Consider the following 65,733-nt stretch of genomic DNA (forward strand, 5'->3'; position numbering starts at 1 on the left):
TGAGTGTCTGGCAGGGGCCTGGGGGTCCTGGCTGGAGGGGGGGAACACTGGCTGTGGGGTGAGGGTGGAACACGCCGGCTGTGGGGCAGTGAGGCGCCCGTGCTGGGTGTCCGGTAGGGGGCTGGGGGGAACGCTTGCTGTGCGGAGGTGAGGTGCCCGCGCTGGGGTTCCGGCAGGAGGCTGGGGTCCCAGCAGGAGGGGGGGAACGCTGGCTGTGGGTGGGGGGAGTGGAACGCACTGGCTGTGAGGCGCCCGCGCTGGGGGTCCGGCAGGAGAGGGGAACGCTGGCTGTGGGGCAGTGAGGCACCCATGCTCGGTGTCCGGCAGGGGGCGGGGGGAGGGGGAACGCTGGCTGGGCGGAGGTGAGGTGCCCGCGCTGGGGGTCCGGCAGGGGGCTGGGGGGGGGAATGCTGGCTGGGCGGAGGTGAGGTGCCCGTGCTGGGGGTCCGGCAGGGGGCGGGGGGGAACGCTGGCTGGGCGGAGGTGAGGCGCCCGCGCTGGGGGTCCGGCAGGGGGCGGGGGGGAACGCTGGCTGGGCGGAGGTGAGGCGCCCGCGCTGGGGGTCCGGCAGGGGGCGGGGGGGAACGCTGGCTGGGCGGAGGTGAGGCGCCCGTGCTGGGGGTCCGGCAGGGGACTGGGGGGAACGCTGGCTGGGCGGAGGTGAGGCGCCTGCGCTGGGGGTCCGGCAGGGGGCGGGGGGAACGCTGGCTGGGCGGAGGTGAGGCGCCCGCGCTGGGGGTCCGGCAGGGGGCTCTCCCCACTCAGTACCTGTCACTGTGCGATGACCGGGCTGGCTCTGACCCGCCCGCTCTCCCCCCAGCGCCCCATCGTGGAGTTCTCGCTGGAGGACCGCAGGAAGCTGAAGCTGAAGGAGCAGCGGGCCCAGCGCTGCCTGGTAGGTGTGATGGCTCCTCCCCCCGGCTGGGATCCCACACTCCCCCCTCCCCCCCCCCAGTCGCTGGGGACTGGGGACTCGGGACTCGTTCCCTGCCCCATGGGGCCCAGGCAGGTCTGTGCTGCCTGGGAAATGCAGCTGGCTGGAGGGTGCAGGGTCCGGGGAGGGCAGAGGGGGGGCTGGCGTTGCGGGTTGGGGGGAGGGGAGTGGATGGGGGGAGGGGCAGGGTTGGTGTCACGGGGTTGGGGTGGGGGGAGCAGCCGCCCGGGCAGGGCAATGGCCTATCCAGCCTGGCGTGACCAGTACCTGCTGCTCACACCCAGGCTGGCGCCGGCAGCCAGCCATGCCGGGGGTGGGTGGCCTCAGGGCTCTTGGCAGCTGGGCCCAGGACCCCCGACTGACCCGCGAGCGCCGGCAGGGGACACTGACCTTCTGTTTTGTGCAGCAAAAGCTGAGGCAGAAGCAAGCGGCAGAGGGGCAAGGACCTCCCCGGGGGCCTGGGCCTGCAGAGACGCCCCAGAAGCTGCCCCCGGGCCCCAAGGGACAGCAGAACCCCAGGAAGCGGGACCCCTCGGGGCAGGGAAACGCCCCAGGTCCCCAGGGGCAGAAGGACCCGAGGGGCCCCAGGACGCAGGGTCCTAAGGGCCAGAAAGGCGCCCTGGCCCCCGAGGGGCAGGGAGATGCCGCAGGCACCATGGGGCAGCAGAACCCCAGGAAGCGGAGCCCCGAGGGGCGGGGGGCCGGCACCCCGTGGGCTGGGTTCCAGACGAAGGCGGAGGTGGAGCAGGTGGAGCTGCCGGACGGGAAGAAGCGTAGGAAGGTTCTGACGCTGCCGACTCACCGGGGGCCCAAGATCAGGTAGGGGCTGGGGCCCGGGGGGAGTGCGCGCGTGAGCAGTGTGTGTCCGTCTCTGTCTCTCCCTAGGCTGGGAACAGCAGGCCTGTGGGGGGTGGGGGGGCCCCAGCGGGAAAGTGCCAGGCACAGGGCCCATCGCTCACGCTCTCGGCTCTGACCCCAGGCAGCGCGACAGGGGCAAGCCGGCTGCGCCGAAGAAGCCGAAGGCCCAGGCCAGCCAGCGGCGGCAGGAGAAGCAGCGGGTGGCGCCCAGACAGGTGAGGGGGATTCGGGCAGGGCAGACCTGGGGCGCATGGTCCTGTCCATCTGTGGGGGGCTGGAGGAAGCGTCTGGCTGGGATTGGATTCCTGCAAACGGCTGGGCCGGGCTCCCTGCAGGACTCGGGGCAGCACCCAGAGCCCCCTCCCCGCCGGCAACAGCACATCCCGTCGCAGCGAGCGCTGAGACGCTTGTTGGCCCAGGTTGTGCCTTGGCCTCGCTGCGTCGCCCGCTGCACGTCAGCCCACGCCCCCCTGCCTACCGCCCCCTTGTCCCAGCGCCCACCCTCCTCTGCCCGCTGGGCCGTTCCTTGGGCGGTGCGTGCCCCGTCCATCACCGAGGGACCCCAACCTCCTTCCTCAAAACCTCGGGAACCCCCTCCCCTCGCCCCACCTGCTCCCTCCAGCCCGCTCACCCCGTCCCCAACACTCCCGGAGACCCCTGCAGGATTCCTTCCTCCTCGCCCCGCTGACCCTTCTGGGCCTCTCCCTGGGACACCCCCTAATGCACCACTCCCCAAGGGTGGGGGCGCAGAAACTCTCCGTGCAAGGGGCTCCCATTACCCCATGGGCAGTGTGACGGAGCAGGGAGCAGGGCAGATTTGACCTGGGAATGTTGCAGGGGGGTTGCAGTGGGGATGTGGGACTTCCCTTGAAGGAAGCTACCTGAGCTGTAACCTGAGCCAGGAACGGGGGTGGGGAGAATTAACACCTTCTGCCCGGGAGACTGAACAAAGGAGAGGAGCAGCGGGAGGGGCTTGGAGTTTAGTTTCGGTTGGGGCTGGGTGGTGCAACGCAGGGAACCCCAAGCTGGGGTCCAAGCTCCCTGAACCTCCCCGAGGGACCTAATTGAGGGGGTCTGGTCGTACCTACACGCTCTGCTTGAGACTGTGTTCCTGTCCTTAAATAAACCTTCTGCTTTACTGGCTGGCTGAGAGTCACAGTGAATCTCGGGAAGAGGGGTGCAGGGCCCTAACTCCCCCACAATCCGCAACAACTGGTGGCAGCGGCGGGATCTACTGCACCCCGTGGACGGCGCTTCCTGCAGTAAGTGACTGGGGAGCAGTAAAACGAAGGGGGATTGACGGGGACCAGGCGCGCTGAAGAGTGAGAGAGAGACGGTTATTACCCCTGGGAGTGTGTGACCAGCGAGAAGGACTTTTGCCGTAACAGGGTCCCCCGAGGGGATCGCAGCGAGTGGTCCCAGGGGCGGAGGAGTCTGCAGCTCGACCCTGGCAGAGAGGCGGTGACCTCGAGAAGGGCTGGCACACTAGGGGACCCCCTGGGAACTGTGGGGAGCTGTGAGCACACAGGCCGGTGAGTGGCCAGCAGGAAGATGTATGCCAAGCGGCTTAAGAGCGACCTGGTGGAGCTGTGCAAGCAGAGGCAGCTGCGCATTGGGAGGCTCACCAAAGAACAGCTCATTGCCCAGCTGGAGGCGGAAGATCGCGCGAATGAACTGATCCCTGTGTCTCAGGGAAGCAGCCTGGCAAATGCAGCGCAGGCCCCAGTGTCTGTCCCAGCTGGGAGTGGTCAGCCGGCTGCTGAGGGCGTCCCGAGACCCCTCCTTCCTATGCCTAGGGGAAGGGTGGGGAGGAGCCCAGCAAATACCGAAGGCGCCGTGGCCCCCCCGGCCAGCAGGGGGTCCCCCCGGCGAAGCTCGCCGGCCAGCAGAGGACCCTCCCGGCGACGTTCGGCATCCGGGGAGCGGAATTGGCTGGAATGGGAGAAAGAGCTAAAACTGAGAGAGCTGGAGGATCGTGAACAACAGAGACAGCATGAACGGGAAGAGAAAGAGAGACAGAGACAGCATGAACGGGAGGAGAAAGAGAGACAGCATCAGCGTGAACGGGAGGAGAAAGAGAGACAGCATCAGTGTGAAGAGAGACAGCGTCAGCAGGAACGGGAGGAGAATGAGAGACAGAGACAGGAGAATGAGAGACAGCGTCAGCATGACCTGGAACTGGCGAGATTGAAGGGCAGCGAACCCCCGGCTGCGGTGAGTGAGGGAGGACCCAGGACTGCACGGAGCTTTGATAAGTGCATCATGGCCCCATACAAGGAGGGGGAGGACATGGATGACTTCCTGGAGGCCTTTGAGACGGCCTGCGAGCTGCACCGGGTTGATCCCGCGGACAGACTCCGGGTCCTTACCCCCTTACTGGACCCCAAATCCGTGGCATTGTACCGCCAACTGGGAGAGGCAGAGAAAGGGGACTACGAACTATTCAAAAAGGCCCTGCTACGAGAGTTTGGGCTGACTCCTGAGATGTACCGGGAAAGGTTCCGGAGTCAAGATAAAACCCCTGAGATCTCATATCTGCAACTAGCCGTCCGCATGGAAAGATACGCCAGCAAGTGGGCTGGTGGGGCCCAGACGAAGGAGGACCTGATTAAACTGCTGGTACTGGAGCAACTGTATGAGCGGTGCCCATCCGACCTGAGGCTGTGGTTGGTGGACAGAAAGCCAGAGAACCCGCGACACGCCGGGCAGCTGGCTGATGAGTTTGTAAAGAGCCGGTCAGGGGGTGGCAGGGAGGAGCCCCAAAGGAACAGGCCCGCCGCGATGCAGAGAGAGAGTCACCCTGGGACCTCCCAAAGGGGGAATATGGGGAATCCCCTCCCACGGGGAAGGCCCAGCATCAGGGACAACCGACCGGCTCGAGGGGACCCACGGGACCTGAGCTGCTATTACTGCGGCCGAAGAGGCCACGTTCGGGCCCAGTGCCCCAAGCTCAAGGACAGACTGAGCAGACCGAACCCGCACCGGGTTAACTTGGTAGAGGCCCAGACGGACGAGGGGCCGGCTTCCCACGCGAGAGGGGCTGGCAGCTTATCAACTGCTCAAGAGAGAGAAGGGCCCCCGGCCAGCTTCTCTGGGGGGCCAGATGCTCCGGATTCAAAGTTCTCCGTTTACAGGGTTGGCGCGGGGCTGTCCCTGCGGAGCGAGTGCCTTGTTCTCCTGGAGGTGGATGGGAAGAAAGTTTATGGATACTGGGACACGGGCGCAGAGGTGACACTGGCCCGGCCCGAGGTGGTGGCCCCAGATCGGGTGGTGCCCAACACCTTCCTGACCCTGACCGGGGTGGGCGGGACCCCATTCAAGGTTCCCGTAGCGAGGGTACACCTGAAATGGGGGGCCAAGGAGGGCCCCAAGGACGTGGGAGTGCACCACCATTTGCCCACTGAGGTGTTGATGGGGGGGGACCTAGAGGACTGGCCAAGCAGCCCCCAGACCGCCTTAGTCGTGACCCGTAGCCAGAGCCGGCGAGGGGCACTACGCCCTGACCTTGGGAAGGATGTCCCACCGGAGGCACCGAACCCTTCCCGGGTGGGGAGGGAACACCCAAGGACAGGCCACGGGGTGGCTGGGGCTTCCGACCCAGCCGACGAGAGGGAGCAGGTCCCCATCCCTTCCCCAGCCGCCGAGTTCCAGGCCGAGTTGCAGAAGGACCCCTCCCTGCGGAAGCTAAGGGGCCTGGCTGACCTCAGTGTGGTACAGACCATGAGGAGAGGATGCAAGGAGAGGTTCCTGTGGGAGAAGGGGTTCCTGTACCGAGAGTGGGCTCCCCCGGGGGAAGTGGAGTCGTGGGGGATCAGGAGGCAGCTGGTGGTTCCCCAGAAGTTTCGCCACAAGCTACTGTACCTGGCCCATGACATCCCTCTCGCAGGGCACCAGGGGATCCGGCGCACCAGGCAGAGGCTGCTACAGAACTTTTACTGGCCCGGGGTCTTCACCAACGTCCGGCAGTACTGCCGATCCTGTGACCCCTGCCAGAGGGTGGGGAAGGCCCGGGACAAGGGGAAGGCAGCATTGAGACCTTTGCCCATCATAGAGGAGCCTTTCCAGAAGGTGGCCATGGACATAGTGGGACCTCTCAGCAAGACGACCCGGTCTGGGAAGAAATACATCCTGGTGGTGGTAGATTTCGCCACCCGCTACCCCGAGGCAGTGCCCTTATCGTCCATTGAAGCAGACACTGTGGTGGATGCGCTGCTGACCATTTTCAGCCGAGTGGGGTTCCCCAAGGAAGTCTTGACGGACCAAGGGTCCAACTTCATGTCGGCCCTACTCCGGTGCTTGTGGGAGAGATGTGGGGTCCGGCACAACTGGGCCTCAGCATATCACCCCCAATCCAACGGGCTGGTGGAAAGGTTCAATGGGACGCTAAAAATGATGCTGAAAACATTTATGAATCAGCACCCGCAGGTCTGGGACAAGTACTTACCTCACCTGCTGTTTGCGTACAGGGAGGTACCCCAGGAGTCTACCGGGTTTTCGCCTTTCGAACTGCTATATGGAAGGCGGGTAAGGGGGCCCCTGGACCTGATGAGAGACGAATGGGAGGGGAAGGCCACTCCTGACGGAGAGTCGGTGGTGGAGTATGTCCTGACCTTCCGGGAACGACTTGCCGAGCTCATGGGCCTGGCCAGGGAGAATCTGGCCAGAGCCCAGAGGAAGCAGAAGGTCTGGTATGACCGCACAGCACGGGCCCGCACCTTCGCCACTGGGGATCAGGTGATGGTCCTCATCCCCGTGAGGAAAAACTAAACTCCAAGCCCCTCCCGCTGCTCCTCTCCTTTGTTCAGTCTCCCGGGCAGAAGGTGTTAATTCTCCCCACCCCCGTTCCTGGCTCAGGTTACAGCTCAGGTAGCTTCCTTCAAGGGAAGTCCCACATCCCCACTGCAACCCCCCTGCAACATTCCCAGGTCAAATCTGCCCTGCTCCCTGCTCCGTCACAGGCAGCTCCTCTGCTGGGCGCAGGATTGACCCTCCCACTGCGGCCACGGCTGGTGGCACCTGCAGCCCCTGGCGCTGGCTTCTCTGCCCCCAGTTCGGGAGACCAGCGCTGAGCCAGGCCTCGCCCTCTCTGTCCCTCGCAGGCGCCGGGGAAGCGGCGGAGGCCAGCGGGGGGCCATGCGGAGGCCCGCTTCGACCAGCTGGTGGAGCAGTACAAGCGGAAGATCTTGGGCAGCGCCCCGAGTGCCCCCGGGGCGAAGAGGAGCAAGTGGTTTGAGAGCTGAGCACCCCGGAGCCACCGGGGGGGACTGTCACGCCGCAGAGCAGCGCCAGCCTGCGCCCCGCAAAGGGCTCCGTGTGTGCCGGGCGGTGCCCACGCCCTGCACCCTCCCTCACCCAACTCTGCCACCCCATGGCTTGGGGGGGGGGCCACCCTCTTCCGTTGGTTTCTCAGATTTTTATTAATTTAAATCTTCCTTTTTTTAACCTGGGAAGAACCAGGTCTTGTCTTTGCTCATCTGGGGCACTGTGGTCCGGGGAGGTGAGCTGGCCCATCCCGTTCCTCTCCTCCCCCCCCCCCCCCCCCATGGCAGTGCGGGGAGGGGAGCTGACCCAGCTGACCCACTCCCCCACCCCCATGGCAGGGACTGGCCTGCTGCACTCTAGGTAACCAGGTGCTTTTCCCGCCGTGTGCGCCGGGCGTTTCCCTGGTTCTCCAGCTGGCCCCGGCCCCGAGGAGGGGTCTGTCGCTGGGAGCAGTGACTGGGCCAGGGGCTCGCACTCAGCAGCAACGTCCGGCAAACACCCCTGCCCACGAGGAGCCAGCAACTGCCGGCTTAACCCTCATTCCCTGGCCAGGGACTGGCAGCACGTTCTGCCCCCGCTAGGCTGCCAGGCCCCGCAGCAGGGAGAGCGAGAGCAGGCTGGGTGCGCAGGGGAGTGCCCGCAGGGGCAGGAGGGGAGAAATGGCCCCTGTGGCCTCCATCCCACTCCCTGCTCGTGCCTGGCAGCCCAGGGACCCTTCGCCCGCTGCCGCCTGCTCTGAGCTGGGGGTCTTGGGGGGCCCCGTCATTGTGCCGTGGGGGCTGGCTCCCTCTGGGGAGCAGCTCTGGTCCAGCCACAGCCCCACCAGGCCTCAAGCACGGCTGGGCTCCCTGGCCGCGCAGGATCAGCCCCGGCAGTACGTGGCTGGGCCCAGCCCGGGCCGTCTCTATAGGGCCCACAGGCCCCCCACCCCACGCCCCATCTCTTGCAGATTTATTTCTGCAGCCGGCTCGTTCCCGGGCGCTCAGAGTGAGAGGAGTGGGGCCGGGGGCTGGCAGAGCTGTGGGAGCAGAACGGGGCCCTCCTTCACTGGCGTGCCTGGGGAGCAGGGCTGTCCGTTATCATGGAGGCCCCTCCCCCCTGGCCTGACAGTGAAATCTTTCGTGAACTTAAACACAAAAAGGAAGCTGCCAAGAAGTGGAAACTTGGACGGATGACGAGGGAGGAGTATAAGAATATTGCCTGAGCGTGCAGGGGTGTCATCAGGAAGGCCAAGGCACAACTGGAGATGCAGCTAGCCAGGGATGTTAAGAGTAACAAGAAGGGTTTCTTCAGGTATGTTAGCTACAAGAAGAAAGTCAAGGAAGGTGTGGGTCCCTTACTGAATGAGGGAGACAACCTAGTGACCAAGGATGTGGAAAAAGCTAATGTACTCAATGATTTTTTTGCCTCTGTCTTCACGAACAAGGACAGCTCCCAGACTGCTGCACTGGGCAGCACAGTATGGGGAGAAGGTGACCAGCCCTCTGTGGAGAAAGAAGTGGTTTGGGACTATTTAGAAAAACTGGACGAGCACAAGTCCATGGGGCTGGATGCGCTGCATCTGTGGGTGCTAAAGGAGTTGGCGGATGAGATTGCAGAGCCATTGGCCATTATCTTTGAAAACTCATGGTGATCCAGGAAGGTCCCAGATGATGGGAAAAAGGCTAATGTAGTGCCCATCTTTAAAAAAGGGAAGGAGGAGAATCCGGGGAACTACAGACCAGTCAGCCTTACCTCTGTCCCCAGAAAAATCCTGGAGCAGGTCCTCAAGGAATCAATTCTGAAGCACTTAGAGGAGAGGAAAGTGATCAGGAACAGTCAGCATGGATTCACCAAGGGCAAGTCATGCCTGACTAACCTAATTGCCTTCTATGAGGAGATAACTGGCTCTGTGGATGAGGGGAAAGCAGTGGATGTGTTATTCCTTGACTTTAGCAGAGCTTTTGATACAGTCTCCAACAGTATTCTTGTTGGCAAGTTAAAGAAGTATGGGCTAGATGAATGGGCTATACGGTGGATAGAAAGCTGGCTAGATCGTCGGGCTCAACGGGTGTGATCAATGGCTCCATGTCTACTTGGCAGCCGGTTTCAAGCGGAGTGCCCCAAGGGTCGGTCCTGAGGCCGGTTTTGTTCAATATCTTCATTAATGATCTGGAGGATGGCATGGACTGCACTCTCAGCAAGTTTGCAGGTGACACTAAACTGGGAGGAGTGGTAGATATGCTGGAGGGTAGGGATAGGTGTCACGGAGTATTGGGGGACTCAGGGCCCTGCACCCCCGGCCTCCTGCGATTCACCATGACTCTCAGCCAGCCAGTAAAGCAGAAGGTTTATTTGGATGACAGGAATACAGTCCAAGACAGGTCTTGCAGGCACAGACAACAGGGACCCCCTCAGTTAGGTCCATCTTGGGGTCCCAGGGCATCCCAGCCCCCCTTGGGAGGTCAGAGCAATCTCTGCCTCCCAGCCATCTCTCCAGCCCAGCTTCCCCGACTCTCCTTTCAGCCACCCCTCCCACAGCCTTTGTTCAGTTTCCCGGGCCCCGGAGTCACCTGACCTCCAACCCCCTCCTGGGTTCTCATGTTACAAGCTCAGGTATGTTCCCTCGGGCCGACTCCCCTCCCCCGATGCAGACCATCCTAGTCACACTCCCCTGTCAGCATTCACACACCCCAGCAAGAACAGTCCCAGTTCGTCACAATAGGATACAGAGGGACCTAGACAAATTGGAGGATCGGGCCAAAGGAAATCTGATGAGGATCAACAAGGACAAGTGCAGAGTCCTGCACTTAGGGCGGAAGAATCCCATGAACTGCTACAGACTAGGGACCGAGTGGCTAGGCAGCAGTTCTGCAGAAAAGAACCTGGGGATTACAGTGGACGAGAAGCTGGGTATGAGTCAACAGTGTGCCCTTGTTGCCAAAAAGGCTAATGGGATTTTGGGCTGTATAAGTAGGGGCATTGCCAGCAGATCGAGGGATGTGATCATTCCCCTCTATTCGACATTGGTGAGGCTGTCACGGACTCACAGATTGTGCCCACTCTTGGCCCTGTGGGGTGTGCCCCTTTCAGTGAAACAGCCCTTCTTGGGGGTTCACTGTCTCTCAGGGGTCAGGCCCCTCCACCTCCTAGAGCCGCACCTCTCTGAGCCTTAGCATGTCTGTCGCTGCTGTGGGCCCCCTCAGGGACTCCCCTCGCTCTAGACCCCCTGGGCCTCCACCCCCCAAGGGGTTGATGCAACCCTGTTCTCTAGACCGGAGTGACTCTCAGCCAGCATGAAACAGGAGGGTTTAGTGAGAGTTGAATACAGCACAGGAAACTCTCAGGGCTACAGGCTTGGCCTCTCTCAGCCCAGCACATCCCAGTCTCCCTTCATCCAGGTGGGCTCTGCCTGCTCCCCCTCTCCCGTCCAGAGCCCCCCTGCCCCCAGCTGGGCATCTGAGATCACCGGCCCCAGGCCCCACCTCTGTCCATTGTCTTCTCTCCAGGTAAACAGGGTTGTAAACCGGGGCCTCCTCTCCTCGCTTCTGTCCTCTGGCTGGAACCGGCTGGTTAGGTCACTGGGTCCTCACTCTGCAGCCCATTGTCCGTCCACTGGCCAGAACCGGCTGCGTCTCCTCAGCTGGGCCTCCAGGTCGCCAGGTCACCGGTCGCTGGGGCATCCATCCTCCTGCCCATCGGCTGGGGTCCCACGTACCCTCTCCGGTCCTCTGTAACAACAAACTCCCTCTCCCCTCACCTCGTTAAACAAGTAAAACCCAGGGAAACTGAGTCTCACCCCCTCCGCATGCAGGACTGGCTCCAGCATTTCTGCCGCCCCAAGCAAAAAAAAAAAAAAAAAGCCGCGATCGGCGGTGGCAGTTCGGCAGCAGGTCCTTCGCTCCTAGAGGGAGTGAGGGACCTGCCGCCCCCGAATTGCCGCAGGTGCCGCCCCTCTCCCTTGGCCACCCCAAGCACCTCCTTGTTAAGCTGGTGCCTGGAGCCGGCCCTGTTCGCATGCAAACCATTGAAACCCCACCGAAAACAAGAAAATCCCCCACTTCGTCACAGAGGCCTCATCTGGAGTATTGTCTAGTTTTGGTCCCCCCACTGCAGAAGGGATGTGCCAAATTGGAGAGAGTCCAGCGGAGGGCAATGAAAATGATCAGGGGGCTGGAGCACGTGACTTACGAGGCGAGACTGAGGGCACTGGGATTATTTAGTCTCCAGAAGAGAAGAATGAGGGGGGATTTGATAGCTGCTTTCAACTACTTGAAGGGGGGTTCCAAAGAGGATGGATCTAGACTGTTCTCAGTGGTGGCAGATGACAGAACAAGGAGTAATGGTCTCAAGTTGCAGTGGGGGAGGTCTAGGTTGGATATTAGGAAACACTATTTCACTAGGAGGGTGGTGAAGCACTGGAATGCTCTAGGGAGATGGTGGAATCTCCTTCCTTAGAGGTTTTTAAGGCCCGGCTTGACAAAGCCCTGGCTGGGATGAGTTAGTTGGGGATTGGTCCTGCTTTGAGCAGGGGGTGGGACTAGATGACTCCTGAGTTCCCTTCCAACCCTGAGATTCTATGATTCTCTGTCACCCGGACGTGTCGAGGGGCTGCTGGCAGCAGCGTCCCTGGTGCTGGCCAAGTCCTGGCCCCAGCAGCCTCGCGGGGATCTCAGTCTCGCTGCATGGCCGGGGCGGGGATTGTGTTGGGGCTGTACGAGTCAGGCAGACTGAGCCCACCACAGGTCCTGCTTGTTCTTGAGCAAACTCGGTAGCTGCTCCCCCTCCCCCAACGGCCGGTGCCCCGCTGCCTGGACTCAGGGCCTCTGAGCAGGATCCAGCCCAGACAGCCAGGAACCCCAGGCCCAAGAACTGGCAGCCTGGCAGGGAGAGCACTGGGTGCTGTCCTGTTCTGCCTGGCTGAGGCCTGGGAACTCCTTACAGGGGGGTGAGTACAAGGGGATGGGATGGGAGGAAACTCTTCCCACGAGAACCAGGGGCCGTTCGGTGAATGAGATTGTTCTGCCGGAGGCCAGCCAGGGTGCTCAGAATGGTCCTTTCTGGCCTTAGCATCGAGGAATGGCTGAAATGCAATCGAAGGGGCTAACGTGGCCTGTGGAACTCTCGGCCACCGGATCCCCTGCAGCGAAGCACTTAGCAGGGTTCAAACAAAGATGGATAATCAGAGCCTCACCAGCTACGAGACAAGAAAAACACCCTGCATTGCAGCACGCACTGCCCCTCGCTGGCTGGGGAGGGGGACGTCCCCAGACGTGTCCAGCGTGAGGCTTCTGGCCCTGACAGAGAGAATGGAGCTGGCACCTCCTGTGCCTATAACCGGTGTGGCCCCAGCTGTGCTCTGGGGCTTGGGCCCTCACCATGCCCGCAGCATGTTAATGGCTGTGAAGGTTTAACATGGCGCCCATCTAGGGCAGCAAGTAGAGAGACCTGGGCGTTTGCGTTCAGCTCCCCAGGCCTGGTGCCCTGGGGGGAGCCACCCCCACCCCCTTGCATGCAGCAGATGCTGCTGCTGGGGCCAGCCCAGAACCAAGGGGGGGGTTGCTGATGACCGAGAAGGGCAGCCCCGCCGGGGCCGAGACTCTGCCAGCGAGGGATGGCTGCTGAGGGGGTGAAATCCCAACAGCGGCTCCCCTCTGGGCTCTGTCCAGCAGGCTGCCAGCTGTCCTGCCAATCACATATGGGGAAACTGAGGCACAGAGCATGCAGGGTCGTGACCTAAGGTCACCCAGCAAGTTACTGGAACCCAGGAATCCGAGCAGGAGCTAGAGCTGCTGAGTCCTGCACTCATCAAACAGACACCGGGCTCCAGCCGCCTGCCCCTCGCACGGGGAGCTCGCACCAGGGAGAGCCGTGAATGCACTGAGCCCTGAGCACGCCCCTCGGCACTGCTGTGGCGTTTCCCTCACCCCAGCGGGGACACCGTGCTCTCTCTGTGGCGCTGCCTCCCACAGGCTGGGGCCGGGGTTGGGGTGGCTGGAGAGGCAGCGTGACCCGGGGGTGAGGGCCCTGCCTGGGGGGCAGGACAGCTGGGTGCCCAGCCCTTCTCTCTCCACAGGGTTCCCTGAGCTCTCCAGGGGCTGCCAGCTCCCAGGGAGAGGGGGTGAAAACAGCACCATGGCAGGGTGGGGGGTTTCTGTGCATGACCCCCTCATGTGACAACAGGCGCCCTGGGGCTGGGAGGTGTCACCAGGCTATATGTGGGTCTGAACGGGCCAGGCCCGTGTGCTTTTGTACTCCCTGGGGCCTGGGCAGGCTGTGGCGGTGTCCTCCCTGGGCCCCAGCTCTGTCTGTTACCCCAGCACAGACATGGGGCCCCCAGGCCCAGCGTCCCCGAGGGCTCTCTGGGTTCACAGCCACCAGAGCATGCAGCCCGTTCCTTTAGACAGGTCTAGGCAAAGCAGGAACACCGGGACGCCCTGCTCTGCCTCAGTTTCTTCATCATGGGAGCCTCCTTTGAGCCAAGGTCTCTTTGGGGTTCAGGGTCCCCCTCCTGTGCCAGGCTTCTTTGAAACACGGAGCCCATCCTCGCTGACTGCCCGCTTCCTTGGCTGGGCTGTGGTGGAAGACACAGTTTGTGGAGAAGAGCCGCATATCTGTTGGGCGTGGTGCCCGGTAAAGACGCTGTCTCACTTTCCAAGCGTCAGCCCTGGGTGCTGATCGGAGGAAAGGTCTTCCATTGCTTGTCTGGTGATAGCCGCATGCCTGCTGAGGAAAAGGTTTTCTCCAGCTCTTTGGAGCAGACGGAAAGCGCTTGCGAATGTATCCGTTGTACCAGCGGTGGTTCTGGATGTGAGTGAGACCCAGACAGAGTCGGTTGTTGCTCAGGAAAATGCTCTCGTCAGCTGCAGCCGTGCTGAGAGCCCGGGTCCTTCAGTCACTGCCCCACGGCCGGCGCCAGCCTCCAGCTCAGACAGCCCCATGCTTGTTTGCTGGGCCGCCCCCAGGCACGTCCGAGATCCATGTCCCACGTGCACCCCCCTCTTTCCAAGTACCCCTGGGAGTGGGGGGTGGTGCTAGTACCCCGGGGGCAGGGGTCGCTCAGCCGTGTTCGTCTGGATCTCGGCCTGTCGCAGTTCAGGAAGCTGCTTGCTCTCGGCAGCCGGGACCTGGACATGAACGGGGGGGGGGCTCTGTCTGGCAGGAGGGTCAGTACTTTTGAGGGGCTGTCTTCTGCCCCAGGACCTGCCCAGCAGAAGAGGGGACGGGAGCTGCCTTTGGTTGGGCTGTGACCATTTAACCAGGGGATTCAGCTCATTCTGTACCAGCCTCATGCGCTGGCCCCCCAGCAGGGCCGGCTTGAGGAGGGGCGAGGCCCCGGCAGGGATGACTAACACCAAAAAACAAAACATAAAAAAAGCCTTTCATTTCTTCCATGTATTATTTACTTTCCATAACTATATAAATAATACAATGATATATTCTGTACATTGCGTTATATATGCTGTTGATCGGTTATTAATGAGCTCCGTTTCCCATGTGTGGGTCCCCGCCACTCCCGGGGGGTGTGCTAGGGTGACCAGATGTCCCGATTTTATTGGGACAGTCCTGATTTTTTGGGTCTTTTTCTTATATAGGCTCCTATTACCCTCCACCCCTGTCCCAGTTTTTCACACTTGCTGTCTGGTCACCCTAAGGTGTGCACATGTGTGGGTCCCAGCTGCTCCCTGCCCCCCTCATTGAAGCAGGTGTGCAGGGTTACTGTCCTGGGAACTGCAGGGCACCAGTGGACATGGGGCTGGCTGGAGGTAGGGTCTGGCTGCAAGCAGGGCAAGGGGTGCGGGGCTGGCTGGCTTCAGACAGGGGGGTGTGGCAGGGGTTGGCTGGAGACAGGGCAGGGGGTGCGGCAGGGGCTGGCTGTGGGCAGGGAGTTCAGGGGGCCGGGGCTGGCTGCAGGCAAGGCAGGGGGTGCAGGGCTGGTGCGGGGCTGGAGGTAGGGTAGGGGGTGCAGCAGAGGCAGCTGTAGCCCTGGCCCTTTAAATACCCCCCCGGAGCCCCCCGCTACCCCAGGACTCTGGAGGCTATTTAAAGGGCCTGGGGTTCCCCTGCTTCTACCACCCTGGCCCTTTAAATAGCCGCGGGAGCCCTGGGGAAGCGGCGGGTATGCCGTACCGGGGCTTGGGCCCGGGGCCCGATTCAGGGGAATTGGTCTAAAGCCGACCCTGCCCCCAGCCTGCGTGTCCTCCGCTCACTTCACCAGCAGTGATCCTAGATCGTCCTCTAGCCGGTTCATAAAGACGGTGCCTAGCGTTGGCCCACGGCCTGCTTCCTGGGGCACCCGCTGTGCCGGCCCGGCTCCCTGAGCGCTCCCTGCTGACAGCTGCACTTGGAGATCCGGCCGGGAGCCAGCGTTTAATCCAGCTAGGATGTGCCCTGTTCATTCTCGCAGTGCTAGGGCAATGCCGTGGCGGCAGCCAAGTGTAACATCAACCAGCCCCGTCATCCTGCAGCACGACATCAATATCCACCCGGTTTGTTTGACAGCTCAACCTTCCAGGAAACCATGTGGGCTGGCAGGGACTGTGTGTGTTACCTCTATTTGCTGACACTGTCCCAGATCCAGCCTTCCACCCCAGCCCCATGGCAGGGTAACATACGGTTCCCTGGATTGTCCCTTCTTGATATTGGGATCCCTTTGGAATTTGCCCAGCTCCAGCACCCTTTGCACCAGACCCGTTGTCTGGTGACAGTCCCATCCCTAAGGTTAATGACTCTGTTTCTCCGGTAGCTCTTCCAGATTGGGGGTGGGGTGGGGTGGGGGGAATAGGGTCGGGGCTCTGCTGGCCCGTGGCTGACTCATGCTAGACGGGCATTCGGTGACGCAGCAGTTTCATCAGACTGACCAGGATTCCTCACTCATCCAGACGCAGATTCCCCACGTCCTCAGAGCCGGTCCTGGCCAGGAGCTCCACCCTGCAAACCGCGCCGTGCCGTCATGCTTGGAAGGACAAAGGACTGCGTCAGCACTCCGGTCATGGACCCTGGCTCTGGGGTCTGGGATCCGATGCCCAAGCAGACGAGCTGTGCCCTCCCTGTTCTGATCCCACCCGCGAGACGCTGGCCAGCCCCCCGAACGCTCGGCTGCAGCCAGGGCCCCGGGATCCCAGCGCTGGAGCCGCCGGAGTTATAGCCTGGCGCATTGCTGTGGCTCCATCTCTACCCAGCCTGTCTCTAACCGCAGCGTCCTGGCTCGTCCCCCAGCCCAGTGCGCAGGGCCTGCCAACCGCTCCATGTTTGTCTTGGCTGGGCACAGCCCGCGGTCGCACAGCTGCGTCTTTCTTGCCTGTCGTCACGTTTATCCTGAAATCAGAGCCGGCGCTCGGTAGCTCGGTCCGGGAAGCCTGAAGGCAGCTGCTGCTGCGCCTGGCAAAGCCAGCTCCCAGGGGTGGGGCTCCAGCCCCCGCCAGGGCTGCGGCACAAGTCAGAGTCGGCCCCAGGCCGTAGTCACAGCTGAGAGGGCTCTGTCCCCAGGGAGCAGGGGCTGTTCTCTTGCCCCTGGGCTGGCCAGAGCAAGGGGAGGGGAAGGCCAGCCAGAGACCAAGGGCTGGTGGGGAGGGCAGACACAGCCCTCCTGGGGCCCCAGGGCCAGTCCTAGCTAAAATTCCCACTGGGAGTCTGGAATATGGGCCCTTCACCCACAAAAGCAAGCCGGCCTCTGGGGCCGGGAGGAGTCAAGCCAGCAATGGCAAGGGGCTGCCTGGGCAAGGCTGGACTTCAGACACAACGAGCCCGTGTGGCCCAGAGCGCTGGGAAAGGGGCCTCAGCTGTCCCCCTCCCCCCCCCCCCCCCCGAGTCTGGGTGTTCACCATCCTTCCCTGGCGTGGGAGTTGGGCACCCGTTCAAAGGCCAGGCCCAGGTTACGGGTGGGGCCGGGCCCTGTCCGCATGGGGCTCATGGGGTGGGGGGTGGGGGGCTGTGGCATCGGATCGGCGATTGGTCTGAATCTGAGGCCCCCGGGACCCCATGGAAACATTCACAAATGCCAAGGGGGTGTGACCAGGGTGTCTAGCGTGCGTGGAGCCAGCCGTAGCTGTCTAGTCCATGTCGCCCCAGCCATGTCCGTCTGTCCCGTGTCACCCCAGCCATGTCCGTCTGTCCCACGTCGAGCCTGCAGTGTCCGTCTATTGCACGTCGCCTCAGCTGTGGCCATCTGTCCCACGTCAAGCCTGCAGTGTCTGTCTGTCCCATGTTGCCCCGGCCGTGGCCATCTGCCCTGCGTCGAGTCTGCAGTGTCTGTCTGTCCTGCGTCGCCCCGGCCATGTCCGTCTGCCCTGCGTCGAGTCTGCAGTGTCTGTCTGTCCTGCGTCGCCCCGGCCATGTCCGTCTGCCCTGCGTCGAGTCTGCAGTGTCTGTCTGTCCTGCGTCGCCCCGGCCATGTCCGTCTGCCCTGCGTCGAGTCTGCAGTGTCTGTCTGTCCTGCGTCGCCCCGGCCATGTCCGTCTGCCCTGCGTCGAGTCTGCAGTGTCCGTCTGTCCCGCATCGCCCCGGCCATGTTCGTCTGTCCTGCATCGCCCCGGCCGTGGCCGTCTGGCCCATGTCAAGCACAACCAGCAGTCACTGAAGCCAATGAGGAGCAGCCAGTGGGCAAGAGCTGCTGTCTGCTGGTCTGATGGGTTCAAACTCAGGAGACAGGCCCCAAATCAGGAGAGTCTGAAAGAGCAGGAGATGTAAAATAATAAATGGGGGGAGGTTATTTGCCTCCTGGTTCCTGACCCTTTGGGGGTCACTGTTGCGGAGTGTGGGGGAGTTAGGGCCCTGCACCCCTCTTCCCGAGATTCACTGCGACTCTCAACCAGCCAGTAAAGCAGAAGGTTTATTTAAGGACAGGAACACGGTCTCAAGCAGAGCGTGTAGGTACGACCAGACCCCCTCAATTAGGTCCCTCGGGGAGGTTCAGGGAGCTTAGACCCCAGCTTGGGGTTCCCTGCGTTGCACCACCCAGCCCCAACCGAAACTAAACTCCAAGCCCCTCCCGCTGCTCCTCTCCTTTGTCCAGTCTCCCAGGCAGAAGGTGTTAATTCTCCCCACCCCCGTTCCTGGCTCAGGTTACAGCTCAGGTAGCTTCCTTCAAGGGAAGTCCCACATCCCCACTGCAACCCCCTGCAACATTCCCAGGTCAAATCTGCCCTGCTCCCTGCTCCGTCACATCTCTCCGCCCTTCGAGACTGAACTGAGCGGGGTCACTTTGACCAGTGACCTGGGGAAGTTCAGGGCTCCCTCTCCGGGACAATGCGTCCGCTATCAGGTTGTCACGTCCCTTCACATGGACCACGTCCATGTCATAATCCTGCAGGAGCAGGCTCCATCTCAGGAGCTTGGCGTTGGCTCCTTTCATCTGGTGCAGCCAGGTCAGGGGAGAGTGGTCGGTGTGCACGGTGAAGTGACGCCCAAAGAGATATGGCTCTAGTTTCTTGAGGGCCCACACCATGGCCAGGCATTCCTTCTCGATGGCCGCGTAGTTCTGCTCCCGGGGTAGCAACTTCTTGCTCAGGTACACGATGGGGTGTCTCTCCCCCTTTTCGTCCTCCTGCATTAACACCGCCCCCAGTCCTGTGTCTGAGGCATCGGTGAACACCATAAAGGGCTTGTCAAAGTCTGGGTTTGCCAGAACTGGGCCACTGACCAGAGCCTCCTTCAGCGCCTGGAGAGCCTCCTGGCACTCCTCGGTCCAGACCACTTTGTCTGGCTTCCCCTTCTTGCACAGCTCAGTGATGGGGGCGGCTATGGCGCTAAAGTGGGGCACGAACCTCCGATAGTACCCTGCCATCCCAATAAAGGCTTGGACCTGCTTTTTGGTTTGAGGAGCGGGCCAGTCTCTGATCACCTCCACTTTGGCTGGTTCCGGCTTTAGGCAGTCGCTTCCCACCCGGTGGCCTAGGTAAGATACCTCAGCCATCCCCACCTTGCACTTCTCCGGTTTTACGGTCAGCCCAGCCTTCTGGAGTCGGTCCAGCACTTGTCTAACCTGGGATATGTGGTCCTCCCAGGTCTGGCTAAAGACACAGATGTCATCGATATACGCCACGGCAAAACTCTCCATCCCCCTCAGTAGCTGATCCACCAGGCGCTGGAAGGTGGCCGGCGCTCCCTTGAGGCCGAAGGGCAGGGTCAGGAACTCATAGAGCCCCAGAGGGGTGACAAAGGCCGATTTCAGCCTGGCATCTGCATCCAGCGGCACTTGCCAATAGCCCTTTGTAAGATCCATGGTGGTAAGGTACCGAGCACCTCCCAGCTTGTCTAGGAGCTCGTCCGGCCTGGGCATGGGGTAGGCATCGGCTACAGTGATGGCATTGAGCTTCCGATAGTCCACACAGAACCGGATCGACCCGTCCTTTTTGGGGACCAGCACCACCGGCGAGGCCCAAGGGCTGGAAGACGGCTGGATCACCCCCAAAGCCAGCATGTCATTGACCTCTCTTTCCAGGTCCTGAGCAGTTTTCCCTGTGGCTCGGAAGGGGGAGCATTTTATAGGCGGGTGCGATCCTGTCTGCACCCGGTGGACAGTCAGATTAGTGCGTCCAGGCTGGTTGGAAAACAGCTGTTGGTACAGATGCAGCACCCCTCCGATCTCAGCTCGCTGGGCAGGGGTTAGCCGATCAGAGAAGGGAATTGCTTCCAGGGGGAAGCCAACTCTTGTCCCAGGGAATAGATCTACTAAAGGGTCATCTCCCTGCCCCTCCCACTGTCCACACACGGCCAACACCATATTCCCCCTGTCATAATATGGCTTCATCATATTCACATGGTACACCCGGTGGTGGTGTGCCCGGTTCGACAGCTCCACCACATAGTTTACCTCGTTAAGTTGCTTGGCAACCTTGAAGGGCCCTTCCCAGGCGGCCTGGAGTTTGTTTTTCCTCACGGGGATGAGGACCATCACCTGATCCCCAGTGGCGAAGGCGCGGGCCCGTGCTGTGCGGTCATACCAGACCTTCTGCTTCCTCTGGGCTCTGGCCAGATTCTCCCTGGCCAGGCCCATGAGCTCAGCAAGTCGTTCCCGGGAGGTCAGGACATACTCCACCACCGACTCTCCGTCAGGAGTGGCCTTCCCCTCCCATTCGTCTCTCATCAGGTCCAGGGGCCCCCTTACCCGCCTTCCATATAGCAGTTCGAAAGGCGAGAACCCGGAAGACTCCTGGGGTACCTCCCTGTACGCAAACAGCAGGTGAGGTAAGTACTTGTCCCAGTCCTGCGGGTGCTGATTCATAAATGTTTTCAGCATCATTTTTAGCGTCCCATTGAACCTCTCCACCAGCCCGTTGGATTGGGGGTGATATGCTGACGCCCAGTTGTGCCGGACCCCACATCTCTCCCACAAGCACCGGAGTAGGGCCGACATGAAGTTGGACCCTTGGTCCGTCAAGACTTCCTTGGGGAACCCCACTCGGCTGAAAATGGTCAGCAGCGCATCCGCCACAGTGTCTGCTTCAATGGACGATAAGGGCACTGCCTCGGGGTAGCGGGTGGCGAAATCTACCACCACCAGGATGTATTTCTTCCCAGACCGGGTCGTCTTGCTGAGAGGTCCCACTATGTCCATGGCCACCTTCTGGAAAGGCTCATCTATGATGGGCAAAGGTCTCAATGCTGCCTTCCCCTTGTCCCGGGCCTTCCCCACCCTCTGGCAGGGGTCACAGGATCGGCAGTACTGCCGGACGTTGGTGAAGACCCCGGGCCAGTAGAAGTTCTGTAGCAGCCTCTGCCTGGTGCGCCGGATCCCCTGGTGCCCTGCGAGAGGGATGTCATGGGCCAGGTACAGTAGCTTGTGGCGAAACTTCTGGGGAACCACCAGCTGCCTCCTGATCCCCCACGACTCCACTTCCCCCGGGGGAGCCCACTCTCGGTACAGGAACCCCTTCTCCCACAGGAACCTCTCCTTGCATCCTCTCCTCATGGTCTGTACCACACTGAGGTCAGCCAGGCCCCTTAGCTTCCGCAGGGAGGGGTCCTTCTGCAACTCGGCCTGGAACTCGGCGGCTGGGGAAGGGATGGGGACCTGCTCCCTCTCGTCGGCTGGGTCGGAAGCCCCAGCCACCCCGCGGCCTGTCCTTGGGTGTTCCCTCCCCACCCGGGAAGGGTTCGGTGCCTCCGGTGGGACATCCTTCCCAAGGTCAGGGCGTAGTGCCCCTCGCCGGCTCTGGCTACGGGTCACGACTAAGGCGGTCTGGGGGCTGCTTGGCCAGTCCTCTAGGTCCCCCCCCATCAACACCTCAGTGGGCAAATGGTGGTGCACTCCCACGTCCTTGGGGCCCTCCTTGGCCCCCCATTTCAGGTGTACCCTCGCTACGGGAACCTTGAATGGGGTCCCGCCCACCCCGGTCAGGGTCAGGAAGGTGTTGGGCACCACCCGATCTGGGGCCACCACCTCGGGCCGGGCCAGTGTCACCTCTGCGCCCGTGTCCCAGTATCCATAAACTTTCTTCCCATCCACCTCCAGGGGAACAAGGCACTCGCTCCGCAGGGACAGCCCCGCGCCAACCCTGTAAACGGAGAACTTTGAATCCGGAGCATCTGGCCCCCCAGAGAAGCTGGCCGGGGGCCCTTCTCTCTCTTGAGCAGTTGATAAGCTGCCAGCCCCTCTTGCGTGAGAAGCCTGCCCCTCGTCCGTCTGGGCCTCTACCAAGTTAACCCGGTGCGGGTTCGGTCTGCTCAGTCTGTCTTTGAGCTTGGGGCACTGGGCCCGAACGTGGCCTCTTCGGCCGCAGTAATAGCAGCTCATGTCCCGTGGGTCCCCTCGAGCCGGTCGGTTGTCCCTGATGCTGGGCATTCCCCGTGGGAGGGGATTCCCCATATTCCCCCTTTGGGAGGTCCCAAGGTGACTCTCTCTCTGCATCGCGGCGGGCCTGTTCCTTTGGGGCTCCTCCCTGCCACCCCCTGACCGGCTCTTTACAAACTCATCAGCCAGCTGCCCGGCGTGTCGTGGGTTCTCTGGCTTTCTGTCCACCAACCACAGCCTCAGGTCGGATGGGCACCGCTCATACAGTTGCTCCAGTACCAGCAGTTTAATCAGGTCCTCCTTCGTCTGGGCCCCACCAGCCCACTTGCTGGCGTATCTTTCCATGCGGACGGCTAGTTGCAGATATGAGATCTCAGGGGTTTTATCTTGACTCCGGAACCTTTCCCGGTACATCTCAGGAGTCAGCCCAAACTCACGTAGCAGGGCCTTTTTGAATAGTTCGTAGTCCCCTTTCTCTGCCTCTCCCAGTTGGCGGTACAATGCCACGGCTTTGGGGTCCAGTAAGGGGGTAAGGACCCGGAGTCTGTCCGCGGGATCAACCCGGTGCAGCTCGCAGGCCGTCTCAAAGGCCTCCAGGAAGTCATCCATGTCCTCCCCCTCCTTGTATGGGGCCATGATGCACTTATCAAAGCTCCGTGCAGTCCTGGGTCCCCCGTCACTCACCGCAGCCGGGGGTTCGCTGCCCTTCAATCTCGCCAGTTCCAGGTCATGCTGACGCTGTCTCTCATTCTCCTGTCTCTGTCTCTCTTCATGCTGTCTCTGTCTCTCATTCTCCTGTCTCTGTCTCTCATTCTCCTCCCGTTCATGCTGACGCTGTCTCTCTTCACGCTGATGCTGTCTCTCTTTCTCCTCCCGTTCATGCTGTCTCTGTTGTTCACGATCCTCCAGCTCTCTCAGTTTTAGCTCTTTCTCCCATTCCAGCCAATTCCGCTCCACGGATGCCGAACGTCGCCGGGAGGATCCTCTGCTGGCCGGCGAGCTTCGCCGGGAGGGTCCCCTGCTGGCCGGGGGGGCCACGGCGCCTTCGGTATTTGCTGGGCTCCTCCCCACCCTTCCCCTAGGCATAGGAAGGAGGGGTCTCGGGAAGCCCTCAGCAGCCGGCTGACCACTCCCAGCTGGGACAGACACTGGTGCCTGCGCTGCATTTGCCAGGCTGCTTCCCTGAGACACAGGGATCAGTTCATTCGCGCGATCTTCTGCCTCCAGCTGGGCAATGAGCTGTTCTTTGGTGAGCCTCCCAATGCGCAGCCGCCTCTGCTTGCACAGCTCCACCAGGTCGCTCTTAAGCCGCTTGGCATACATCTTCCTGCTGGCCACTCACCGGCCTGTGTGCTCACAGCTCCCCACAGTTCCCAGGGGGCCCCCTAGTGTGCCAGCCCTTCTCGAGGTCACCGCCTCTCTGCCAGGGTCGAGCTGCAGACTCCTCCGCCCCTGGGACCACTCGCTGCGATCCCCCCGGGGGACCCTGTTACTGAAAAAGTCCTTCTCGCTGGTCACACACTTCCAGGGGTAATAACCGTCTCTCTCCCACTCTTCAGCAGGCCTGGTCCCCGTCAATCCCCCTTCGTTTTACTGCTCCCCAGTCACTTACTGCAGGAAGCGCCGTCCACGGGGTGCAGTAGATCCCACCGCTGCCACCAGTTGTTGCGGAGTGTGGGGGAGTTAGGGCCCTGCACCCCTCTTCCCGAGATTCACTGCGACTCTCAACCAGCCAGTAAAGCAGAAGGTTTATTTAAGGACAGGAACACCGTCTCAAGCAGAGCGTGTAGGTACGACCAGACCCCCTCAATTAGGTCCCTCTGGGAGGTTCAGGGAGCTTAGACCCCAGCTTGGGGTTCCCTGCGTTGCACCACCCAGCCCCAACCGAAACTAAACTCCAAGCCCCTCCCGCTGCTCCTCTCCTTTGTCCAGTCTCCAGGGCAGAAGGTGTTAATTCTCCCCACCCCCGTTCCTGGCTCAGGTTACAGCTCAGGTAGCTTCCTTCAAGGGAAGTCCCACATCCCCACTGCAACCCCCCTGCAACATTCCCAGGTCAAATCTGCCCTGCTCCCTGCTCCGTCACAGTCACATTTCCAAGTTTCCCCCATCCTGGAGAGTGAGAACATTTCTAAACTGGATGCCAAGTCTCTCCCCTAATCCCAGGGCTCCAGGTGCTGGGGATTTAAGAAAAACACCAAATAACACCAACGTTGTGACACGAGTGTAGTGGCTGGTGCCCAGCCCGGCGAGGTTCCTGCAGGGATTGTCACCCGGGTATCCAGGTGCTGCAGTGGGATGGGCAGGGCACAAAGCAGGCGAGAGCTGGAGGCTTGAGCCCCACGCTTGGCTTCTGCTGCTGGGGGAGGGGGAATCTGGCTGACGATGGGGGCAGGGTCTGCACAGCACCCCCTGGAAGCTCAGGGCCAAGCGTTTGCGGGTGCTGCCCATGGCCGAGCGCTGCCCTTAGCCTACACCCGCTGCGGCTGGGGGTGAAGTGTCTGGGTCCGCACACAGCGTGAGAGCAGGGAGCTGGCTGGGGAGAGCCGGAGGGGCCCAGGGAGCCAGGCCATACGGCACCAGAGCACCCCACTGGTGTAGTGATGCCGGGCTCAAGAGATCGCTGTGCAGGCACAGTGAGAGACAGGCCCTGCCCCAGCTGGGATCAGGGCCCCGTTGTGCCGGGCACTGCACAGACATGGTCAGAGACAGGCCCTGGCCCCCGTTGGGCCGGGAGCTGCGCAGACCCGCTGAGAGACAGCCTCCCCCAAAGAGCTCACGCACCCGTTACACGCGGCAGGCACAAGGGGCCAGGCAGGGCCATGCTCCCAGTTGTATGGATGGAAAGTGGGGGCTGGCGAGGTTCAGTGACTTAGCCAAGGTCAGCCAGGGCATCTGTGGCGGAGCTGAGAGCGGGTTTCCGAGTGACACAAACCCTTAGTCCTACTGGAAGCCGATGGGAGCTGTGCTCCTAAATCACTGGGTGCTTTAAATCCCCCATGAGCCCCATCCCAGCCTCACCCACAGGGCCCTCTGCGGTGGGAGGGCTGGGGGCGCGTAGCTGTCTGCGGGAAAAGCCCCCCTGTCACTGTCCTCCCCTTGGACCTTGGCACCAGGCTCCTGGCACCGCTCTGGGCCGGGGCTGCAGCACGCCACTGTCTGGGGCCCACGGGATCCGCCTGCCCCGTGCTGAGCGATGGGAATCTTGGGGCTGGGCTGCTCCAGGGGGCAGCTGCTGGGTCAGCCGCCCTCCCCATGGCTCTGTGACCCGAGTGCTGCCCTCTGCTGGTGACTGTACCAGCGGCACACGGGGGCTGATCGAGGGAGGAGGCTGCTGGCGAAGCCCTGGCTGGTGGGCAGGGGGGACCCAAGCGCTGGCCGAGGTGAGGGCCGACGGGCACGGGCTGAGCTGGGTGTGGCCGGGCTGGCAGGAGACGGGCCCTGCTGCGATGGTTTCTCTCTGGGTGCCTGGGACTGAGTTCCCTTGTAACCCCCCTGCCTCAGCGCGAGGGAGACTCACTTGTGTTTGGATGGGTGCCAGCCCCCTAGTCAACCTCCGCAGGGCTTTGCCAGCCTGCCCTTTGCCTGGCCGGGGAACACGGTACACCCCTGGGGAACAGTGTGTGTGTGTGTACGCACACGCACACACACGCACGATCGGTACAACTCAAGCTCTGGTCCTTTCTGACACAACAGCCCAGCGACACAGTGACCGTGTTTGCACAGATTGGGAGCTCCCGAGTAAGGAGCCTGGGAACAGACACGGTCCAGCGGCTCCAACCAGGCCAGGTTGGGCGCCCGTCTCCATGGCTATGCCCGTGCTGCCCAATTCCGTCCTCATGCCAGGCTGCCGGGGCCTCAGTTGCCAGCCCCAAACCCCGCGCATTTCCCCCCTGCTCTCGTCCCATGAACTCGCCCGCTGCACTGGCCTGGGGCTGGGGCCTGTGACCGAGGCAGTGCTCCATTTCCGCAGGCGGGCGACTAACCAGCTCTGCTTTGCCCGCTGGGGCTGGGCTGTTCCCTTGCCCTGTGGGGCCAGCACTAGACCCTGCACCCCTACCCCGACCTGGGGCGGGTTTCTGGGTGGTGCACACAGAGATGGCAGTGAGGGTTGTGAGCAAGTTGGCCGCTCCGGAGCGTTGCACACAGCACGTGCATCTCTGGGTGGAGACGGGCCCAGCCCTGCAGCTCGCCGAGCGGAGCTTCACGCTCCCTGCCTGGGGGAGGGCCAGGCTCTGGGATTCCATGTCGCCCAGGCCTGGTGGTCAGATTCCTAGGCCACATCCCACCGGAACGAGCCTCTCCCGACGGGAGATTCCCACGACACCCTGCCACGGGACAGGCAGCAGTGTCTCTCTGCCCAGACAGTGCCCTGGGCCTTGGCTGTGGCTGAAGGGTGGGAGGGCCGCTTGGCCCGGCACTGGTAGTCTACCCGGCAGGGGGTGTGGAACCTCCAGTGGGGGGAGGTGAGTTACTAGTACCAGGGCTGGAATCCAGCCCCCTCTGCCCAGCTAACCCTGCCCGCAGGCAGGGAGCAGAGGGGCTGCGTCCCTCCCAGCAGCTGCCCTCCAGCCGGCCTGGGCTCACTAATCTGGCTTAGGGTGACCCGCCAGCAAGTGTGAAAAATCGGGACATGGGGTGTGGGGGTAATAGGAGCCTATATAAGAAAAAGATCCAAAAATCAGGACTGTTCCTATAAAGTCGGGACATCTGGTCACCCAAATCTAGCTGTCCACGGAGGAGGGGAGACAAAAATCACCCACCCACCAGGTGTTCCCCATCCCAGTCACCGGGAAACAGCCCAGGCCCGAGCGAGAGAGGTCAGAGCCCTCCTGGCTGTAGGGGTGGTCCAGCCGCCCACCAGCCCTGGGCCTTTCCCGTGGGGCTGGTCCCCAAGGACAGGACGATCAGACTCTGTGTGGACTCTCGGAAGCTCAATGCCATCATCGTGTCCGATGCCTGCTGTGACGGAGCAGGGAGCAGGGCAGATTTGACCTGGGAATGTTGCAGGGGGATTGCAGTGAGGAGGGGGGACTTCCCTTGAAGGAAGCTACCTGAGCTGTAACCTGAGCCAGGAACGGGGGTGGGGAGAATTAACACCTTCTGCCCGGGAGACTGAACAAAGGAGAGGAGCAGCGGGAGGAGTGGGGAGTTTAGTTTCGGTTTGGGCTGGGTGGTGCAACGCAGGGAACCCCAAGCTGGGGTCTAAGCTCCCTGAACCTCCCAGAGGGACCTAATTGAGGGGGTCTGGTCGTACCTACACGCTCTGCTTGAGACTGTGTTCCTGTCCTTAAATAAACCTTCTGCTTTACTGGCTGGTTGAGAGTCGCAGTGAATCTCGGGAAGAGGGGTGCAGGGCCCTGACTCCCCCACACTCCGCAACAACTGGTGGCAGCGGCGGGATCTACTGCACCCCGTGGACGGCGCTTCCTGCAGTAAGTGACTGGGGAGCAGTAAAACGAAGGGGGATTGACGGGGACCAGGCGTGCTGAAGAGTGAGAGAGAGACGGTTATTACCCCTGGGAGTGTGTGACCAGCGAGAAGGACTTTTGCAGTAACAGGGTCCCCCGGGGGGATCGCAGCGAGTGGTCCCAGGGGCGGAGGAGTCTGCAGCTCGACCCTGGCAGAGAGGTGGTGACCTCGAGAAGGGCTGACACACTAGGGGTCTCCCTGGGAACTGTGGGGAGCTGTGAGCACACAGGCCGGTGAGTGGCCAGCAGAAAGATGTATGCCAAGCGGCTTAAGAGCGACCTGGTGGAGCTGTGCAAGCAGAGGGGGCTGCGCATTGGGAGGCTCACCAAAGCACAGCTCATTGCCCGGCTGGAGGCGGAAGATCGCGCGAATGAACTGATCCCTGTGTCTCAGGGAAGCAGCCTGGCAAATGCAGCGCAGGCACCAGTGTCTGTCCCAGCTGGGAGTGGTCAGCCGGCTGCTGAGGGCTTCCCGAGACCCCTCCTTCCTATGCCTAGGGGAAGGGTGGGGAGGAGCCCAGCAAATACCGAGGGCGCCGTGACCCCCCCGGCCAGCAGGGGATCCTCCCGGCGACGTTCGGCATCCGTGGAGCGGAATTGGCTGGAATGGGAGAAAGAGCTAAAACTGAGAGAGCTGGAGGATCGTGAACAACAGAGACAGCATGAAGAGAGACAGCGTCAGCAGGAACGGGAGGAGAAAGAGAGACAGAGACAGGAGAATGAGAGACAGCATCAGCGTGAACTGGAACTGGCGAGACTGAGGGGCAGCGAACCCCCGGCTGCGGTGAGTGAGGGGGGACCCGGGACTGCACGGAGCTTTGATAAGTGCATCCTGGCCCCACACAAGGAGGGGGAGGACATGGATGACTTCCTGGAGGCCTTTGAGACGGCCTGCGAGCTGCACCGGGTTGATCCCGCGGACAGACTCCGGGTCCTTACCCCCTTACTGGACCCCAAAGCCGTGGCATTGTACCGCCAACTGGGAGAGGCAGAGAAAGGGGACTACGAACTATTCAAAAAGGCCCTGCTACGTGAGTTTGGGCTGACTCCTGAGATGTACCGGGAAAGGTTCCGGAGTCAGGATAAAACCCCTGAGATCTCATATCTGCAACTAGCCGTCCGCATGGAAAGATACGCCAGCAAGTGGGCTGGTGGGGCCCAGACGAAGGAGGACCTGATTAAACTGCTGGTACTGGAGCAACTGTATGAGCGGTGCCCCTCCGACCTGAGGCTGTGGTTGGTGGACAGAAAGCCAGAGAACCCGCGACACGCAGGGCAGCTGGCTGATGAGTTTGTAAAGAGCCGGTCAGGGGGTGGCAGGGAGGAGCCCCAAAGGAACAGGCCCGCCGCGATGCAGAGAGAGAGTCACCCTGGGACCTCCCAAAGGGGGAATATGGGGAATCCCCTCCCATGGGGAATGCCCAGCATCAGGGACAACCGACCGGCTCGAGGGGACCCACGGGACATGAGCTGCTATTACTGCGGCCGAAGAGGCCACGTTCGGGCCCAGTGCCCCAAGCTCAAAGACAGACTGAGCAGACCGAATCCGCACCGGGTTAACTTGGTAGAGGCCCAGACGGACGAGGGGCAGGCTTCCCACGCAAGAGGGGCTGGCAGCTTATCAACTGCTCAAGAGAGAGAAGGGCCCCCGGCCAGCTTCTCTGGGGGGCCAGATGCTCCGGATTCAAAGTTCTCCGTTTACAGGGTTGGCGCGGGGCTGTCCCTGCGGAGCGAGTGCCTTGTTCCCCTGGAGGTGGATGGGAAGAAAGTTTATGGATACTGGGACACGGGCGCAGAGGTGACACTGGCCCGGCCCGAGGTGGTGGCCCCAGATCGGGTGGTGCCCAACACCTTCCTGACCCTGACCGGGGTGGGCGGGACCCCATTCAAGGTTCCCGTAGCGAGGGTACACCTGAAATGGGGGGCCAAGGAGGGCCCCAAGGACGTGGGAGTGCACCACCATTTGCCCATTGAGGTGTTGATGGGGGGGGACCTAGAGGACTGGCCAAGCAGCCCCCAGACCGCCTTAGTCGTGACCCGTAGCCAGAGCCGGCGAGGGGCACTACGCCCGGACCCTGGGAAGGATGTCCCACCGGAGGCACCGAACCCTTCCCGGGTGGGGAGGGAACACCCAAGGACAGGCCGCGGGGTGGCTGGGGCTTCCGACCCAGCCGACAAGAGGGAGCAGGTCCCCATCCCTTCCCCAGCCGCCGAGTTCCAGGCCGAGTTGCAGAAGGACCCCTCCCTGCGGAAGCTAAGGGGCCTGGCTGACCTCAGTGTGGTACAGACCATGAGGAGAGGATGCAAGGAGAGGTTCCTGTGGGAGAAGGGGTTCCTGTACCGAGAGTGGGCTCCCCCGGGGGAAGTGGAGTCGTGGGGGATCAGGAGGCAGCTGGTGGTTCCCCAGAAGTTTCGCCACAAGCTACTGTACCTGGCCCATGACATCCCTCTCGCAGGGCACCAGGGGATCCGGCGCACCAGGCAGAGGCTGCTACAGAACTTTTACTGGCCTGGGGTCTTCACCAACGTCCGGCAGTACTGCCGATCCTGTGACCCCTGCCAGAGGGTGGGGAAGGCCCGGGACAAGGGGAAGGCAGCATTGAGACCTTTGCCCATCATAGAGGAGCCTTTCCAGAAGGTGGCCATGGACATAGTGGGACCTCTCAGCAAGACGACCCGGTCTGGGAAGAAATACATCCTGGTGGTGGTAGATTTCGCCACCCGCTACCCCGAGGCAGTGCCCTTATCATCCATTGAAGCAGACACTGTGGCGGATGCGCTGCTGACCATTTTCAGCCGAGTGGGGTTCCCCAAGGAAGTCTTGACGGACCAAGGGTCCAACTTCATGTCGGCCCTACTCCGGTGCTTGTGGGAGAGATGTGGGGTCCGGCACAACTGGGCCTCAGCATATCACCCCCAATCCAACGGGCTGGTGGAGAGGTTCAATGGGACGCTAAAAATGATGCTGAAAACATTTATGAATCAGCACCCGCAGGACTGGGACAAGTACTTACCTCACCTGCTGTTTGCGTACAGGGAGGTACCCCAGGAGTCTTCCGGGTTCTCGCCTTTCGAACTGCTATATGGAAGGCGGGTAAGGGGGCCCCTGGACCTGATGAGAGACGAATGGGAGGGGAAGGCCACTCCTGACGGAGAGTCGGTGGTGGAGTATGTCCTGACCTTCCGGGAACGACTTGCCGAGCTCATGGGCCTGGCCAGGGAGAATCTGGCCAGGGCCCAGAGGAAGCAGAAGGTCTGGTATGACCGCACAGCACGGGCCCGCGCCTTCGCCACTGGGGATCAGGTGATGGTCCTCATCCCCGTGAGGAAAAACAAACTCCAGGCCGCCTGGGAAGGGCCCTTCAAGGTTGTCAAGCAACTAAACGAGGTAAACTATGTGGTGGAGCTGTCGAACCGGGCACACCACCACCGGGTGTACCATGTGAATATGATGAAGCCATATTATGACAGGGGGAATATGGTGTTGGCCGTGTGTGGACAGTGGGAGGGGCAGGGAGATGACCCTTTAGTAGATCTATTCCATGGGACAAGAGTTGGCTTCCCCCTGGAAGCAATTCCCCTCTCTGATCGGCTAACCCCTGCCCAGCGAGCTGAGATCGGAGGGGTGCTGCATCTGTACCAGCAGCTGTTTTCCAACCAGCCTGGACGCACTAATCTGACTGTCCACCGGGTGCAGACAGGATCGCACCCGCCTATAAAATGCTCCCCCTTCCGAGCCACAGGGAAAACTGCTCAGGACCTGGAAAGAGAGGTCAATGACATGCTGGCTTTGGGGGTGATCCAGCCGTCTTCCAGCCCTTGGGCCTCGCCGGTGGTGCTGGTCCCCAAAAAGGACGGGTCGATCCGGTTCTGTGTGGACTATCGGAAGCTCAATGCCATCACTGTAGCCGATGCCTACCCCATGCCCAGGCCGGACGAGCTCCTAGACAAGCTGGGAGGTGCTCGGTACCTTACCACCATGGATCTTACAAAGGGCTATTGGCAAGTGCCGCTGGATGCAGATGCCAGGCTGAAATCGGCCTTTGTCACCCCTCTGGGGCTCTATGAGTTCCTGACCCTGCCCTTCGGCCTCAAGGGAGCGCCAGCCACCTTCCAGCGCCTGGTGGATCAGCTACTGAGGGGGATGGAGAGTTTTGCCGTGGCGTATATCGATGACATCTGTGTCTTTAGCCAGACCTGGGAGGACCACATGTCCCAGGTTAGACAAGTGCTGGACCGACTCCAGGAGGCTGGGCTGACCGTAAAAGCTGAGAAGTGCAAGGTGGGGATGGCTGAAGTATCCTACCTAGGCCACCGGGTGGGAAGCGGCTGCCTAAAGCCGGAACCAGCCAAAGTGGAGGTGATCAGAGACTGGCCCGCTCCTCAAACCAAAAAGCAGGTCCAAGCCTTTATTGGGATGGTGGGATACTATTGAAGGTTCGTGCCCCACTTTAGCTCCATAGCTACCCCCATCACTGAGCTGTGCAAGAAGGGGAAGCCAGACAAGGTGGTCTGGACCGAGGAGTGCCAGGAGGCTCTCCGGGCGCTGAAGGAGGCTCTGGTCAGTGGCCCAGTTCTGGCAAACCCAGACTTTGACAAGCCCTTTATGGTGTTCACCGATGCCTCAGACACAGGACTGGGGGCGGTGTTAATGCAGGAGGATGAAAAGGGGGAGAGACACCCCATCATGTACCTGAGCAAGAAGTTGCTACCCCGGGAGCAGAACTACACGGCCATCGAGAAGGAATGCCTGGCCATGGTGTGGGCCCTCAAGAAACTAGAGCCATATCTCTTTGGGCGTCACTTCACCGTGCACACCGACCACTCTCCCCTGACCTGGCTGCACCAGATGAAAGGAGCCAACGCCAAGCTCCTGAGGTGGAGCCTGCTCCTGCAGGATTATGACATGGACGTGGTCCATGTGAAGGGACGTGACAACCTGATAGCGGACGCATTGTCCCGGAGAGGGAGCCCTGAACTTCCCCAGGTCACTGGTCAGAGTGACCCCGCTCAGTTCAGTCTCGATGGGGGGAGAGATGTGACGGAGCAGGGAGCAGGGCAGATTTGACCTGGGAATGTTGCAGGGGGGTTGCAGTGGGGATGTGGGACTTCCCTTGAAGGAAGCTACCTGAGCTGTAACCTGAGCCAGGAATGGGGGTGGGGAGAATTAACACCTTCTGCCCGGGAGACTGAACAAAGGAGAGGAGCAGCGGGAGGAGTGGGGAGTTTAGTTTCGGTTTCGGCTGGGTGGTGCAACGCAGGGAACCCCAAGCTGGGGTCTAAGCTCCCTGAACCTCCCAGAGGGACCTAATTGAGGGGGTCTGGTCATACCTACACGCTCTGCTTGAGACTGTGTTCCTGTCCTTAAATAAACCTTCTGCTTTACTGGCTGGTTGAGAGTCGCAGTGAATGTCGGGAAGAGGGGTGCAGGGCCCTGACTCCCCCACACTCCGCAACACCTGCCCCATGCCTAGGCCTGACGAGCTCCTAGACAAGTTGGGGGGCAGGCATTACCTCACTACCAGGGATCTCACCAAAGGCTACTGCCCGGCACCTTGGGACCCAGATGCCGGGTTGGACTCTGCTCCCATCACCCCTAGGGGCTCTTTGGGACCCTGGTCCTGCCTGTCAGCCTCAAGGGGGCGCTGGCCCCCTCCCAGCACCTGTGGGATCAGTTCCTGACGGGGGTGGAGAGCGCTGTGCCTGGGAGAGCATAGACCAGCCTGGGAGAACCGCGTGTCCCAGGTGAAGAGGGGGCTGGGTTGCCTCCAGGATACTGGACTATAGAGGCTGGAGGGTGTAGGGTGGGGATGGCAGAGGCGTTGTACCTGGGCCACAAGGTGGGAAGCGGCTGTCTAAAGCCAGAGCCGGCCAAGGTGGAGGTGACCAGAGACTGGCCCAGTCCTCAAACCAAGACACAGGCCCAGGTCACTAATGGGATGGCAGGTAGGGCACTACTGGAGATTTGTGCCCCACTTTATCGCCCCTCACGGGGCTGTGTGAGAAGGGGAAGCCGGACGGGGAAGTCTGGCCCGAGCAGTGCCGGGGGCGCTCTGCACGCTGAAGGAGGCGCTAAGCCAGGGGCCCGTCCTGGTAAACCCAGACTTGGACAAGCCCCCAGGGTGTCCCCAGATGCCTCAGATGCAGGGCTGGGCTGCACCAACTGAAAGGGGCTAATGCCAAGCCCTAAGATGGAGTCTGATCCTCCAGTGTTATGAGCTGGAAGTGATCCATGTTGAGAAAAGTTCAAATGTTCTCGCCGACGCGTTGTCCCAGAGTGGGGGCCCTGAACTTCCCCAGGTCACTGGCTGGAGTGACCCCGCTCAGTTCAGACTCGAAGGGGGCAGAGATGTGGGGAATTTTCTTAGTGCTTGGCATGAATACTTTGTGGGGCTCAGTTTCCTATCTGCTGGGCTTGGAGTGGAAGCCCATCTGTCACTCTTCCCTGGCCAGCCCAGCCCCAGGAGAGACCTAGATGTGCTGGGCTGAGGGTTGTTGGCCCCGAGGGCCCAGAGAGTTTCCTGTGCTGGGTTCAGACGCTCAATAAACCCTCCTGGTTTACGCTGGCTGAGAGTCGATCTGGTCTAGAGAACAGGGGGCATTATTCCCTTCGGGGGTGGAGGCCCCGGGGGTCCAGAGCGAGTGGCCTCCCCGTGGGGGCCCAGGGCAGAGGCAGGTGTGCTGGGGGCTCAGAGAGGTCTGGTTCCAGGAGGCGAAGGTGCCTACGACTTAACCCCCGAGAGAGAGTGGACCCCCGAGAGGGGCTGTCGCACTGAAGGGAGTTCCTCCCAGGACCGTACGGAGCCGGGAGAGAGCACGGGGCTTGGGAGTCCAGCTGACAGCCTGTGCCCTGGGCAGACCCCAGTCTGGGCCGCACGCTGCTTGCTGACTGGTGCGCTGCTTGTCCCTAAGCCCGCGGAGCTGCCGCCACGTGCCAGCCTGGGGCAGCCTAGGCAGCAGGATCTGGGCTCTAGGCTGCAGGATGCAATTAGCAATGCGTGTGTTACCGGCAGGAAGCTGATGGGGAAATGGCTGGAGCCAGGAGCCAGGAGCCCGGGGCGGGGGCGGGGGCAGGGGGGAGGAAGCGTGTGCCAAACAGTCACTGTGTGTCTCTTCTCCCCTCGCCCGAGCCAAGCTGTTGTGCATCCCCCGTCAGGTATGCACCGCGGAAACGCTGCTTCCCATCAGGCGTGGAATTATTTGCAAAGGAATGCGGAGCTGGAGTCTGAGGGGAATGCCGCGCCGGCTGGGGGGTGGGGGGAGACAGGCTCGGCGCCCCGGGGGGCGGATGTTGGCAATGCCTCCCTGCAGGCTGCCCGGCCTGTTGTGAATCACCTAGGCGCAGTCCCCTCCCCAGCTGGAAAAGGTTACGTGCTCCCATTCCCAGCACCGCCTGCCCCTGGGATTCTCTTGGGCCCATGGGCTGGGCTGGAAGGGAGGCAGCGAAGCGGCTGAGTTGGCCGTGCGAGGGGGTTTGGCCTCTGCATGCCGAAGGCAGGAGACGAGGGCGGCTGTTTTACGAGGTGAAATGAACCGTTTAACACCAGGCTGGGTCTGACAAAGGCACCGGCCCCTGCAAGCGCTGACGCCCGCTGTGACGTCCGGAGGAAACCAGCGGGCAAGTCAGCGATGGGGAACGGTCTCAGGCCAGCGCTGACTCATGGCAGGGGAGATCTGAGACACTTCGCCTGAGGCCTCATGTACACAGCGCCAAACCACGCAGGACTGGCAGGCGAGATCCACAGTTGGGAGAGCAGGGGTTGTGGGTCGGGAGTGAGGGGCACTGGCAGAGCTGGGTGTGGGGAGCCCAGGGATGGGCTAGCAGGGGGCTGTGGGTCAGGACTGAGGGGCACTGGCAGGGCTGGGTGTGTGGAGACCAGGACTGGGCCATCAGGGGCTGTGGGTCGGGGTTGAGGGGCACTGGCAGAGCTGAGTGTGGGGAGCCCAGGACTGGGCTAGCAGGGGCTGCGGGTCGGGAGTGAGGGGCACTGGCAGGGCTGTGGATGGGGTGAGCCCAGGACTGGGCCATCAGGGGCTGCGGGTCGGGAGTGAGGGGCACTGGCAGAGCCGGGTGTGGGGAGCCCAGGGCTGGGAGAGCAGGGGGCTGCGGGTCAGGAGTGAGGGGTACTGGCAGAGCTGGGGGGGGGGAGCCCAGGACTGGGAGAGCAGGGGGCTGTGGGTCGGGGTTGAGGGGCACTGGCAGGGCTGTGGATGGGGTGAGCCCAGGGCTGGGAGAGCAGGGGGCTGTGGGTCGGGAGTGAGGGGCACTGGCAGGGCTGTGGATGGGGTGAGCCCAGGGCTGGGAGAGCAGGGGCTGCGGGTCAGGAGTGAGGGGCACTGGCAGAGCTGGGTGTGGGGAGCCCAGGGCTGGGCTAGCAGGGGCTGCGGGTCAGGACTGAGGGGCACTGGTAGAGCTGGGTGTGGGGAGCCCAGGACTGGGCTAGCAGGGGCTGCGGGTCAGGACTGAGGGGCACTGGTAGAGCTGGGTGTGGGGAGCCCAGGACTGGGCTAGCAGGGGGCTGCGGGTTGGGAGTGAGGGGCACTGGCAGAGCTGGGTGTGGGGAGTCCAGGGCTGGGAGAGCAGGGGCTGCTGTGACAATTGGGGCTACCAATTTACCCAAGTTGTGAGCTCGGCTGTTAAAAGCATGTGAAAATTCCCAGATGTCACCATAACCGGTGCTAAGCAGTGCTGGGGGGGAGAGGTACAAGTGGGAGACAGACAAACTGAGTTAGTCTAAACAGACAAGCTGAGTTCACATGCTTCAAGGCCTGTCTTGAAATGATGCGTGTGAAAAACAGGAGATGTGGCGCTGGAAGTGAATGGGACAAAACTGGTGGGTCAGCCATTGGGCCTCCTGGGAGGCAAAGTGAGGGAGGGGCTGGGCTGTTCCACCTGGCATCTCCCTGAACACACAGAGATCGTGGGGGAAACGACCAGGCAAACCCGACAGAGAGGACGGACAGAGGCTACTGGAGGGAGTGTCACCAACCTGGCTGGGCCTTCATCATCCTGGTCCTGAGAGCTGTCCTGCCCAGACCGGGCCAGAGAGACGGACCCTGGGCCATCGCCACCTCCACTGGCTCCGACCACCCGCTGGGCTGACACTTAGCACCGTCTTTGCTCCCCTGGGAGAGACGGGCAGACACCAGAGGGGTTTTCCTTCTACCAACCGTCTCCTGCTGAAGGGTTGTTAAAATGAGCCTGATTCCAGACCTAACCGTCACAGGCATTCACTGGTTTCCTTCTTTTCTGTCCCTTTAATAACAGGTTACAAAAGGTGTCCTGGGGCGTTTGCCACAGTGCGAAGCTGGTGGAGGTCTCCAGGGGCCAAGCCGGTGGAGGTCTCCAGGGGCCTGGCTTAACAGGTCAGTGCTGGACAGTGACTGGGGGATGTTAACACCTTTGGCCCATTTATTCCGTCTAAATGAACACACCGGGGCTGTGGGTTGGGGGAGCCCAAGGCTCGGCTGCAGGGGCGGCGGGTTGGGATTGGGGAGCATTAGTAGAGCTGTACCCGGCAGGTTGGTGGGGTGCTGCACTCAGTAATCCTCAGCTTTGAAACCCAGCCCTGGACTGGGTTCCCTAGGGAGGTGGTGGAATCTCCTTCCTGAGAGGTTTTTAAGGTCAGGCTTGACAAAGCCCTGGCCAGGGCCGGCATGTCTGGGTCTGCGGCGGCAATTTGGTGGCGGGTCCTTCAGTCCTTCTCTGCAGCACTTTGGCGGGCAGCTCAATCGGGTTTTTCTTTTTTCTTTTTTTTTTTGCCACTTGGGGCGGCAAAAAAGCTGGAGCCGGCCCTGGCCGTGGCTGGGATGATTTAGTTGGGGATTGGTCCTGCTTTGAGCAGGGGGTTGGACTAGATGACCTCCTGAGGTCCCTTCTGTGACGAAAGTGGGACTGTTCTTAATGTTTCCTCTGAATACTGTGTGGGTGCCTCAGTTTCCCCTATGCATTTCTTAAGTCTCTAGAGGGTGAGATTGTTGCAGAGCAAAGGACCAGTGTGCATAAATGGCCGACACTCTGTCTCCTGGCAACTAATGGCCGGGGCCCTTCCCCCCTGCAAGGTGATAGCTAAAGGTATTGGAGACCAAAGAGATCAGGTGACCTCCTGGCCCAGGAAAGGAACAAAGCCCAGAGGAGGAGGGGCTGGAGGGGGAGTTAGTTTTGGAGCTATCTGGGGACGAGGAGTGAGTGCAGACGTGAGTGTCTGGCTCGCTGCCCTCCAGAATGGACCCGGCTGTGGGGTCCCATTCTTTGTACCTACAAGCTGTGTTTTAGACCATGTTCCTGTCATCTAATAAACCTCTGTTTTACTGGCTGGCTGAGAGTCACGTCTGACTGCGAAGTGGGGGTGCAGGACCCTGTGGCTTCCCCAGGACCCCGCCAGGGCGGACTCGCTGTGGGAAGCGCACGGAGGGGCAGAGGATGCTGAATGTTCCAAGGTCAGACCCAGGAAGGTGAAGCCGCGTGAACTTCTTGCCCTGGAGACAGTCTGTCACAGAGAGGAGACTTCACCGGAGTCCTGACTGGCTTCATAGGGAGCTGTTCCAGAGCATTGCCTGGGGACCCCGTGACACCTTCCAACCCTGATATTCTATGATTCTATGAACCCATGGGCAAAGTGTGTGGCTCGTCCCCCTCTAGTGCTGAGCCACACAGGAGATAATGGCCTTCTACTGCTATCAGCTACTCTGTAAGCTCAAGCGGTGGAGATCTGTAGTTGTCAACCCTGCTGATGACGTAGGAGGGGTTCACTGTGGTTCCACATTAGGGAATTTTTTCAATTTTAATTTTTTTTTAAATATTGGAAACAAGATTGAAAACAAACCTGTGGAAGCAGAGAAAGAACTGACAGGAAGGGGATGCAATACATGACAGTTCGTTAGCAAGAGTTAGGCTAACTGTAACCCTGATAACGAGAGATTTGTAGAAGCGAGGATTGTGTGAGGCGGGTGAGAAAGAACTGTGTAAGAAGTCATTATGACCTGGTATAGATAAGGTGTAGAAGACCTTGTGTAGATAAGGTATAGAAAATATTGTATGTTGGCAAGAGTCAAAACAAGTGAGGAAATGAGATATCAAGATGGCCTATGTATAAACAAAATGCAACTGTTGCTCATTATTGTCTGTAACAAAAGGTATAAATGCTTGCTGTAATTGTTTACCTGTTGAGAGACCTGCTTAGCTCTCTCCCTCTGCGCAATTGTGAGAGTTAATAAAGCATCTGACTTGCTATACCTAAACAAATAGTGAGAACTCTGTTTTTCTCCGACAAACCCATTAAAAGGTCACAAAGAAGGGTGCAAAGCTGAGCGCTCAGAAGTTAGGAAATGGCTAAATTAAGGTTGCCTGCGTAACCTTAATTCAGCCCCTTTGTGTGTGTGCATTATGAGCTAGTCTTTAATGACCTGGTCGCATGCTGTGTTTTCCGCAGGCCTCATTCAGTGCCCAGGCTGGACCTGCTCTGGTCTGCACAGTGAGGTGCGGAGGTCCCCTGCTTCGTTTGTGGCAGACATCAGTAGATGTGCAGGGACTGAGGCAGGGGATGCCGGAGGAGAAAGAAGGGGCTCGTGGCGAAGGTAGTCGAATGCTGCCCGGGAGAACTGGATTTTCCCCCAGCCGCTGCCTCAGTGTTTCTATGCGGCGCTGGACAAGTCACGTAAACCAACAAGTTCACAGTTAGCCAAATGTGTGTCCTCACTTTCTGGGAGGCCGGCTTGAGATGCCTGGGGTCTGGACTGCAGAAGTGCCGAGTGCTCCGAGCTGCAGCCGAGGTTATGGGGGCTCTGCTCACACAATGTTCTATCACATGGTAAAGCCCCCAAGAAATCAGGCCCCAGGCAACGCCGATTGGGCACCCAACATTGGCCTCATGTTCTCAGGCCCCCGGCTGCCAAGGGGGATCAGAGCCAGGTTGAGCACATCAGTTCATATTTGTGACGGGCCGGCTCCTCTCCCCCGAGCGGCACGGAGCAGCCCAGGGGGGCGGTAAGAGGAGTCTGAGTGCCGCGCGGCATGTACGGCCCGGGGCTGGGCAGATATGACTAGTGTGCTGGCTCTCCCAGGCTGCAGGCGTCCCTGTGCCCGTCGCCTTGGCCGGGGTCCCAAATGCGAGCAGCCGGTCAGCCAGGCTGCAGCCTGGTGCGCGAGGACCAACCTGGAGTTTATCGGCTCAGCTGCCGGAGTGTTAGGCCAAGCTGTGACTGGCGAGCGTCCCTCTTCCTCCTCCAACAGCAGGCAGTGCCGGGCCGGGGTTCAAGCGTGGAATGGGCACTAGGGTGTCTGGGACAAGGGGCTTGACCCCAGTGGCTGCAGGGCTGCTGGCTCCTGGTGCAGTCAGTATCGCTCCCCGAACCCCTCCCTGCTCTGGTTCCCTTCACCAGCTGAATTATGCCCCCAACCACCTAACGTTCTACTCCTGGCCCTTGCTTGAGCCCCGTGGCACGTGTGACACAGAGACCCCTTGGCCAAGGGTCACACCTGTGCCTTGCAAAGAATCCTCACCTCAGCCCTGACAAACTCACGACACCAAACACCCGTCTCGCAGGATGTTTGTCCCTAAAGAGTAGCAGGGGAGGTGGCTGCGGAAAGCTCGTAACTTGGCGAGACTCAGGCATCATGGGATGTATGGCCGGGCACTAGTGGAGGAACAATGGGTTTACACTGAAAGTGTGCTTTATGGAGGTGGAGTAGAAACCAGTCACTAGGAGGCGCTGTCTCTCAGGGATGGCCCCTCTGGGTAAGAGGGAGAACAGAAGAAGATAAGAACAGCCGGACTGGGTCAGATCAAAGGTCCATCCAGCCCAGCATCCTGTCTTCTGACAGTGGCCAATGCCTGGTGCCCCAGAGGGAGTGAACCGAACAGGTAACAGACCAGAGCTGGGACATCTGGGAGTAGCCAGGGTCAGGGGCTGGGTATCACGGGGAATGATTCACAGGGAGCTGGGGACTGGGGTGCAGCTGGTGTGAACCTGCCTAAGGCCGGCATCAGTCGGGGCTGTGAGAGACGGGCCCGCGGACGAGTCACGGAGCCGCTCTGCACTTGGTTCAATGGGGATTACGCACTGTCCGGCCCCACGCAGGTGCTGGGAGCAGCTCAATACTCCAGTGATGGGGGCTGGAGCGCAGGGCTCATGCAGGCAAAGGCCTCGTCTAGCCTGGGAATTTGCCGATTCCAGCAAGCGAAGGCCGCCAGCCCCCGTGGAGCGAGGCTGGGTGGTGCAGCTCTGGGTGTCTCTGGGCAGTTTCTGCAGTTATTTAACTGGAAAGACATGAAGCAGGATGGCCAAGGGAAACTGCTGGGCCGGGTGGGGGCAAATGGGGCCATGGCCACGGCTTGGAGTGAAGGGGAGGGAGTGTTATCTGCCCCCTCCCCCAGTGCAAAGTGCAGCCTCAGCGTCCCTGCAGCCTACCTCGCCAAGCGGCTGGAGGTGGCAGCCACGCCCTGGTCTCTCCTCCCCCTGCAGGGCTTGGACATGGGGGAATCACTCCTTGTATTAGTCAAAGCAATTGTGGGGGGCACTCGGGGGCACTGCCCGGTATCGACCGGCACAGCACGCTATACAAGTGGGCCGGGAGGCATTTCAAAGCATCTCCTCTTTTCTGCCTGTGTCCCAAGGGAGGACGCTGGGGGAACAAGAGGGGCAGGGCTGACAGGAATCGCTGCTCCAGAGGCGAAGCGCTCACTGGCTCCAGACAGGGGCTCGATGGGCCGTGACCCCCGGGTCTGTGCCAATCAGGGCGCCTGGCGCTAGGCGCTGTATAAAGTACCCAGAGACGTGGGCCCATCCCCAGAGTTTATTATCTTGTTATGACGTGGGGCTGAGAGGTTGGCTGGCACACAGGCCCCTTTGTACGAATGCCAAGTGTAGGCTGTTGGGGACAAGAGGAACGCATCTCCTGGGGCAAGTCATTCCAGAACTGGGTCTGACACACACACCTCCTCTGACGCAGCTGGACCCGGCCCCCGGCAGCGTCCCAAGCTGGGCCCGGCCCCCGGCGGCGACACGAGCTGGGCCTGGCTGGACCATGGGGCTGAGCCAGGCCAGCCAGTCCCAGGCTCTTGAACAATGGGAGAAGAGGGGCACAGGCACAAGGCCCGGTGCTGAGGGCTGGGTTCAGGGCCCACCGCGGTCAATGGGCGTCCTTGCCGCAGGTCCAGAGCAGGCCCCTGCGGCAGTACCCGGGCGGCACTGGGTCACGGGAGGTGCCATCCAGGGGCGACGTCGCTGAGTGCCCAGGCCTGCAGGCCGTGACCTCGGCAGCCAGCGATGGGCTCTTAATCCCTGTGATCGGCCCGCTGAGATTGTGCTGAGCCCAGCAGGCCTGTGGCAGTTCTCCTGAACGAGGCGCATTTTTCTGTCCTGGGCCTGTTTTCAAGGCAGCTTTGAAGTGTTTTCAGACCACTAAAGGAATTAACTGGGCCGCTGGGATCGGCGCGCGGTCTGGGCGCCGCTTGGCTCCACGCCCCCCTCACAGCAGCACGCTCAGCCCTGCAGAATGTGCTGACGGACGGACGGACGTGGGACCTGTGCAGATTACCAGGGAATCTGCTCAGGGTGCAACTTTCTGTCCTTTGGCGGCTGCTCCAGCCAGCTGCAAGCTGGGGTGCTGCCCCCGCTTTTCCCTCTATGCCTCGGGGCCCCCTCCCCCCCAAGGGCCTGGGAGCAAACAGCCCTGCAAAGATCACGGCCAGTGAGCACGTAGGCCAGGTAACCAGCTGGGTGCCCGGTCGGCCCAGAGGAAGCTGGGGAAGGCGAGCCGCCGTGCCGCTGGGCTCGCTGGGCCTGAGCGCGTTACTCGGTGTCCCGGGCCCGTGGGGCGCGGCGCAGCTCACAGCACCGTGCACGGGGCCGGGGGTGCGTGCAGCTCGCCCGTCTCTGTGCACGGAGGGGCACGGTGTCAGCTGCTTGCGGTGTTGTTTTGTGCCCTCCTTGCCAACATGGGATTCATGGTGGGGAGGGGGAGGCCGAGGGTGGGGCTGGAGGAGTCATTGGATCAGACTCAAGGCATGGGAACCCCTCTGTGGGGTTGTGTGGGGCTGGGGAGGGAGGGTCTCATGGTGGAAGGCGAAATGGAGACAATCCAGAGCCCCCAAACCACCAGGGAGGCTAAACCTGTCATGCTGGGGGGGACCTCCCCCCTTATCTTTGCCCCTCTGCAGAGCGAGAGACCCATGGGCCACCCCTGAGCTATTCAGAGAATCATAGATTCTATGGGGATAGAGCTATTCACCCCACAGGCCCTGTCCATCCCTGACCCCCCGCTCCCTGTGCCCCCTGTGACGTGTCAGGTCACCTGCCTGCCGCCCCCATTTGAACCTCACCCCCCTGAGAACCGGCTGGGCAGGCGCTGAGGGGCTGAGCGGAGGGTGACAGTGCCCCGGGGCAGGGCCTGAGCCCTCGGTGGGTTAGTGCTGGGGCTGCATAAGGGCCGGTCTGCGCTGAAACCCTCCATCGGCCTCGTTACGTCTCCCAGGGTAAATCCAGCCCCCGTGCAGAGAATTCCTGTCACCCGAGCGACTGTGTTGCAGCTGCAGCGTTTGAAGAGCAGACATACCCCACGGCAAGCCCCACCCTCGGCTAAAGAAATCTGATCCGCTCCACTGAGGCCTGGTCTGCCCTGACCAGTCCGGGTGACCTCGCTCTGTCGGCCAGGGGGTTGAAAACTCCATCTCCCTGAGCGCTGTCGCGAGGCCGACCTAGCCCCAGTGTCGACGCAGCTATGGCAATGGAAGAGTGCTTCACGTCATTCCGGGCAGTGACGTTCCTATACAAACGTAACCCCCCCTCCTGCCATCGCCGTAGGCTGCGTCTACACTACGGCCGGCCTAGCTACACACCAGCATAACCGGACCAGTGTGGTCTCCGTCGTGTAGCCACTAGGAAAACCCTGCCGGAGGAAGAGCAGGTGAGACAGAAAGACGCTTTCATTCATTATAATGTTAGAAGGTGGCGATGGTGGGGGAAGTGGGATATACAAAAGTTTCATACCAAACATTTGGTAGCGTCTCTTCTTTTGCCAGGAGACTGCAGAGAGCGGGGCAGATGCTTGCACCTGAGGCTAGGTTTGGTACAAAGGATGGGGTTAGACAGACACTGAGCAGGAGGTGGCCACGAAGTTTTAAAAAAGCGAGAGCGAGCCGTGGTGACAAAGCCGCCCACGAGGCCGAGCTTGGGCCGTGTTCAGAGGGGTGTCTCCGTCTAGAGGCAGCCGCAGGTGATGTCACAGTTCTGTCCCCGCTCTCCACCTGTCTGCGACCACCCACCGAGAACCCCCTCATGGAACACGCTCCCCACTTCCATGTCCCACCGGCGGCGGCGGCAGCACGGCAGGAGTTGGGAGCCAGCCGTGCCGGGGGCTGCAGGGGGGCCAGGACATGGGTGCTGGTCTGGCTACGCTGCAATCCGTGATGTCACTGCAGCGGGCTGTAGTCACACCTAAGTTAGCTTTGCTCTCACTAGCTTGAAGAGCAGCAGCTGTCAGGCCGCAGCAGGATGGGCTAGCGGCTGGGTACCTGTGACAAAGTGGGGCTGTTCTTAATGTTTCCTCCGAATACTGTGTGGGTGCCTCAGTTTCCCCTATGCATTTCTTAAGTATCTAGAGGGTGAGATGGTTGCAGAGCAAAGGGTCAGTGCACATAAATGGCCGTCACTCTGTCTCCTGGCAACTAATGGCCAGGCCCTTCCTCCCTGCAAGGTGATAGCTAAAGGTGTTGGAGAAAAAAAAGATCAGGTGACCGCCTGGCTCAGGAAAGGAACAAGGCCCAGAGGAGGGGCTGGAGGGGGAGTTAGTTTTGGAGCTAACTGGGGACAAGGAGTGAAGTACAGACGTGGGTGTCTGGCTCGCTGCCCCCCAGGATGGACCCGGCTGAGGGGTCCCGTTCGCTGGACCTACAAGCTCTGTTTTAGATCCTGTTCCTGTCATCTAATAAACCTCTGTTTTACTGGCTGGCTGAGAGTCACGTCTGACTGCGAAGTGGGGGTGCAGGACCCTGTGGCTTCCCCAGGACCCCGCGTGGACGGACTCGGTGTGGGAAGCACACGGAGGGGCAGGGGATGCTTGTGATGAACTGGGACTGTTCTTGCTGGGGTGTGTGAATGCTGACAGGGGAGTGTGGCTGGATAGTCTGCATTGGGGGATGGGAGTCTGAGTCTGCCCGAGGGCGAATACCTGGGCGTGTAGCATGGGAGCCCAGGAAGGGGTTGGAGGCCAGGGGACTCCTTGGCCAGGAAAACTGAACAAAGGCTGTGGGAGGGGTCGCTGAAGGGAGAGGGCTGGAAGCGGGCTGGAGAGATGGCTGGGAGGCAGAGATGGCTCTGACCTCCCAAGGGGGGCTGGGATGCCTGGGACCCCCAGATGGACCTAACTGAGGGGGGCCCTGTTGTCTGTGCCTGCAAAACCTATCTTGGACTGTATTCCTGTCATCCAAATAAACCTTCTGCTTTACTGGCTGGCTAAGAGTCATGGTGAATTGCAGAAAGCTGGGAATGCAGGGCCCAGAGTCCCCCGATACTCCGCAACAACTGGTGGCAGCGGCGGGATCTACTGCACCCCGTGGACGGCGCTTCCTGCAGTAAGTGACTGGGGAGCAGTAAAACGAAGGGGGATTGACGGGGACCAGGCGTGCTGAAGAGTGAGAAAAAGACGGTTATTACCCCTGGGAGTGTGTGACCAGCAAGAAGGACTTTTGCAGTAACAGGGTCTCCCGGGGGGATCGCAGCGGGTGGTCCCAGGGGCGGAGAAGTCTGCAGCTCGACCCTGGCAGAGAGGTGGTAACCTCGAGAAGGGCTGGCACACTAGGGGGCCCCCTGGAAACTGTGGGAAGCTGTGAGCACACAGGCTGGTGAGTGGCCAGCAGAAAGATGTATGCCAAGCGGCTTAAGAGCGACCTGGTGGAGCTGTGCAAGCAGAGGGGGCTGTGCATTGGGAGGCTCACCAAAGAACAGCTCATTGCCCGGCTGAAGGCGGAAGATCGCGCAAATAAACTAATCCCTGTGTCTCAGGGAAGCAGCCTGGCAAATGCAGCGCAGGCACCAGTGTCTGTCCCAGCTGGGAGTGGTCAGCCGGCTGCTGAGGGCTTCCCGAGACCCCTCCTTCCTATGCCTAGGGGAAGGGTGGGGAGGAGCCCAGCAAATACCGAAGGCGCCGTGACCCCGCCGGCCAGCAAGGGACCCTCCCGGCGAAGCTCGCCGGCCAGCAGAGGATCCTCCCGGCGACATTCGGCATCTGTGGAGCGAAATTGGCTGGAATGGGAAAAAGAGCTAAAACTAAGAGAGCTGAAGAATCGTAAACAACAGAAACAGCATGAACGGAAGGAAAAAGAGAGACAGAAACAGGAAAATGAGAGACAGCGTCAGTATGAAGAAAAATAAAGACAGGAAAATGAGAGACAGCGTCAGCATGACCTGGAACTGGCGAGATTGAAGGGCAGCGAACCCCCGGCTGCGGTGAGTGAGGGGGGACCCAGGACTGCACGGAGCTTTAATAAGTGCATCCTGGCCCCACGCAAGGAGGGGGAGGACATGGATGACTTCCTGGAGGCCTTTAAGACGGCCTGCAAGCTGCACCGGGTTGATCCCGCGGACAGACTCCGGGTCCTTACCCCCTTACTGGACCCCAAAGCCGTGGCATTGTACCGCCAACTGGGAGAGGCAGAGAAAGGGGACTACGAACTATTCAAAAAGGCCCTGCTACGTGAGTTTGGGCTGACTCCTGAGATGTACCGGGAAAGGTTCCGGAGTCAGGATAAAACCCCTGAGATCTCATATCTGCAACTAGCCGTCCGCATGGAAAGATACGCCAGCAAGTGGGCTGATGGGGCCCAGACAAAGGAGGACCTGGTCAAACTGCTGGTACTGAAGCAACTGTATGAGCGGTGCCCATCCGACCTGAGGCTGTGGTTGGTGAACAAAAAGCCAGAGAACCCGCGACAGGCAGGCCGGCTGGCTGATAAGTTTGTAAAGAGCCGATCAGGAAATAAAAGGGAGGAGTCCCAAAGGAACAGTCCCACCACAACGCAAAAAGAGAGTCACCATGGGACCTCCCCGTGGGAAAATACAAAAAAAACCCATCAGAGGGGAGCTGCTGGCATCAGGACCATCCGACCTACTCAAGGGGACCAATGGGACATGGGCTGCTACCACTGTGGCCAAAAGGGCCACATACGGGCCCAGTGCCCTAGGCTCAGGGACAAACTGAGCAGACCGAACCCACAGAGGGTTGACTGGGTAGAGACCCAGCCCGGCGAAAGGCAGCATTCCCAGGGAAGGGGGGCTGGCAGAGTACCACCTGCTAAGGAGGGAGAAGAGCTCCAGGCCAGCTCCTCTAGGGGGCTGGATGCCCCAGACTCAGGGTTTTTGGTTTATACGGTGGGTGCGGGGCTGTCCCTCCGGAGAGAGTACCTTGTTCCCCTGGAGGTGGATGGGAGGAAGGTCAATGAATACTGGGATACGGGCGCAGAGGTGACGCTGGCCCGGCCCGAGGTGGTGGCCCCAAATCAGGTGGTGCCCAACACCTACCTGACCCTGACGGGGGTGGGCGAAACACCAGTCAAAGTGCCCGTGGCAAGGGTACACCTGAAGTGGGGGGCCAAGGAGGGCCCCAAGGATGTGGGGGTACACCCGTATTTGCCCACTGAGTTATTGATGGGGGGGGACCTGGAGAACTGGCCAAGCAACCCCCAAAAGGCACTGGTTGTGACCCGCAGTCAGAGCCGGCGAGGGGCACTGCGCCCTGGCCTTGGGGGGGGTGCCTTGCCTAAGGCGCAGGACCCTAACCTGGTGGGGAGGGAACGCCCAGGGACACGGCTCAGGGAGGCTGCAGCTTCAGACCCAGCAGGCGAGAAAGAGCAGGTGGCCATCCCTGTCCCAGCTGCTAAGTTCCAGGCCGAGTTACAAAGAAATCCCTCCTTGCGGAAAATAAGGGACCTGGCTGACCTCAATGCGGTACAGACCATGGGACGAGGTGGCCGAAAAAGGTTCCTGTGGGAGAAGGGGTTCCTGTACCGAAAATGGGCTCCCCCAGGGAAAATGGAGTCAGGGGGGATCAGGAGGCAGCTGGTGGTACCCCAGAAGTATCGCCGCCAGCTGCTGTGCCGGGCCCATGACATTCCCCTCTCAGGGCACCAGTAAAGCAGAAGGTTTATTTGGATGACAGGAATACAGTCCAAGATAGGTTTTGCAGGCACAGACAACAGGGCCCCCCTCAGTTAGGTCCATTTGGGGGTCCCAGGCATCCCAGCCCCCCTTGGGAGGTCAGAGCCATCTCTGCCTCCCAGCCATCTCTCCAGCCCGCTTCCAGCCCTCTCCCTTCAGCGACCCCTCCCACAGCCTTTGTTCAGTTTCCCCGGCCAAGGAGTCCCCTGGCCTCCAACCCCTTCCTGGGCTCCCATGCTACACGCCCAGGTATTCGCCCTCGGGCAGACTCAGACTCCCATCCCCCAATGCAGACTATCCAGCCACACTCCCCTGTCAGCATTCACACACCACAGTAAGAACAGGCCCAGTTCATCACATCTCCCCCCTTCGAGACTGAACTGAGCAGGGTCACTTTAGCCAGTGACCCGGGGAAGTTCGAACCTACCCCCGTTCCCATGGATGCCCCCGCATCCCTCCCATTCCTTGGTGAGAATTACACCAGGCCCCTCCAGTTTCATGCCCCCCCTTAGGTCGGGGGTGCTTGATGGCACTCGCAGTTCGCATGTGGGAAGGTTTATGCGGCCGGTGCCCTTTTCCCACCCCCATACCTCTGGGGCTCCAAGTGGGCTGTGGTCTTCTCCCAGCGCTCCAGTCTGGAGGTCTGTGCTTTGGGCTCTCTTGGTTTAGAGCCGCCCTTTTAACCTTGGCCACCCTCTGGAAAGGATCCTTTATGCTGGGCAAGGGTCCTAAAGCTGTTTTCCCCTTGTCCCAGGCCTTCCTCCCCCTCTGACAGGGGTCACAGGATCCGCAGTACTGTCGGACAGTAACAAAGACCCCAGGCCAGTAAAAGCTCCGTAGCAGCCTCTGCTGGGTACGCCAGGTTCCCTGGTGCCCTGAGAGGGGAATGTCATGGGCCCGGTACGGTGTGGGAAGCGCACGGAGGGGCAGGGGATGCTGAATACTCCAAGGTCAGACCCAGGAGGTGAAGCCGTGTGAGCATCTTGCCCTGGAGACAGTCTGCTCAGAGTGAGGAGACTTCCCCAGAGTCCTGCCTGGTTTCGTAGGAAGCAGTTCCAGAGCATCGCCCGGGGACCCCGTGACACCACCTCCCTGGCGTTTTTGGGGCGGTTGTATGGCACATGCTGCTGCCGCTCCACGGCCATCATGGTTCAAGCTCCCCTGCTCGGGTGTGTCGTACCGCTGCCTGCAGCGCAGACATGTCCTGAGTCGAGGCCTTGGCCCGCCCTCCTGGGGGTAGGGATCCGGCCGGCCAGGAGAGAGAAAGAATCCCCCCCCTCCGATGCTCCCACAGTGCCAGGGAATGGTGGTAAGTCACAGGCAGAGGATCTAGCCACGGGGGTGCAACAAACAACCCTCTTTGCACAGGCAGACACCAGGCAATTAATGGGGTGGGGGGACCTAGAAGTGTCGGGTAACTAGGCCAACCCCTGCACGAAGGGATGTCGTTTCCGGCTTCAGCCTGTCACACACTCATCAGCACATGGGTGTGAACAGGTCTGAGGAGCCCAACTTCCACAGTGCCTTGGGGGCTGTCCCTCCGAGAGCCCAGTGCCCCGCAGGCAGCCTGCCCCCAGCATGAAACCCAGGCACCCCTGACTGGCTGGGGACAGAGCCCTGACATGGCTGGAACGAACGCGCACCGATGGGCTCGTCTCTGGACAGGACCTGGTCCTGATGGGTGCTTTAGACTAAAAGCGCTAAGACGCTTGCTTGTTTCTCCGAGCAAAGTTTGCCCGAGTTTTCCAGGTACAAACTGAAAGGTAGTGAAATCCCACCGTTGGGGCCAATGGAACAGAGCAGCTGCAGAGGAATTAACTTTACTTCAAAACAGATCATAGAAGAAATAAATATACACGTCAACAAGCAAACAGGTCACACCTCCATGGAGTTTTCCGCCAGCCCCCAGTCACTTTGGGTTGGATGGGACCTTGCCACTTTCAAGTCATCCAGAAGGAGTGATATACTAAACTTCTGTTCCCCTCCCATCAGGCGGAGTGGGCCACGTATGTAACGCTCCCCCCCAGGAAGAGAACGCTAGGCTCCGCACCCCCCACAGGCGCACAGCGCCACAGAGAGGCCACTGGGTCAGTGCGGCCCGTTTCAAACTTAAATTAAAAAAATACAGAGACAATAAATAAATACTGGAAAACTGCTCCAGGCATAGACTTCCTACAGCAAAGGCATGATGGGAGCTCCTGGATAGCTGGCCTTGTGCTCCTTACAGGGGAGCGGTAAACTTCTCTTTGGCATAGACAGCAGTTCAGATTACAGACAAACTGTGTTTGCAAACTTCCAGTGATGGCGAGAGTTCTCAGGCCTCAGGATTCTGCTCCTTGCTAGAAGGACAGCGAGGAGGGTATGGCCGGGCACCAGGGAAAGTCCTTGGTGTATTTTCTCTCGGTGGAAGTACGTGTAGGAATGAAAATTCTGACATTCAGAGCAGCGGGCCGGAAGCTGACTTACGGGAGAACCTAGAACAAAGATGTGCTATTCTAGGCTTTCAGTCAGCTGGTGATGCAGCCGTTCTCTAGCAGCTCTGAATGTGATCCAGATGTTTGACGATGCTGTGCAGACACTTCTGGAGCCGGTCCAGCGCCACCACCGCAGTGGTATAAGGAGAGGTAGTCAGCAGCTCTGTCAGATTCCCCAGAGCGTCCAGGTTAGAGGATTTGTGGAAGGTGCAACTGAGGTGAGAACCCAAGGTCTGGATCAGACTCCGGAGGTTCTCGATGTCGTTGAAGATTTGTGCTACTGGCACGTTTTCCATGGGCAGGCTGGGCAGAATCCTCTGGAATATCTGCAAGGTCTCGTCCATGGAGTCTAAGCTCTCCAAGGGCCGCTCTCCGGGGATGAAGTCAAGTCCATTTATCTTCAAGTTCAGAGGGAAGAGCTGCATGGAGGAGAAGGCTAGTTAGCCACGCTAGCACAGGGCTGCCCTCTCTTCTCTGCAGGGGCTGTTTGGCTAAGGACTATGGCATGTCTATGCTCCGGGGATCAGCCCCGTAGCTCAGACAGCTCTAGAAAGGCGTGCTCTTCCTTGGGACACGTCAAACAAGGCCATCACAAAGGCGTTGGGAAGGCCACGCCGGTGGCCATGGAATGAATGGGCCCCTTTGCTCTGCTGCCTTTGAAGGCACTTTCTACAGCATGTGTGAGGTGGAGGGAGAGGGGGGAGGAAACATATGTGCCATGGGTCTAGGCAGGGGTGGAAGTAACTTACAGGATTTACTGGTACTGCCAGAGTCGGGGGGGGGGGGGGGGGCCTCATCTGGAAAAGGCGTGGCCTCAACCAGAAGAGGCGGAGCCTCTGAAGATTTAAAGGCCCTGGGGCCTTTAAATCAACCTGGGGCTCCCAGCTGCAGAGGTGGCTGGGAGCCCCCAGGGCTCACGGGCAAATTAAAGGGCCCGGGGCTCCGGCCGCCGCGGAGCTCCAGACACTTTAAATCCCCACTGCAGCTCCAGCTGGGATTTAAAGGGTTCTGGGCTTCCCGCAGTGGTAGGGAGCTCCAAGCCCTTTAAATCCCGGCCCCAGCCCTGCCGCCGGAGCTGCGGGTGGGATTTAAAGGGCTCGGAGCTCCCCTGCCTTTTTCATCCCGGATGCAGAAGCCGGTGCGGTCCGGCACGGCGTACTGTCTCTTGCCGGTATGCCAGACCGGACTGGCTTACTTTCACCCCTGGCTTCAATCGGAGAGTTACCTGGGATCCCCCAAGCAGAGGCGGGGCCCTTGGCCAGAGCAAGTGGGGGGGCCCTCCTCACCCCTTCCGCCTGCTGTCCCACCCCATTCTGCCCCCCACTGCAGCCTGCAACCCCTTTGCTCCTTTCTGCCCCCCATGATCAGAGAAGCTCTGTCCCCCCCACCCCTGCCCCAGGGCCGCAGTGGGGAGTGAGAGCTCCCACAGCCCTTAAGCGAGAGCACCTCCAATCCCGGGGCTGCAGCCGGGCTCCAGGCGCTGTGGCTTCCCCTGACCCACCCGCACGGTGTTTCTGCTGGAGCGCCAGGCTTCCACCGCCCAGCAGTGGATTTTTTTCCAGGGCCCCACAATTGGCCGGGGGCCCTGGGCATGGGCCCCATTGGCCCATTGGCTAATCCGCCACTGCCCTCAGGTAGGAATGCAGCACGGTGGGCAGTGTCGGGGCTTACAGTGGGCAAAGTCAAGTGAGAATTCGCAGCACGTGGCAGCAAATGACTCACTTTGGGGCTGCAGGAAGGACAGGCGGTTAAACCACAGAGCCTGGGAGCTGGCTCCTTCTTCCCTCTCTGCCACTGGCACGTGACCGTCCTTGGGCACCTCCTAACCTGCTCAGGGAGTGCCAGGAGCTTGGAGCATCGAGATCCTTTGATGGGAGGCGCGAGGCGCGCATGGAGATCCCTGGAGCAGGGAGATAGCAGTGCCTCGGGGGAGAACTCACTTGGCCAGCCAGCCTAGGCGTGGGCCCCTCGGTGCGAGGGAGGACGAGGCGCTGAAGGGCTCGGAGCAGGGGAAGGCGGATGATGGAAGTAGCACGGACTAGAGAAGTGTGTGTGTGTTCCCCGGCTCAGAGATAAGGACAGCAACGAGGACGTGACACCCCTCAGCTGCCTCTCCTCAGTGCAGGGCAGTGAAGGGCTGTCCCAGGGAGCAAGAGAGACTGATGCTGCCCCTCGGGGAAGGCTCCCTTCCAGCCAGCTCAGGGACAGTGGAACCGTCCCCCAGGGAAAGGGACTCAGGACGGGGTGGGCAGTTACGGACTCGTCAACCTGGCACCCGCAGTCGTCTGCAGCTCTGATTCCCTGTGCCGGATCCTCAGCTGGCGGGGCCCACTGGCTTCTCTAGCTCGGGGCTGCTTTCTGCCAGCTGAGGGCCTGGCCCCAGGCATCTGTTCGTGCCCCGAGGGTGAAAGACAGCAGCGCCGGGAGAGGAATCATTCCGGAAGCTGACCCGATCGCCCCACTGATCCTCCGCCCGGCTCGCCCCCTCGTACCTGGTGCTCCTGGATCCGGGCTATGATGGTTCGCGTGAGGTTTTTGGTGTCGGCCTTGACCTTGTCGATTTTCACCGGCCGGCTGTCGAAGAGAGGCAGCCAAAACCAGAGCAGGCCACAGAGCGGCAGGCTGGGACACCGCATTTTCCTCCCGCCTTACAGGGAAGAGTGACGCAAGTTAGATGGGTGTTTGCAGCCCCCCAGAGACGCGGCCTCCCAGGAGGTCTGAGAGCTGTGGCTGCCTCTGCTCCAACAGGGGTGGGCTTCTCTGCCTGTGCACAGGGCGCTAGGCCATCAAATGAAGGAGCAACCTCCCCAGATCTGCTTCTGGCTCTCAGCTAGGTCTTTTAACCTGAGCCGGGGAGCCCGGGGTCCCAGCTGCTGACGAGGCACCCCGGGGCATTGCACTGCACAGACCGTCTGCACCCCAGCGGTTAAAGCAGCGTGACACAGGACGGGGAGCTCTCCCTGGAGGTGAAGCCCTGCAGCATTCAGCAGCATGTTCTGTGCAGCACACCTTACACCCGCAGCTCTCCACGGGAGCGTGGCACAAACGTGTGAGTTATTTGGGCTGCACCTACCCGAGATCAGGGCCCATGGGGCTGGGTGCTGCGCGTCCACAGGGAGAGACAGGCTCTGCCCCAACAAGCTCCCAGGCTGGCTAGCCAGAGGGTGGATGAAAGAGGAGTCGTCATCCCATAGCCATGATGGGGAACGGAGGCATTAAACGGCTCCCCCATGCTCCCACGGGCAGGCTGGGTCTGAGCTGGGAACTGAACCATGAGCTCTGACCCCAGTCCAGTCCGTCAGCCACAAGCGCGTCCTTCACAGCAGTGCCTTGGCCCCAAGCTGTGCTCAGGCAGAGAGCGACTCCCTTCCACTCCCCATGTCCTCATGTGACCCTCTCGCTGGCTTGGCAGCTGCCTGGGTGCCCCTCCCCCTCCGCTGTGCATTCTTTTCTCTTTCACTGGTGGCCACAGGCCCGTGCGGCTCCGCACCATGTGTGATGTGTCAAGGTTTCGGTTTGAGATTCCTGGCAGGGCGCCCTGCCCTGTGGCCTGCAAAAGCTCGGGCTGAGATTCCCGGCAGTGCTGCCTCTCGCTGAAGAAGCGGTGGCCAGCAATCGTGTACGTACCCGGGGCCCCTGGCAGGCCTGTGTCGGGGTCTACGCTGCCCTAGCTGCACTGCCCGGGTCACTGCACTAGCTAGATTAAAGCGGGTCAAGTGGCCCTTGGCTAGCAAAGCTGGATAGAGCTGCCTGGGGGGATGCAGGTACTTCCACACAGCATGAGGTCAGGCAGTAACAGCATCTCCGCTATACAGGTGGGGACTTGCCCAGGGCCAGACCCCAGCTCTCCCTCGTCCGTCCAGCCCGACACCTCCACCACCAGCCTTGGCAACGAGACAACGTGGTGCAGAGCGGAACAGCCGAGCGCATGGGCAGTCGAGACAAGGGGGACACAAGGCCAGGGGGATGTGCAGTCACTGGACCCCAGCACCTGGCTGACTCAGGCACCTTTCCCCAAGCAGGAATAAACCAGCCCCCACAGTGAAACATAACTGGCTCCCCATCCACAGCCAGGCTGCTCACAGCCCCAACATCTCTGCATGGGGAACTACACCCAGCAAAGCAAAGCAAGGACCCTGGGGCAGCACAGTGCTGTGCGCCCAGGCAGGGACACTGGTTTTCTACCTGGCCAGGTAACGTCTCCTGGCAGCTCGGCAGGGCTGAGATAGACCACAGCGGCCTGCGGACAGCCCCTCCGCACTCCCAGGCCTCGCGCTGAGCTAGCGCCAGACTCCCCCCAGCATGCGTGAGAGGAGACTCCGGCTCTACTGGGACCTCTTGATCCCAAGCCTCCTTCCAGACCTGGCCCCAGGTCACTCTGAGCCTCCCCTCCCGACCTGGTCAGTTTCTTTGCCCCTTTTCTCCTATCTTCCACCCTGTCTCACCTGCCTCCTCCCTTGCCCTGAGCTGCTCTCTGCCCCAGAGCCCCTGGGGAGCCACCTGGCTAGCTCCTTCCCCACACCCCCTTGAGAGGGGTGAATCCTGTCTTGCCCTACACGCTACCCCCCCACACACACACACCCATTGACATAACAGTGCCACCTGGCACTTTCCCTCCCACAGACCTCCGAGCCTCAGTTCCATTTGGCAGCAGGGGAAACTGAGGCACGTAACGGGGACGTGGCTGGCAGAGCCAGGCAGGGAACCCAGCTCCCCCGAGCCCCTGCCCTACCCACAGGGCCACCCCCGACCCCCACCCCCGCCTGGCAGCATTTAAACCCCACGGCCGGGGAGAGGCTCCGTCCCCGTCCCCAGCCAGGGCAGAAGCGCTGGGCTCCGGCTGCCTGCCCCGTGGCAGGGCAGGGCAGGGCAGACCCAGCTGAGCTGCGGCGGGGAGCCGGCCAGCCTGGGGCCCAGCGCCCCGGGAGGGACCGAGGGGAAGAGAAGGGGGCCCCCCACCTTACCTCCCGGCTCGCTTCCCCTCCGCGCTGCGCTGGCTCCATGTCGGGCCGGGCCGGCTTATATAGCGCCGCGGCAGCATTGCACAAGGGTTACTCATCGCTCCCCTCCTCCGGCTCGCCCCGCGGGCCCCGCGGCAGCGCCGGGCAGAGCGAGAGAGGAGCCGGGCCGGCTGCAGCGCGGGGCTCCGTTCCCCGCGCCCCGACACCCCGCTGCCCGCCCCGGCCGCCAGCCCAGGGACCCGGGCCAGCCCCACCTGCCGCTCGGACCGGCACAGCCCGGCGCGGGCTGGGAACCGCTCCGGGACCCCAATTACCTATCCCCGTACACCTCCCTATCCACCCGTCCCTGTTCCCCTCTATCTATCCCCTATACCTCTCTATCCACCCGTCCCTGTACCCCTCTATCTATCCCCTGTACCTCTCTATCCACCCGTCCCTGTACCCCTCCATCTATCCCCTACACCTCCCTATCCACCCGTCCCTGTTCCCCTCTATCTATCCCCTATACCTCCCTATCCACCCGTCCCTGTACCCCTCTATCTATCCCCTACACCTCTCTATGCACCCGTCCCTGTACCCCTCTATCTATCCCCTACACCTCTCTATCCACCCGTCCCTGTACCCCTCTATCTATCCCCTACACCTCTCTATGCACCCGTCCCTGTACCCCTCTATCTATCCCCTACACCTCTCTATCCACCCGTCCCTGTACCCCTCTATCTATCCCCTATACCTCTCTATCCACCCGTCCCTGTACCCCTCCATCTATCCCCTACACCTCTCTATCCGCCCGTCCCTGTACCCCTCCATCTATCCCCTACACCTCACTATCCACCCGTCCCTGTACCCCTCCATCTATCCCCTACACCTCTCTATCCACCCGTCCCTGTACCCCTCCATCTATCCCCTACACCTCTCTATCCACCCGTCCCTGTACCCCTCCATCTATCCCCTACACCTCACTATCCACCCGTCCCTGTACCCCTCTATCTATCCCCTACACCTCTCTATCCATCCGTCCCTGTACCCCTTCATCTATCCCCTACACCTCTCTATCCACCCGTCCCTGTACCCCTCTATCTATCCCCTACACCTCTCTATGCACCCGTCCCTGTACCCCTCTATCTATCCCCCACACCTCTCTATCCATCCCTCCCTGTACCCCTCTATCTATCCCCTTCACCTCTCTATCCATCCCTCCCTGTACCCCTCCATCTATCCCCTACAACTCTCTATGCACCCGTCCCTGTACCCCTCTATCTATCCCCTACACCTCTCTATCCATCCCTCCCTGTACCCCTCCATCTATCCCCTACACCTCTCTATTCACCCGTCCCTGTACCACTCCATCTATCCCCTACACCTCTCTATGCACCCGTCCCTGTACCCCTCTATCTATCCCCTACACCTCTCTATCCACCCATCCCTGTACCCCTCTATCTATCCCCTCCACCTCTCTATCCACCCGTCCCTGTACCCCTCTATCTATCCCCTCCACCTCTCTATCCACCCGTCCCTGTACCCCTCTATCTATCCCCTATACCTCTCTATGCACCCGTCCCTGTACCCCTCTATCTATCCCCTACACCTCTCTATGCACCCGTCCCTGTACCCCTCTATCTATCCCCTACACCTCTCTATTCACCCGTCCCTGTACCCCTCTATCTATCCCCTCCACCTCTCTATCCACCCGTCCCTGTACCCCTCTATCTATCCCATACACCTCTCTATCCATCCCTCCCTGTACCCCTCTATCTATCCCCTACACCTCTCTATCCACCCGTCCCTGTACCCCTCTATCTATCCCCTACACCTCTATATCCACCCGTCCCTGTACCCCTCTATCTATCCCCTCCACCTCCCTCTCCATCCCTCCCTGTACCCCTCTATCTATCCCCTCCACCTCTCTATCCACCCGTCCCTGTACCCCTCCATCTATCCCCTACACCTCCCTATCCACCCGTCCCTGTACCCCTCTATCTATCCCCTACACCTCTCTATCCACCCGTCCCTGTACCCCTCTATCTATCCCCTACACCTCTCTATCCATCCCTCCCTGTACCCCTCTATCTATCCCCTACACCTCTCTATCCACCCGTCCCTGTACCCCTCTATCTATCCCCTACACCTCTCTATCCACCCGTCCCTGTACCCCTCTATCTATCCCCTCCACCTCACTATCCACCCGTCCCTGTACCCCTCTATCTATCCCCTACATCTCTCTATCCACCCGTCCCTGTACCCCTCTATCTATCCCCTACACCTCTCTATCCACCCGTCCCTGTACCCCCCTATCTATCCCCTTCACCTCTCTATCCACCCGTCCCTGTACCCCTCTATCTATCCCCTACACCTCTCTATGCACCCGTCCCTGTACCCCTCTATCTATCCCCTACACCTCTCTATCCACCCGTCCCTGTACCCCTCTATCTATCCCCTACACCTCTCTATCCACCCGTCCCTGTGCCCCTCTATCTATCCCCTACACCTCCCTATCCATCCCCCCCTGTACCCCTCTATCTATCCCCTCCACCTCTCTATCCACCCGTCCCTGTACCCCTCTATCTATCCCATACACCTCTCTATCCATCCCTCCCTGTACCCCTCTATCTATCCCCTACACCTCTCTATCCACCCGTCCCTGTACCCCTCTATCTATCCCCTACACCTCTATATCCACCCGTCCCTGTACCCCTCTATCTATCCCCTCCACCTCCCTCTCCATCCCTCCCTGTACCCCTCTATCTATCCCCTCCACCTCTCTATCCACCCGTCCCTGTACCCCTCCATCTATCCCCTACACCTCCCTATCCACCCGTCCCTGTACCCCCCTATCTATCCCCTACACCTCTCTATCAACCCGTCCCTGTACCCCTCTATCTATCCCCTACACCTCTCTATCCATCCCTCCCTGTACCCCTCTATCTATCCCCTACACCTCTCTATCCACCCGTCCCTGTACCCCTCTATCTATCCCCTACACCTCTCTATCCACCCGTCCCTGTACCCCTCTATCTATCCCCTCCACCTCACTATCCACCCGTCCCTGTACCCCTCTATCTATCCCCTACATCTCTCTATCCACCCGTCCCTGTACCCCTCTATCTATCCCCTACACCTCTCTATCCACCCGTCCCTGTACCCCTCTATCTATCCCCTTCACCTCTCTATCCACCCGTCCCTGTACCCCTCTATCTATCCCCTACACCTCTCTATGCACCCGTCCCTGTACCCCTCTATCTATCCCCTACACCTCTCTATCCACCCGTCCCTGTACCCCTCTATCTATCCCCTACACCTCTCTATCCACCCGTCCCTGTGCCCCTCTATCTATCCCCTACACCTCCCTATCCATCCCCCCTGTACCCCTCCATCTATCCCCTACACCTCACTATCCACCCGTCCCTGTACCCCTCCATCTATCCCCTACACCTCTCTATCCACCCGTCCCTGTACCCCTCTATCTATCCCCTACACCTCTCTATCCACCCGTCCCTGTACCCCTCTATCTATCCCCTACACCTCACTATCCACCCGTCCCTGTACCCCTCCATCTATCCCCTACACGCTCTATCCACCCGTCCCTGTACCCCTCTATCTATCCCCTACACCTCCCTATCCATCCCTCCCTGTACCCCTCTATCTATCCCCTACACCTCTCTATCCACCCGTCCCTGTTCCCCTCTATCTATCCCCTACACCTCACTATCCACCCGTCCCTGTACCCCTCTATCTATCCCCTACACCTCTCTATCCACCCGTCCCTGTACCCCTCCATCTATCCCCTACACCTCTCTATCCACCCGTCCCTGTACCCCTCTATCTATCCCCTACACCTCTCTATCCACCCGTCCCTGTACCCCTCTATCTATCCCCTACACCTCTCTATCCACCCGTCCCTGTACCCCTCCATCTATCCCCTACACCTCTCTATCCACCCGTCCCTGTACCCCTCCATCTATCCCCTACACCTCTCTATCCACCCGTCCCTGTACCCCTCTATCTATCCCCTACACCTCTCTATCCACCCGTCCCTGTACCCCTCTATATATCCCCTACACCTCTCTATGCACCCGTCCCTGTACCCCTCTATCTATCCCCTACACCTCACTATTCACCCGTCCCTGTACCCCTCTATCTATCCCCTACACCTCTATATTCACCCGTCCCTGTACCCCTCTATCTATCCCCTACACCTCTCTATCCACCCGTCCCTGTACCCCTCTATCTATCCCCTACACCTCTCTATCCACCCGTCCCTGTACCCCTCTATCTATCCCCTACACCTCTCTATCCACCCGTCCCTGTACCCCTCTATCTATCCCCTACACCTCTCTATCCATCCGTCCCTGTACCCCTCTATCTATCCCCTCCACCTCTCTATCCACCCGTCCCTGTACCCCTCTATCTATCCCCTACACCTCTCTATCCACCCGTCCCTGTACCCCTCCATCTATCCCCTACACCTCTCTATCCGCCCGTCCCTGTACCCCTCCATCTATCCCCTACACCTCTCTATCCGCCCGTCCCTGTACCCCTCTATCTATCCCCTACACCTCACTATCCGCCCGTCCCTGTACCCCTCTATCTATCCCCTACACCTCTCTATCCGCCCGTCCCTGTACCCCTCTATCTATCCCCTACACCTCTCTATCCATCCCTCCCTGTACCCCTCTATCTATCCCCTACACCTCCCTCTCCATCCCTCCCTGTACCCCTCTATCTATCCCCTACACCTCTCTATCCACCCGTCCCTGTACCCCTCTATCTATCCCCTACACCTCCCTATCCACCTGTCCCTGTACCCCTCTATCTATCCCCTACACCTCTCTATCCATCCCTCCCTGTACCCCTCTATCTATCCCCTACACCTCCCTATCCACCCGTCCCTGTACCCCTCTATCTATCCCCTACACCTCTCTATGCACCCGTCCCTGTACCCCTCTATCTATCCCCTACACCTCTATATTCACCCGTCCCTGTACCCCTCTATCTATCCCCTACACCTCTCTATCCACCCGTCCCTGTACCCCTCCATCTATCCCCTATACCTCTCTATCCATCCTTCCCTGTACCCCTCTATCTATCCCCTATACCTCTCTATCCACCCGGCCCTGTACCCCTCTATCTATCCCCTACACCTCTCTATCCACCCGTCCCTGTACCCCTCTATCTATCCCCTACACCTCTCTATCCACCCGTCCCTGTACCCCTCTATCTATCCCCTTCACCTCTCTATCCACCCGTCCCTGTACCCCTCTATCTATCCCCTCCACCTCCCTATCCACCCGTCCCTGTACCCCTCTATCTATCCCCTACACCTCTCTATCCACCCGTCCCTGTACCCCTCTATCTATCCCCTACACCTCCCTCTCCATCCCTCCCTGTACCCCTCCATCTATCCCCTTCACCTCCCTATCCATCCCTCCCTGTACCCCTCTATCTATCCCCTACACCTCTCTATCCACCCGTCCCTGTACCCCTCTATCTATCCCCTACACCTCTCTATCCACCCGTCCCTGTACCCCTCTATCTATCCCCTACACCTCTCTATCCACCCGTCCCTGTACCCCTCCATCTATCCCCTACACCTCTCTATCCATCCGTCCCTGTACCCCTCTATCTATCCCCTACACCTCTCTATCCATCCGTCCCTGTACCCCTCTATCTATCCCCTATACCTCTCTATCCACCCGTCCCTGTACCCCTCTATCTATCCCCTTCACCTCTCTATGCACCCGTCCCTGTACCCCTCTATCTATCCCCTATACCTCTCTATCCACCCGTCCCTGTACCCCTCTATCTATCCCCTTCACCTCTCTATGCACCCGTCCCTGTACCCCTCTATCTATCCCCTACACCTCTCTATCCATCCCTCCCTGTACCCCTCTATCTATCCCCTACACCTCTCTATGCACCCGTCCCTGTACCCCTCTATCTATCCCCTTCACCTCCCTATCCACCCGTCCCTGTACCCCTCTATCTATCCCCTACACCTCTCTATCCACCCGTCCCTGTACCCCTCTATCTATCCCCTACACCTCTCTATCCACCCGTCCCTGTACCCCTCTATCTATCCCCTACACCTCCCTATCCATCCCTCCCTGTACCCCTCTATCTATCCCCTACACCTCTCTATCCACCCATCCCTGTACCCCTCCATCTATCCCCTACACCTCCCTATCCATCCCTCCCTGTACCCCTCTATCTATCCCCTACACCTCTCTATCCACCCGTCCCTGTACCCCTCTATCTATCCCCTACACCTCTCTATCCACCCGTCCCTGTACCCCTCTATCTATCCCCTACACCTCTCTATCCACCCGTCCCTGTACCCCTCCATCTATCCCCTACACCTCTCTATCCACCCGTCCCTGTACCCCTCTATCTATCCCCTACACCTCTCTATCCACCCGTCCCTGTACCCCACCATCTATCCCCTACACCTCTCTATCCACCCGTCCCTGTACCCCTCCATCTATCCCCTACACCTCTCTATCCACCCGTCCCTGTACCCCTCTATCTATCCCCTACACCTCTCTATCCACCCGTCCCTGTACCCCTCCATCTATCCCCTACACCTCTCTATCCACCCGTCCCTGTACCCCTCCATCTATCCCCTACACCTCTCTATCCACCCGTCCCTGTACCCCTCTATCTATCCCCTACACCTCTCTATCCACCCGTCCCTGTACCCCTCTATCTATCCCCTTCACCTCTCTATCCACCCGTCCCTGTACCCCTCTATCTATCCCCTCCACCTCCCTATCCACCCGTCCCTGTACCCCTCTATCTATCCCCTACACCTCTCTATCCACCCGTCCCTGTACCCCTCCATCTATCCCCTACACCTCCCTATCCATCCCTCCCTGTACCCCTCCATCTATCCCCTTCACCTCCCTATCCACCCGTCCCTGTACCCCTCTATCTATCCCCTACACCTCTCTATCCACCCGTCCCTGTACCCCTCTATCTATCCCCTACACCTCTCTATGCACCCGTCCCTGTACCCCTCTATCTATCCCCTACACCTCTCTATGCACCCGTCCCTGTACCCCTCTATCTATCCCCTACACCTCTATATTCACCCGTCCCTGTACCCCTCCATCTATCCCCTACACCTCTCTATCCACCCGTCCCTGTACCCCTCTATCTATCCCCTACACCTCTCTATCCACCCGTCCCTGTACCCCTCTATCTATCCCCTACACCTCTCTATGCACCCGTCCCTGTACCCCTCTATCTATCCCCTACACCTCACTATTCACCCGTCCCTGTACCCCTCTATCTATCCCCTACACCTCCCTATCCATCCCTCCCTGTACCCCTCCATCTATCCCCTTCACCTCCCTATCCACCCGTCCCTGTACCCCTCTATCTATCCCCTACACCTCTCTATCCACCCGTCCCTGTACCCCTCTATCTATCCCCTACACCTCTCTATGCACCCGTCCCTGTACCCCTCTATCTATCCCCTACACCTCTCTATGCACCCGTCCCTGTACCCCTCTATCTATCCCCTACACCTCTATATTCACCCGTCCCTGTACCCCTCCATCTATCCCCTACACCTCTCTATCCACCCGTCCCTGTACCCCTCTATCTATCCCCTACACCTCTCTATCCACCCGTCCCTGTACCCCTCTATCTATCCCCTACACCTCTCTATGCACCCGTCCCTGTACCCCTCTATCTATCCCCTACACCTCACTATTCACCCGTCCCTGTACCCCTCTATCTATCCCCTACACCTCTATATTCACCCGTCCCTGTACCCCTCTATCTATCCCCTACACCTCTCTATCCACCCGTCCCTGTACCCCTCTATCTATCCCCTACACCTCTCTATCCACCCGTCCCTGTACCCCTCTATCTATCCCCTCCACCTCTCTATCCACCCGTCCCTGTACCCCTCTATCTATCCCCTCCACCTCTCTATCCACCCGTCCCTGTACCCCTCCATCTATCCCCTACACCTCTCTATCCACCCGTCCCTGTACCCCTCCATCTATCCCCTACACCTCTCTATCCACCCGTCCCTGTACCCCTCCATCTATCCCCTACACCTCTCTATCCGCCCGTCCCTGTACCCCTCCATCTATCCCCTACACCTCTCTATCCGCCCGTCCCTGTACCCCTCTATCTATCCCCTACACCTCACTATCCGCCCGTCCCTGTACCCCTCTATCTATCCCCTCCACCTCTCTATCCGCCCGTCCCTGTACCCCTCTATCTATCCCCTCCACCTCTCTATCCGCCCGTCCCTGTACCCCTCTATCTATCCCCTCCACCTCTCTATCCATCCGTCCCTGTACCCCTCTATCTATCCCCTCCACCTCTCTATCCACCCGTCCCTGTACCCCTCTATCTATCCCCTACACCTCTCTATCCACCCGTCCCTGTACCCCTCCATCTATCCCCTACACCTCTCTATCCGCCCGTCCCTGTACCCCTCCATCTATCCCCTACACCTCTCTATCCGCCCGTCCCTGTACCCCTCTATCTATCCCCTACACCTCACTATACGCCCGTCCCTGTACCCCTCTATCTATCCCCTACACCTCTCTATCCATCCCTCCCTGTACCCCTCTATCTATCCCCTACACCTCCCTCTCCATCCCTCCCTGTACCCCTCTATCTATCCCCTACACCTCTCTATCCACCCGTCCCTGTACCCCTCTATCTATCCCCTACACCTCACTATCCACCTGTCCCTGTACCCCTCTATCTATCCCCTACACCTCTCTATCCATCCCTCCCTGTACCCCTCTATCTATCCCCTACACCTCCCTATCCACCCGTCCCTGTACCCCTCTATCTATCCCCTACACCTCTCTATGCACCCGTCCCTGTACCCCTCTATCTATCCCCTACACCTCTATATTCACCCGTCCCTGTACCCCTCTATCTATCCCCTACACCTCTCTATCCACCCGTCTCTGTACCCCTCCATCTATCCCCTATACCTCTCTATCCATCCGTCCCTGTACCCCTCTATCTATCCCCTATACCTCTCTATCCACCCGGCCCTGTACCCCTCTATCTATCCCCTACACCTCTCTATCCACCCGTCCCTGTACCCCTCTATCTATCCCCTACACCTCTCTATCCACCCGTCCCTGTACCCCTCTATCTATCCCCTTCACCTCTCTATCCACCCGTCCCTGTACCCCTCTATCTATCCCCTCCACCTCCCTATCCACCCGTCCCTGTACCCCTCTATCTATCCCCTACACCTCTCTATCCACCCGTCCCTGTACCCCTCTATCTATCCCCTACACCTCCCTCTCCATCCCTCCCTGTACCCCTCCATCTATCCCCTTCACCTCCCTATCCATCCCTCCCTGTACCCCTCTATCTATCCCCTACACCTCTCTATCCACCCGTCCCTGTACCCCTCCATCTATCCCCTACACCTCTCTATCCATCCGTCCCTGTACCCCTCTATCTATCCCCTACACCTCTCTATCCATCCGTCCCTGTACCCCTCTATCTATCCCCTATACCTCTCTATCCACCCGTCCCTGTACCCCTCTATCTATCCCCTTCACCTCTCTATCCACCCGTCCCTGTACCCCTCTATCTATCCCCTTCACCTCTCTATGCACCCGTCCCTGTACCCCTCTATCTATCCCCTATACCTCTCTATCCACCCATCCCTGTACCCCTCTATCTATCCCCTTCACCTCTCTATGCACCCGTCCCTGTACCCCTCTATCTATCCCCTACACCTCTCTATCCATCCCTCCCTGTACCCCTCTATCTATCCCCTACACCTCTCTATGCACCCGTCCCTGTACCCCTCTATCTATCCCCTTCACCTCCCTATCCACCCGTCCCTGTACCCCTCTATCTATCCCCTACACCTCTCTATCCACCCGTCCCTGTACCCCTCTATCTATCCCCTACACCTCTCTATCCACCCGTCCCTGTACCCCTCTATCTATCCCCTACACCTCCCTATCCATCCCTCCCTGTACCCCTCTATCTATCCCCTACACCTCTCTATCCACCCATCCCTGTACCCCTCCATCTATCCCCTACACCTCCCTATCCATCCCTCCCTGTACCCCTCTATCTATCCCCTACACCTCTCTATCCACCCGTCCCTGTACCCCTCTATCTATCCCCTACACCTCTCTATCCACCCGTCCCTGTACCCCTCTATCTATCCCCTACACCTCTCTATCCACCCGTCCCTGTACCCCTCCATCTATCCCCTACACCTCTCTATCCACCCGTCCCTGTACCCCTCTATCTATCCCCTACACCTCTCTATCCACCCGTCCCTGTACCCCACCATCTATCCCCTACACCTCTCTATCCACCCGTCCCTGTACCCCTCCATCTATCCCCTACACCTCTCTATCCACCCGTCCCTGTACCCCTCTATCTATCCCCTACACCTCTCTATCCACCCGTCCCTGTACCCCTCTATCTATCCCCTACACCTCTCTATCCACCCGTCCCTGTACCCCTCTATCTATCCCCTACACCTCTCTATCCACCCGTCCCTGTACCCCTCCATCTATCCCCTACACCTCTCTATCCACCCGTCCCTGTACCCCTCTATCTATCCCCTACACCTCTCTATCCACCCGTCCCTGTACCCCTCTATCTATCCCCTTCACCTCCCTATCCACCCGTCCCTGTACCCCTCTATCTATCCCCTACACCTCTCTATCCACCCGTCCCTGTACCCCTCCATCTATCCCCTACACCTCCCTCTCCATCCCTCCCTGTACCCCTCCATCTATCCCCTTCACCTCCCTATCCACCCGTCCCTGTACCCCTCTATCTATCCCCTACACCTCTCTATCCACCCGTCCCTGTACCCCTCTATCTATCCCCTACACCTCTCTATCCACCCGTCCCTGTACCCCTCTATCTATCCCCTACACCTCTCTAT

General features: G+C 60.2%; 2 protein-coding genes and 1 long non-coding RNA gene across 4 annotated transcripts in view; 2 read left to right on the forward strand and 1 right to left on the reverse strand.

The window, feature by feature from the left end:
• Positions 1-7,234, forward strand: part of RBM28 (RNA binding motif protein 28) — a 23,164-nt gene extending 15,930 nt beyond the window's left edge. Inside the window, exons 16-19 of the mRNA XM_054038526.1 lie at positions 821-895; positions 1,341-1,753; positions 1,914-2,007; positions 6,892-7,234. Coding sequence (XP_053894501.1) covers positions 821-895; positions 1,341-1,753; positions 1,914-2,007; positions 6,892-7,032 — 723 coding nt within the window. The 3' untranslated portion in view covers positions 7,033-7,234. The remainder of the gene's footprint in view (positions 1-820; positions 896-1,340; positions 1,754-1,913; positions 2,008-6,891) is intronic.
• A 27,416-nt stretch (positions 7,235-34,650) lies between these two features.
• LOC128842592 (uncharacterized) lies at positions 34,651-37,689 on the forward strand. 2 transcript variants are annotated; one of them, XR_008446059.1, is made up of 3 exons: positions 34,651-34,758; positions 36,504-36,601; positions 37,560-37,689. It is a non-coding gene; the product is annotated as an uncharacterized LOC128842592 (long non-coding RNA). The 2 variants fall into 2 exon arrangements; XR_008446086.1 differs by lacking the exon at positions 34,651-34,758 and adding an exon at positions 35,835-36,069.
• Positions 37,690-49,243: 11,554 nt separating this feature from the next.
• Positions 49,244-52,983, reverse strand: LEP (leptin). Its single transcript, XM_054038652.1, has 3 exons — positions 52,937-52,983; positions 52,356-52,510; positions 49,244-50,282 (listed from the first exon to the last, which is right to left on the reverse strand). The coding sequence occupies exons 2-3, from the start codon at positions 52,497-52,499 to the stop codon at positions 49,920-49,922; spliced, it is 507 nt and encodes a 168-aa protein (XP_053894627.1). The 5' UTR covers positions 52,500-52,510; positions 52,937-52,983; the 3' UTR covers positions 49,244-49,919.
• Between the last annotated feature and the right edge of the window lie 12,750 nt (positions 52,984-65,733).

Source organism: Malaclemys terrapin, chromosome 1 (genome assembly GCF_027887155.1).
Source record: "Malaclemys terrapin pileata isolate rMalTer1 chromosome 1, rMalTer1.hap1, whole genome shotgun sequence".
NCBI lineage: Eukaryota > Metazoa > Chordata > Testudines > Emydidae > Malaclemys > Malaclemys terrapin.

Coding starts and splice junctions, on each gene's coding strand:
- LEP (XM_054038652.1), bottom strand. CDS start 52,499: ATGCGGTGTCCCAGCCTGCCGCTCTGTGGCCTGCTCTGGTTTTGGCTG. Junction 50,283..52,355: donor CCCGGATCCAGGAGCACCAG/GTACGAGGGGGC, acceptor TCCTCCATGCAG/CTCTTCCCTCTGAACTTGAA.